The sequence below is a fragment of the Electrophorus electricus genome, chromosome 4 (genome assembly GCF_013358815.1).
Source record: "Electrophorus electricus isolate fEleEle1 chromosome 4, fEleEle1.pri, whole genome shotgun sequence".
Taxonomy (NCBI): domain Eukaryota; kingdom Metazoa; phylum Chordata; class Actinopteri; order Gymnotiformes; family Gymnotidae; genus Electrophorus; species Electrophorus electricus.
Window position 1 is genome coordinate 23612889 of NC_049538.1, and position 68588 is coordinate 23681476.

The 68588-nt window shown below is 39.9% G+C and overlaps 9 protein-coding genes across 13 annotated transcripts in view; 3 read left to right on the top strand and 6 right to left on the bottom strand.

Annotated features, from left to right (window-relative positions):
• Positions 1–2440: 2440 nt before the first annotated feature.
• LOC113580531 (telomere repeats-binding bouquet formation protein 1-like) lies at positions 2441–5918 on the bottom strand. The gene is made up of 3 exons (XM_027015137.2): positions 5514–5918; positions 5169–5233; positions 2441–5022 (listed from the first exon to the last, which is right to left on the bottom strand). Exons 1-3 carry the CDS (start codon positions 5657–5659, stop codon positions 4940–4942), a joined length of 294 nt encoding a protein of 97 aa, XP_026870938.2. The 5' UTR covers positions 5660–5918; the 3' UTR covers positions 2441–4939.
• A 5831-nt stretch (positions 5919–11749) lies between these two features.
• On the top strand, positions 11750–19861 carry si:dkey-30c15.10 (uncharacterized protein LOC559353 homolog). Of its 2 annotated transcripts, none has more exons than XM_027015101.2 (23): positions 11750–11828; positions 12391–12467; positions 12810–12992; positions 13295–13381; positions 13738–13910; positions 14010–14102; positions 14758–14878; positions 15033–15496; positions 15629–15714; positions 15870–15999; positions 16133–16268; positions 16368–16532; positions 16621–16747; positions 16940–16988; positions 17149–17214; positions 17301–17333; positions 17441–17462; positions 17553–17659; positions 17772–17825; positions 18024–18110; positions 18242–18349; positions 18513–18649; positions 18777–19861. In XM_027015101.2, the coding sequence occupies exons 2-23, from the start codon at positions 12392–12394 to the stop codon at positions 18940–18942; spliced, it is 2670 nt and encodes an 889-aa protein (XP_026870902.2). In that variant the 5' UTR covers positions 11750–11828; position 12391; the 3' UTR covers positions 18943–19861. The 2 variants fall into 2 exon arrangements, with proteins under 2 accessions (XP_026870902.2, XP_035380755.1); XM_035524862.1 differs by having other exon boundaries at positions 15036–15496.
• Positions 19862–22233: 2372 nt separating this feature from the next.
• On the top strand, positions 22234–25455 carry bbs10 (Bardet-Biedl syndrome 10). Of its 2 annotated transcripts, none has more exons than XM_027015102.2 (3): positions 22234–22439; positions 22803–22993; positions 23195–25455. In XM_027015102.2, the coding sequence occupies exons 1-3, from the start codon at positions 22431–22433 to the stop codon at positions 24864–24866; spliced, it is 1872 nt and encodes a 623-aa protein (XP_026870903.1). In that variant the 5' UTR covers positions 22234–22430; the 3' UTR covers positions 24867–25455. The 2 variants fall into 2 exon arrangements, with proteins under 2 accessions (XP_026870903.1, XP_026870904.1); XM_027015103.2 differs by having other exon boundaries at positions 22803–22942.
• Positions 25456–25529: 74 nt separating this feature from the next.
• On the bottom strand, positions 25530–31008 carry si:dkey-30c15.17 (cAMP-regulated D2 protein). The gene is made up of 8 exons (XM_027015107.2): positions 29178–31008; positions 27379–27580; positions 27114–27247; positions 26890–27017; positions 26683–26801; positions 26447–26587; positions 26104–26276; positions 25530–25982 (listed from the first exon to the last, which is right to left on the bottom strand). The coding sequence occupies exons 1-8, from the start codon at positions 29976–29978 to the stop codon at positions 25530–25532; spliced, it is 2151 nt and encodes a 716-aa protein (XP_026870908.2). The 5' UTR covers positions 29979–31008.
• An 80-nt stretch (positions 31009–31088) lies between these two features.
• On the bottom strand, positions 31089–34263 carry glipr1b (GLI pathogenesis-related 1b). Its single transcript, XM_027015109.2, has 5 exons — positions 33931–34263; positions 32595–32843; positions 32276–32391; positions 31965–32050; positions 31089–31517 (listed from the first exon to the last, which is right to left on the bottom strand). Exons 1-5 carry the CDS (start codon positions 34105–34107, stop codon positions 31390–31392), a joined length of 756 nt encoding a protein of 251 aa, XP_026870910.1. The 5' UTR covers positions 34108–34263; the 3' UTR covers positions 31089–31389.
• Positions 34264–34731: 468 nt separating this feature from the next.
• caps2 (calcyphosine 2) lies at positions 34732–39095 on the top strand. Its single transcript, XM_027015108.2, has 16 exons — positions 34732–34824; positions 34904–34938; positions 35022–35067; positions 35229–35318; positions 35708–35923; positions 36227–36294; positions 36406–36489; positions 36589–36663; positions 36775–36870; positions 36986–37064; positions 37243–37358; positions 37454–37530; positions 37686–37837; positions 38334–38453; positions 38551–38641; positions 38725–39095. Exons 1-16 carry the CDS (start codon positions 34762–34764, stop codon positions 38931–38933), a joined length of 1617 nt encoding a protein of 538 aa, XP_026870909.2. The 5' UTR covers positions 34732–34761; the 3' UTR covers positions 38934–39095.
• A 1200-nt stretch (positions 39096–40295) lies between these two features.
• Positions 40296–45083, bottom strand: cers3b (ceramide synthase 3b). Of its 3 annotated transcripts, none has more exons than XM_027015135.2 (11): positions 45014–45083; positions 43830–44030; positions 43507–43624; positions 43307–43425; positions 43099–43156; positions 42708–42758; positions 42098–42190; positions 41585–41713; positions 41316–41422; positions 41075–41228; positions 40296–40947 (listed from the first exon to the last, which is right to left on the bottom strand). In XM_027015135.2, the coding sequence occupies exons 2-11, from the start codon at positions 43991–43993 to the stop codon at positions 40843–40845; spliced, it is 1098 nt and encodes a 365-aa protein (XP_026870936.2). In that variant the 5' UTR covers positions 43994–44030; positions 45014–45083; the 3' UTR covers positions 40296–40842. The 3 variants fall into 3 exon arrangements, with proteins under 3 accessions (XP_026870936.2, XP_026870935.2, XP_035381243.1); XM_027015134.2 differs by lacking the exon at positions 45014–45083 and adding an exon at positions 44877–44924; XM_035525350.1 differs by lacking the exon at positions 45014–45083 and adding an exon at positions 44819–44878.
• Positions 45084–50900: 5817 nt separating this feature from the next.
• LOC113580522 (anoctamin-1) lies at positions 50901–63749 on the bottom strand. The gene is given in 36 exon segments (XM_035525446.1): positions 50901–52123; positions 52329–52427; positions 52578–52759; positions 53112–53163; positions 53247–53424; positions 53828–53976; positions 54253–54353; positions 54452–54509; positions 54720–54781; positions 54783–54832; positions 55081–55126; positions 55128–55276; positions 55493–55532; positions 55535–55579; positions 56488–56553; positions 56818–56846; positions 56849–56894; positions 58339–58427; positions 58524–58680; positions 59022–59057; positions 59059–59103; positions 59105–59137; positions 59139–59160; positions 59279–59343; positions 59573–59599; positions 59601–59621; positions 59964–60026; positions 60167–60211; positions 60566–60620; positions 60728–60738; positions 60740–60928; positions 61461–61507; positions 61510–61552; positions 61828–62118; positions 62629–62792; positions 63694–63749. Coding segments are annotated over 36 exon segments (3963 nt in total). The 5' UTR covers positions 63725–63749; the 3' UTR covers positions 50901–50946.
• A 1254-nt stretch (positions 63750–65003) lies between these two features.
• vwf (von Willebrand factor) overlaps positions 65004–68588 on the bottom strand; it is an 18386-nt gene continuing 14801 nt past the window's right edge. Inside the window, 13 exon segments of the mRNA XM_027015119.2 lie at positions 65004–65455; positions 65598–65695; positions 65779–65818; positions 66033–66161; positions 66542–66640; positions 66734–66841; positions 66933–66973; positions 67130–67313; positions 67424–67522; positions 67638–67787; positions 68021–68223; positions 68326–68430; positions 68532–68588. The exon segment at positions 68532–68588 is cut by the window's right edge and continues 15 nt beyond it. Of these exon segments, the coding sequence (XP_026870920.2) occupies positions 65264–65455; positions 65598–65695; positions 65779–65818; positions 66033–66161; positions 66542–66640; positions 66734–66841; positions 66933–66973; positions 67130–67313; positions 67424–67522; positions 67638–67787; positions 68021–68223; positions 68326–68430; positions 68532–68588 (1505 nt within the window). The 3' untranslated portion in view covers positions 65004–65263.

Below are 68588 nucleotides of genomic sequence, written 5' to 3' on the forward strand. Positions count from 1 at the left end.
ACACACCTACTCATCACTCCTCGTAATGTAGATCTTCCCAAGCATGTTTTTTAATTACATTTATAAATCTCCAAATGTGGCTTTTTTTTAACTCCCTGTACATTTTCCCCAGCAACTCTGGTAAGTGCCACTTCTGCAGTCTACAAAACACAGGGTAAGTGTATAACAGAAAGTGGAACTGAACTCTGACCTGATTAATTTCTTGTGACTTCAATGAGCTAATTTGGCGCACATACAAGTCTCTCTCACTCACACACAAACAAATACACGAGGATAGTTTTGTAAAACAAATCAGATTAAAGAGTAAAAGATCTGGATACAGTTGCTGATACTACTCACATGAACTACATTTCAACACATTATCCACATCTGCACAATCAGCAGACTTTGGCTGCACAAAATAAACGTGCAAAAAACTATGTAAAACAAAACCAAATACCCAACACAGAGAAAGCACTGCCCTACCAAATATATGGTTAGTGTTCCGAAAACCCTGTTTTGTGGGGTGATTGCTCAGAAGTACTAAAAGGCAGCCTTTTAAGATCATGACTCATCTCTGTTCAGACTGTTCACATTGCCTACAGAACGCTATATGTACAACCATCTTCATGGATACAGTAAAATATTCAGGGATGCATAGTCAAGGCAAATAAAACTAATTTGTGGATTTTATGCAAAGGGATTTCAGGAGTCAGAAAATGCCTTTGTCCATCAGCAAGTAAGAAGTCACCAAGACTCTTCAGCATATTTTTAAATATGTGATTATGAAGGGTGAAAAGTTTATTAATATGGATTTTATATATGATGTGTGATTGAACACATACTTAAACATGAGTTACACAAAAAAGGACATAGAATACATTTAAACTGTTTAGTGGGAGTGACAATGTGGGGCAGCATCAGTCCTACACAGCAGGGGGATGCCACACATATGACTCAACAAAATGCTAGGCCTTCATAACACGACCCTGTTAGAGTTATGAGTTGGTGAGGAGTTTTAAAAGCTTAAATGGCTTGGTATTACGTTTACTGGGTGACTTTAGTATATTGCATAAAAGAGAAGGATTTCAAATGGTAGCTGCAGCACTGAGTTATTCAGCCAGTGGGAGAGTCTGTGGGCTGAGGAGGGACCAATATCCCACCCAGTCGTCCAATTGTATCCTGTAGAAACATATATAATTAGTATCCAAATGTATAATTTTTTTTTTTTTTTAAGAAGCAATGAATTAATGTTAACAAGGCAGAAAGCATTTAACAGGCCAAAAAAAAAGAGCAAGGCTTATGGTAGTGTAGTGCATAGTAAGACAGTTGTGCTGCCGATTAAGTTTAGCAGTTGATTAGTACAATGTACTATATATGTTTGTTGTGGTCTGGAACATCTGTTGAAAACATGAGGGTATATATGTAATGCCTTTATAAAAATTATAAAACAAAAGTGGCAGGATTTGTGCTTCTCCTTAATTTTGAATAGAATGAACATTGCGATTATTTTTTTGATAAGGTGGTAAATATTGAGATAGGTGCTGCTGTGTTGGGAATGTAGTGAAAATGTTCTGATAAGTGTAGTTCAGAAACATGTAAAAATGTTTTGCAATTTTTATTACTGCAAAGCTTATTTTTGCATTTCTCTGCACCACAGCTGCTGCAAGCCAGTCCTACTATGTATGAGAAAACACCAATCATATTTGGGACAGAACATATTAACATATTATCATCATCATAAGACTATAACTCACAAATGTACAAAAGTCCCATATTTTCAAAATATTGATCAGTCAGTCAGTTATCAATAATTCAAGAACCATGTGAGTTTTCTACAAAAATTGAAATGAAGAATAATTTGTTGTCTCTTATATAAGAACCATATGAACAGAGATACTTATAGCAGGAAGAGTATTAATCCATCGGTATCAACATAAAGATCAACGACAAAATCGAAAGATGAGCGAGAAACAAGCCACAGAAGAAAACCAAATGTTTAAAGTCAACGGCGAAGTTGTTTTCATAAGTGAGGATTTCTAATTCTGAAGTAGCGACGCAAAGCTCTCTATCTCCACCTGGTGGACACCGTGCCCATCTCGAAGGAGTGCAGTATCGACTTCAGGACAATCATACATAGCAGATGTCATTTCAAGGTTAGCAATAATGTCATCCATGTAATCCAATATAGTTAAAGCGGGAAGTTGTTTTATTTTAACAATTTTAAATATGAAAGCTTGATAGTTGGTATTGGCCCCTTCAAGAAATTTAAAAAATAACCAATACAGTCTGTGCACAGACAGTATCAATGAATTTACAGTATTGGTTGGGCCTTAAGTGGACACGTGAGCAGATAAAGTTGTTAAATAAAGCAGCTCAAACAGAATGACATCATTAGAGGTTTGAGAATGAGAATAAATATAAACAAGTCCATCGTTGTCGTGGTTTGGTCGCAATCAAATAGTCACTTAACTGATAGGTTTTCAACACAAAAAAAGCAGATTTCTCTTTTAGGATGGGTGGTGTGTAACAGGCGCACATTCTTCGTCAATACCGTAGGGAATGGGAGGGAGTGGGCGCGCGCAGCTGTCAGTCCAGGAGTTTGCTTCTCGTGCTCAGTCGGTCAGTTTGCTCCACGCCGAGAGTCCCGACCCACCTCACAGTTCCAGTACTCTGCCATTCACTGTTAAACAAGGTGAGTAAACGCGAAGTCGTTTTGGCGAAGCATGTTTGACACGCTAGTTCCTTAACAAACTTTGAGGCGCTAATGTGAAAGACGCGAAAAAGACGCGGAGCAGCGCTTTGGAAGCGAAAGGGGCGGGGAACAGAGACGCTCCAGTTCTCTTTGTCTTCTTCTCGTTCCCTGTCCCTGATGCCAGTTTAAGTGAGACAACGACAGTTGGTAGAAAAAGATTTATCAGTTTTATGAGGACTACTCCCTGTTTGCGTTTTCAATGTATATTTATTTTAATTTAAATATTGAATACCGTAACAAACTCACATTAGCGTTGTGTCTAAATGGGACAAAGCGCTCTAGCGGATGGGAGAAGGCGTAGTTTTCTGAGATTTAACTATACTTAATATACTCTTAAGTTATTTTGAATTTTACATTATAGGTGCAAGCCAAAAAATACAGTATACATCATACAAGTCTGGGCGTCTTTTTGTAATGTAAAAATCTGTTTTATCTTAAAAACGAAACATTTTTAAATCATGATTTCACACGAACTAAGTTTGCGCGGCTCCTTAGACATTGACTTCTCTACGGTAGACTTCCTAGTATAGCAGTCTGAGTTGAATGGTTTAATTAATACCTATTAATCTGTTAACAATCTGTACATAATACCTCCCTGCTCCTGCAGACCGCACAGATGAACAAACCACGCCCTCCCAAAAGCCTCTTACATTGGGTTTGCTATCTCTGTGGACTGCTTTCTGGAGACTGACATTTTTCTTGTCTATGTTTGAGCCTAAGGAGGAGGGGACAAAGAAGGATGGTGCAGTGAAGATAAACAGAACTACCTCATTAACATTCAACATTTGAGTGAAGCATGAGAGATGTGCTACAGCTGTATTAATACAGTGCAGACATGGCTTGATCCTTAAAATAACAGACTTCAAACTGATAAAGCAGTCAGCACACAAAAACACTACACCTAGCAACACATGTGGCTAAATTGGTTTTGCTCTGTGCAATCCATGTGGATTTTGATTAATTTATATTCCATATGAAACAAAAGGATGTGTCCACAAAGTGAAGGTAAGTTGGTGACTGAGTATACATCATGTCAAATGTCTGACCACTTCCTGTTTCCTAATAACTGTGGTCTATGTTGTAATGCAGACTACCTCCACAAAAAATGCAAGAAGAGGTCAGATCCCATTGGGACACATTTAGCTTAATCAAACATACACAGACTTTGTCCAATTTCTCAAAAACCACACATACAAGCTCTCTCCATTACTATCCTGTAGATGAAGTTCTTCTTCATTACTGCTACTTCTATAACACAGACTGATAAAGGATGACAATCACATGTTTCTCATATTCACACTCCATCCTTCTCCTCGTCAATCATTCAGTTTACACACATGCTTGTCTCTCTCTCCCCATAAAGGGAAATTATATAATTGGTTGTAGTTTTGTTTGTAGTTAATAGACAAAATGTTCATCTCTCGCCATCCCAAAATTGCACAGAACTATACAGATATCAACTACAACAAACAACAAAACAAACAATAATGAGGAAAAATAAATATTTTATTACACTTTGATTCATGTGGCCTCTTCAGTGGAATGAGACTTATGACTGGACAGTAAGGAGGAGCATAAGAGAGAGAAGGAACATTAAGGCAGGAAAGAAAAGATGACTGATGAGTGATGAATAAAACCTTTAGCGCAAAAGCAGATGGATACATTCACCCATAGCTACACTACATGTGAAAAAATTACTTTCTGGCACAGAACCAAAACAACTCCCTTCCCTCAGATGACGTGTAGTAATGGTGCAAAGTAGAGAACTGGTATGCCTCTTACATCTCACAGTGTCTAACTGGTTCAGTCCCTCCCTGTTCCCCTCCGTCCCCTTCTCCTCCATACAATTTGAATGTTTGGATCAGGTTTGAAAAAACTGAAATATGCTGTCCATACTGTAGCCTGTGCTGGCCTCACTGCACACAGGCACAACCCCACTGCCCCTTGGCCTTCTGCAGCATGCGGTGGAACTGACACGGGCACCTGCAGAGGCGCAGCAAGGCACCTAACAAATGGGTGCCCACCTCGTCCACGCCACAGTACGGCACGTGGAGCAGAAAAGACCCAGGAAGCCCATGACCAAGAATGGTAGAATCAAAGTTTCTGAGAAGCTTTCTAAGGGCAGTTTAAAAATGGTTACTTTGTCTTAAGGCATTAATTAGCATTAGTGAGCGGTATATAGAACCACACACCTGCACAGCGTAACTACCTGTCTTTGGAGGCAGCTGGAATGGCGAGGATTCTCTCAATCTCACTATCCAACAGCTCCGAGCACAGAGACAACTCATCTGATCAGAAAGCACATGTACATATTCAGACAAACTACCCTCTAAATTTCATTACATAAAACATCTTTGAAGAGATTTGTGTAAGGATGGGCTACTGTTTGTTTTTTCTCTCTATTGTGTTCTTAGCCATGGTGTATGTTGTATACCCTCAGAGAGAGTCTGTTGCTGCTGGCTTCTCTTCATGGGAGCAGGATGTTTGAAAATATGCGGGCTGCAACCCAACAAAAACAAAACAGAAAAATGTCACAGCAGTGACGAGGCAAGCTCCAGTGACTATCTTTGAGTTACCTAAGAATGAACTGTAGAGCCCAATTAATTTTTCCATAATTAATGAGTTGTATGTGGACCTTTAGCCTGACAATTGGCCTTAAATTTCTGGACTGGAGTGGTTTTGTAATTTTGACTTTAAGCACCAGTTTTCTGCGCAGTAGCTCTGTTCATGAATAAAGGAAAGTGATTTAGGCTGCTTTAATGTTATTTAACACTCTTACCTATGCAAGTCTCTGTCACCTTTTGTTGGGCGCTTGCGGAGTTTGGCTCTGTTTGGGTTTCCATTAATCCAATCATTTGTGCCCATGCTTCTGTTGAAGTGGGCTTTCATCTTCACTATCCCTTCTCCTCTTTCATCCCTTTCCATTTTTTCCCCTCTTTCTTTTTTCTCTCTTCCTCTCTCAGCATTTGGAGGTCAAGTGTTGTTTTCTGATCCTACTCTCCCATTCTTGCTTTGCTGATGTTCCCTCTCTCTTTTTCCAGCATTCAATGACTTGCCAAAGTCTCTCAATCTGTCTCTGAACCTGTTGCAGCAAACACACACCCACACAAAAAGCAAATGAATGAAAGGACAGTTGTGATGATCTTGCGTGAAGAGTTACTTTGTAAATAAAGTCTTGGTGTTAAATGCAAATTTTTCATTTGTTATAATTTGCTTTGTCAGACTGTTGACCAAACCCTTAACTGCAGATCACTGCTTAAATGTGAACTGATATTCAAGCTTGAAATACTAATTTCAATGTTAAAATAGCTTTTCATCATTGGTTCTAGTTTGCTGGTTTTGCATTCTCTGGGTTGTGATTGGCTGAGCCAGAGATTGCAAAGGAGTTGTGGATGTATGCAGAATGTTCTCAGCACGATTCCTCATATAACTGGTTCTGACCTTTCACCTTTCGTACCAGTGAGCTTTCCCACAATTCCTCTCGGCATTCCACAAACCTCAACAGAACTGGCTGTGGGTGCCAATCGGGAATTTTCTGCACCGTTTACTCACTCCTCCCCCAGCTGAGAAAAACACACACACACACTCTCTAACAGTAGTGCAAAATATCAAACATTGTCAGTGTCACAAAATCCCACACAGCGGGATACAAACCAACTGTCGTTTTTCCAGGTGCTGACTCCCAATGTCTTTGCAGGGCACAGTCCTTATCCTGACACGATACATCTCTGCCCAGTGACTCCACTGGAGAGAGGGGCAGAGACAGAGAGAACCTAATTATTTACTACAAGCCCTGCTGCGTCAAATCAAGACAAACATATCAATAAAGCTCAGAGAGGTCAGGTAATTTACTGATGATTAACAAACAAAGTAATACTGTAATATACTTTAATAATTAGTGTGTATAACTCACTGGATTTTTGCAGGTTTGTAACACAAAAGTGACTTCATCATTCGTTTCAGTCAGTAGAGAGATCATTAAAGACAGTCCACCACCCAGCAATAACTGGGACTGATGCTCCACTACAGAGACAAAGATACAAAATTTAAAGCTTTGCTCAATTTCTTCACAAAATTCAACAGTAACCACAGAAATCTATGCCCACACAGATGTCCACAAAATCGCCACATGCACTGGTGCAATGATCCAGTGTCATTACCACCACTAGCTGGTCTTGTGGACTGAGATTAGGCACAGACAGCAGAAGCAGAAAGTGTTCGACCAACCATAGCTTGGACAGAACAGGTGCTAATGCCTCTGAGAAAATGAGTGAAACACATCTCCTGCTTTAGTGTGTTTACATGTCAATTTGTCACTGTGTGTGTGTACATTTTACTATTGTCTGCAATGCAGGCAGACAGCATTCTGGTGATTATAGTAGCAAGCTTGCAGGCCACAATGTCGTCTTTGCAGTGAGGGACCAAACTGGCTAAAGAGTCTGAGAGTGTGACCAGTCCTCCAAGCGATGCAAAATACTCTTGAGCACACACTGAAGCATAAACACATACACAGGTGCCTTAGAATAATGTTTTAATGTGTGGTCAATAAACCAACATTTGAAACAATCAGTAACAATGACACTTTGACTGCATTGCCTGATGCTCCAGTCAACATAGAGGATACTCACTGTTATTGGCCACAGCCATGCCAATGAAAGAGCAAATGGGTTGTGGCCAATAACAGTGAGTATCCTCCATGTTGACTGGAACATCAGGCAATGCAGTCAAAGTGTCATTGTTATAGATACTTGTACCAGCCACACTCTCATCAATGGGAACACACACATGCAGGCATGCTGGTTCTCCTCTAGCATAGACACACACAGAAGGAAAATAAAGTGCAAATTTGGGTGTTCTGCACTTTGTATGCGTGTAAGCCTATGTTCTGCGCTGATAAAAGTGATATCAGGGTTCCTGTCCAAGTTAATATCCCTGTCTCTAAACAGTCCTACTGAAAGTATTAGGTTCCGTTACATCAGTGGCCCTGACACAGGACAATGTATGTGTTTATACTGTTCATATGAGTATGTAAGGCCTGTTATGCTTTATGAGTTAAAATGGTCTTTGACAATATATTTTAAGTCATCATACAAAATTTATACATTTTCACTTTCACCTAATACATATGGTTAGACATTTGGAATTACTGGAATGGCAGATCTAGTGGCATGCAAAACAAAATCCATCTATGGAGAATTACCTTCCGTCCTGTCTGATTACAAGAGCAGTGGCCCATCATGTGACTGAGCATGATGCAACATGGAAGTGAATCTTACTGTTGTTGGAAACCAACACAGACAGCATGTACACTGCCACCCTTTTCCGGTTATGGGACACTTCATGTTTCAGGCATTCCATCAAGTCATGGAATATCTATCCCTGCAGAGGGTCTGTTTACAGATCTCTACAAAAGGGGAATCAATTACCCTTCAGCTCTAGAATTTCAGAGTTAAAATGTATCTGTTACCCTGAATCTATACAAAATTAAACATCTTCCATTAAAATGCAAAACGAATGCTGAAAGAACATTAATAAGCACACACCGTTAAATTCAGCCAAGGAGCCAAGTGCAAAAAGAGCTGTTTCTTTAACCTCAGAGTAATGACTGGAGCTGAAGAGGTTATAGATGAATGTCACACCTCCAATCTCTTTGAAGAACTCAACATACTGACCTGCTAAATTCATAAGAAATATATAACAGTACAAAACAGGTTTGCTGTATGACTGTGTGAATGATATAATTGGACATTGTGTGACTGCTTTCAAACTGACCATCCTGTTGACAGATTGATATGATGGTAAGTAGAGCTTGTTTCTGTGAGTCTGGACATTTCATCTGATACTTCAGACACTCAAGTAATAAGTGGAGATCAGTTTTGATTGCTGAAAACATTGATTAGATATTTAAATATATTACATTTACATATGAATTAATACACATATTCAAGTAATTGCATATGCTTGATCAGAAAAGGAATTCTATTTTCAAATATTGTAATAACAGTCATCTTGCCTTGTACTGCACTATGATTTTTACCAGGCACATTTAACCCCCACCATACCATTTGCAGGTATAAAATATTTTTCCACAAGAGGTTTAGAGTTTAAAATGCATCTATCTACATTTTAAAAAGAGAGAATTATCCATTAAAGGTTTTCTGACTTTGACTGTTTTGTTTTAGAAACATGTACAATAGACTGGTCCTTCAAAGACTATTTAATTGTGGCAGTCAACTGTCAAGAGCTATTGATTTATTTAAGGAAGGGAAACCTCAGTATATACTATCTAACATGACTGCCTTGTAGTCTCTGAGTAACTGACTTACCATTTAGTATTTTCAACAGGGATTATATGTAATTTCCTGTCCTGTGGCTACAGCTGCTGAGATCAGATTCAGGTTAAAACAAATCTCACTTTAAATTATAATATTACACGTCCATTCATTAGACTACTATGTTTGGTCACAATAAGCTGACATTAGATAACTAGTTAGCTTTTTTTTCTAGCTATCTAGTCCGAGGAGTTAGCCAATCATTCGCTATTTAAAGCAAATCTAGACCATCACAGCCCCCTAATTAAAAAAATTAATGAATTACAATTAACAATAAAATTAGCGTTCCAATAGCGTTATTGATATAATTCGACTATTCTAAAAGCTTTGGTCCGAAACGAATAGATTGCTAGACAGCTAGCGTTAGGTAGTAGACCCAGCAGTAAATTACTACACCTTAATTTAAACACTTGCTAAACACTCAGGACAATTAACGCTAATGTCATCAAATATTCTCGCCATCACACGCGTTTCCTCAGGTATTTTATTTTGACATCAGATTTAACACAGCTAGAATGTAATAATTGGGAAAGGGTATCATTTGAATACATAGCTAGAGACTTATCGTCACGTACCAACTAGGCAATTTAGCTTTTAATTTCTCAACGTAACCAATTCTCAATAGGCTACATTTCCCAATTGTAATTTTAAAATTAAAAACTACGCAGGGTCATCTGGACAATCAACGAACCGCGAGATATTCCCATATTTCATATACGAGCAACCAGTGAAATACGGTTGCATCTACTAACCCTAATACTCAGAATATTTACACAAACTTTATAAACCTACTTTGCTTAATTACACATCTTATCATAATCAAGTAAGGAATTATTATAAATTTATAAATTAATTATTATAATTATAAATTATTATTATATAAATTATTAGAAATGTAGAATTTACTAACCCCCAAGAAATTTTCGAAACCATCTATGTAGTGCTTTTCTGTGGTGTTCTATTTGTTGTCAGCAATTAATGTAGACTGATCTCTTATTTCAGTGCATATTGAAGTAAACTGACAAAGGTGTAAACTTTAGCTAGCTTCATTAATGGTTTGTGTTTTTCCTTGTGTAATTTGTGCTGGCTCAGACACCTGTACATATATGCAGTTAGCATGTGCATAAGACACCTGTGCCATGTTGGCAGTAAGCGTCTGTCTGGCTGTTTTTTCCACATTTCACCATTGTATCTTCTCACACTGCCAGGCCCAGGCCTACCCGTCTTGTGGTAGGATATCAGATTGTAACCCAAATCAAGGCAGAGAGCGTGCACTTTCTTCAGCTGGTCATACACTGGACTTTCAGATGACCAGAATTCGATGGGTGTGGTAGCTAATATTTCCTAATAACTAATATTCACTGTTGTGTATTCACTGTTTGTCACAAATCCATAATTTTCATTTGGAAGAGTATAAGGTTCTGTTTTATTCCAAGCATCATACATAACATGTTCGTGTGAGCCAACTACTGTTGATTTTTTTTAATCTTCTTGTAAACCTCTTGAAATGTTCAAATGAGATTTATTTGAAGAGATGTATTTATGTGAAGAGCAGTCATTTTACAACCATGTTCTTTCCCACCCTCTCTTATGTACTTTAAGCATTTTTATATACCTTTTGAAGGCTGAATTGCTGTAATGTTTGTATGTGTTTTATTTGTGAGATTAGGTTTGTGTTCTTTCTAACCTTGATGCACACCTTTCACTTTCTTCCCTATTTTCCTTTATCTTCATTAATTTGTTTACTTCCCTGGAACTTTCCTAAGAAGTTGTTTTCACTTGGAATCTTACTGTATGAGATATTTCGTCAGTCTCGTGACAACAAAGCATTAATCCGTTGGTGAGTTTAAGTTCATATTTATTGTAAAATTCAGTGGTCATGTTTATGTTGATGTACATATTACATAATTTAAGGTCTACTTCTTGTATAATATTCTGTTACTTATTACTGTTTATTTTTGATCAGTTGGGATGAGTGAAGATTTGTTTTGTTGTTTTTTAATAGGTTAATCAACCACAATATATAAACACATGAAAAATAAGTACTGTATTTTCAGTGAATTATTTATTAATTATAATAGTACATTTCATCTGTTTGTATTGACATTATTTTTCTGTCGTCTTTACATTCTAGCACCTTTTTTTGTCATGCAACCTTTGCCTTCTTGATTATTAAAGATTATTTACATTGTATTTGGAAAGGTGTCTGATTGATGTTTCAAAACAATTCACTGTCCAAGGCCACTTCTAGTTATCTGAGCAATTGGAGCAGAAACATCTTGCATTACTTTATTGAACTCGATACATTACTTTAATTTCCCACTTAATGACCTTTCCTTTGAAGTATACCATTTGAATATTTTTGGAAATTAAATTTTTATTTCATGAACAGAATTTAGGTTATCTGGATTTACACGTAATATAATGTTTTGAAACAATCAAGATTTTAGACTTGAATGTACAATATAAATAAAGATTATTATACGTAGTAGTAATGCTATTGTTAATAGGAAGCAATAATTTTGCTTTCTGACATTCTATATCCAGACACAAACGGTGCACTGAGACACAGACGGCGTGACTTTAAATAGCCACATTTCAGCAAAAGCCTCCAGTGTGCATTTGATATTTTTCGCCAAAGTGGCGTCACGCGCATGCGCCAAACACCCGCTGAAATTCAAATGTTTGAAGTAAACGGAAGAGCGTTAACAAAATAGACCTTGGTTAGTTAGTTCGTTACTGCCCCTGCTGTATTCGCGGAGGTAAGGAAAACGTAAAATAAAAGGTGGAATAATTTTATTCGCATAATAGGAAAGCACTTGTCTTGACCGAGAGCTTTTTATTATGTATGTTGTCATGTCGTTACAGTAGTTGGCTTATTTACCAGATAGCTAGTTAACCCAGCTAGCTAACCCTAGCTAGACTAACTGGTGTTTCGAGTTAAAACGTTCTTGTACTGTGTGAGGAAAAGCTGTTATAAATATCCCTAGCTAGCAGTTCGATTGAAAAACTCAAGGATAAGGCAGACTGCTTTTTAAACATCAGTCGAAATCCCGGGTGATCTTAGTGTAAACTCAAATTGTGGCTTTTTAAAGTCCAATTTAGAGCCTAGCACGCTAACCTAGTTATCTGATATTCTATCGAAATGTTCTATTGTACCAGACACTAGCTAACGTAGCTAGCTAGCTAAAAGAGCCGTAGATAATAAAATCTTTAAATAACTATACTAGGAAGGTAGCTAGCTAGTTAGTTAACTTGACTACCTAGCTAGCTACGTCTGAAGTTCTGCTAACTAACATGCTTCTACCTTTGTGTCAATAAAAGAATGGAAAAACATAATCAGACGGATACAAATCAAAAGAGGCCGAGAGATCCTCTGGAGGACATCTTGGTCTCTAATGGTATGAATATTTTACCAGTTAGCTTTGCTAGTTATGTGCTATATACCATTTGAGTTCACGTAACACTATACTTTTGTAACTGCTTTAGTCAACAATACGTTCCTTGGCATCAATTAAATCATGATTAAATTATCAAGTAATTATGTAAGTTATCAGTTGCATTTATGAGATAGTATAGATTAATATTTAACAGTGGTTTGTGACGTTTGACACACTTTTCCCGTGGTGTGTTTTAGTTACTGTTTTGTTCTCATTTTGACTGCACATTTAAACATTTCCGTATGGTTATTATGCTAATTATGAAGATTGTTATACCTGACATAATTGTCATTAATTTTACAGAGCTTGAGAATGTTATGAAGAAGAGATGCTTGGCTGCAGAAGGAGTCGAGAATCAGAACCCCCTGCAGCTTGTACAAAGGTCTCCAGCCAGACCACGGCAGGTGGAGCTGGAGGTGAAACCAGACACGCCAGCCATAGCTTCAGTTCGCCTCAGGGTGCAGCAGCTCGCCCAGAAACGAGATGGTGAGAGAAGTCTGATTTGCCCTTTTGTTGTTTGAATTTTAGTGGGTGTTTGACACATGAGCAGTGGTAGCTCAGTGGTTAAGTTACTGGACTTATAATCGTTAGGTTTCTGGTTCAAGCCCCATTGCTGCCAAGTTGCCGCTGTTGGGCCCCTGACCAATTCCCTTAACCCTCAAGTTGTACTCAGTCATAATTGTAAGTTGCTTTACATGAAGGTCTCAGGTAAATGGGTAGTTTGTTTGTATTTTGTTTAGAATTAATGACTCAGGAAGAAGCCTTGTGGTGTTTCTGTGAGTGTGTAGGAGGGGTGGTGCTTGTCCAGCGCTGTATGTCAGACCCAGGGAAAGAGAGTCCCTCCAGAAGCTTGCTTCATGATATCTGTCACATTGGTGAGTGATTATGTTGGCCTATATCACTGTATCAGTTGTCATGTTGCAAAATAACAATTCACCCAATTACTGCTGAAGATAAGTACCACTGCAATATTATTCCTTCCTATATGGCATAAACTGTCCTTTGAAGCTCTGTTCCTCCTTTTCAGTAAGTCTCATTTGAAACAACACAGTCCAGTAGTAAAACGCTGCAGAAAGAACTATCTCTAATGAAGCCGATGTGTCACTCACTACCATGTTGGCCGAGCCTGAGGCTGAGTTAGGAAGTCTGGTGTTTAAAACCATTTGGTCATTATAAATGATACACCCGTGCTTGAATGTCCTTTCTATATCTGGCACTGTGTGTGTTGAAGGTGAGGGTGAGTTTAGCTCTCGGTTGGAGTGCTTTAAGACTCCCACCCCAGAGAGCAGCCCTGTACCTTCAACATCCACCTCACGCCAGCTCTCCAGCTTTGTACACAACATGCAGCAGCAGCTCCATGCTGCAGTGACCCCCAGCACTAAGGAGGCGTCCCGCATCCGCCAGGTGGGCATTCTCAAAAGCACTCTTTTAAAAAAATAATAAAATAAATTATAAATTAAAGTGAAATCGACTGTTCCAACTGTGTGTGTCTGACCTGCTCAGGCCCGAAAGGATGAGTTGAAATTGCTCAGAGTTCAGCCTCTTTCAGAGAACATGTGGCTCAAGAGGAGCTTGTCTGATCCTTCACTTGCTGAGGTGAAAACTCTTTACAAGCACATCTAACAGTTTCCTTTGTGCTATAATCTGTTATAAATATGCAGATATAAAACCAGAAAAAAACTGTTATTTAGTTTACATGTGACTTCATGGTTGAGTCATGTAAACTGAACTATGCACATTTTGCCAGAGGTCTACTCTCCCAACCAGCTCTACTTGCGCTTTGCAGAGGACCAGAAAGATCCGTTGGCCTCCATTACAATTTGAGAATGTGAGCGTATGTGTGTTTGACACTGGTGATGTGCACGGGGTTCCTCATTTTTGTTTTTCTGAGGTTCACAAGTTCAAGTTCAAGAGATTTTATTGTCATTTCAGCTATATACAAGTACACAACAAAAACGAGACAATGTTCCTCCAGGACCATGGTGCAACATAAAAACAATGCAACAGGCAACATGCTACACAAGTGGCATGTTTAATCATACTCATTTTGAACTCTATTGAAATGCAACCGTATGGTTCTTTTTTTTGTTTTTAATTGCAGTCTACAGCACAGTCAGTGTCAACTGCAGTTTTTATTTATTTATGTATTTAATTAATAGATTGTGTTTGCGTTATTTTTCTTTTCATGCAGAATGCCTCACTGTTCATGTAGTTTGAGAAATCATGGTGTTAAACTGTATTTATTTGCCAGGATAACTCAAGCATTGACTCAAAGGGAACTGAATGCTGCCTAAGCTTCAGCAGTGTGAACGAGGCTGTGGAAGACTTCAGTGGAGAGATTCAGCCCTCTTGCTCAGAGTTTTGTCCTCCAGGTAAACCCAAGTGTACTCCAGATATTTTGTTACCTGAAACTAATAATAAAGAAGAAATATTGCCACTGATGGGGTGCAGGGATTTTAAATTCTGAGAACAACATACGGACATATTCTTTTAATCTATTGTTATTTTAATCTGTTGCCGTCATAGAAGCGGTGGTGCACTGTAAGGAAGAAATGAGCACCTCTGCCTTAATTGACAAGATGTTTGAAGACGTCTTACAGGCTGCTGACAAAGAAGAGGAAGCAGAGAAAAGGAAGGAGGAGACAAGAGGGAATGAAAGCAGCCTGTCTCAGACCATAAAGGGAGAGGAAACGGACATGGTCACAGCTGAAACACAGCCGAAGGAGGAATCTCTAGCTTCTAGCTGTGAAGGGGGTGAAGTGAACACAGAAGCAGCTCTGCACAGTGGGTCTGTGATATTGGAGCATGTGAAGCCCAGTGAAGGAGATGAAATGGATGAATTGCCTGCCTGTGCTGACCACAGTGAGAGAGGAAGGGAGATTATCGAAGAGGGCAGCTCCATGTGTAGTGAGGAAGACTTCTTAACCCTCCCACCTAGCTGTGTTCTCTCCCCTCTCAGCAAATCTATGGAGGCTGTTGTCACACCATTGGTAAAGGAATGCAGTCACTAATTATTCTTTTTCTCTAAGAACTAAAAGCAGTGTGGTTGAGTCATGTATCTTCTGAACTTTTGATTATTTTATCACGTCTTAATTTTTTTACTTTGCTGTGTTGCTGTTTAGAGGCTGGTTGCAACTGCTCATCCACCCAAGGTGCAGTGCGTGTCTCTAGAGGAGCTGACCATTCCCCCTGCTCCACCTCTGTACAGGTAAAGTCATGTTTTAGGTAATGGTTAGTTTCCCCTTTTGGCTACATTAATATTAATAGCTTTGGAGTGCTGGTTTGTTTTTGAGTATTTGGATATTTCAGTATTGCCTCTGAGAAATGGTTGGATTGTCATTAATTATAGTTGTTTGTCAGCAGCATTGATGCATACCGTTCTCAGAGTAAGAACAGTCACCTGGCCTCTCAGTGTGTAACTCCAGGGGTACAGAAACAGGCTCCAGAGAAGTCTTGCAGCAGGCCAGCTATTAACACCAAGGAGACTATCAAGGTTTGTCACAGCAATTATTAGACAATGTTTGGTTTAATTTTTGCAAATATGTTGAGCATGTGAATGTCATAGATCTATGCTCAGGTGTTGTTTCACAAAGTGGCTGCAGCTTGATTTGTGTTTTATTATGCAGGTTCTGAATGAAGATGCTGCCAAGCTGCAGACCATAATCAATCAGACTTTACAGGCGCTGAGCTGTTGCAGTGACCGAGAGCATGGCAAAGGTTCCCTGCAAGAGGCTGAAGCTGAGAAGCTCCTGCTCGTTTCCAGTGCGCCATTCCCTATTACTTTCCCAGCTGGAAGCATGCTTTGATACTGGTGCCTGCCACAGTTTGCTGTGCTGTTAACACATGTTGCTTGTGGTGCAGGTGAGAAGCACGCCGCCCTGTTGGCAGAGATCAGCAGGCTGCGGGAAGGAGCAGGAGCAGAAGCAGACCCCCACGCTGGTGTAATGCAGCCATGCAGAGGCACCGTCAGCATCAGCAGTGTCCAGCTGCCCCTCAAAGTGGAGTTTGTGTGCTCTGCCCGCACAGGTGAGCTCACTTGCCTAAGGTGAAAGTGATGTGGGTGAAGCAGGCTATGGTCCAAGTGTACAGTGGTGCTCATAGGATGTCCCTGCAGGACGCCCCGCTCACTACTTTTTCATCCTGCTTCGATATGGCACCTGTAACATCGTGGCCACCCCTCTGGCTACGGCTGCTGATGCTGAGAATGGAGACACTATCACCTTCCCCACCTCCATCACACTGTGAGTCTACACAGACATGTGAAAAGAAATCCCCAAGATGTCTTTTTTTTTTTTTTTGTCCACTTCCTTTGCTTTTTATGGCAGTGCTAACATAGCATCTATATCATGTGTGTGATCATGAAAAAGGAAGTTATCATAAGAGTTCTATTTTTTGAATATTTTGAAATCCTTGTGTCTCATGCTGCTCTGTAGACAAGACATTCGCTCTAACTTTGAAATAGATGTGGAAGTCTACAGCCTGGTAAGATTTTTGTTATTCAGTCACATGCATGCCTCTCACTGCCTGAAAACATCTAATTGAATCTAATGTTCCTTCCAATTCCTGTGACTTTCTCAAGCTGTGTGGCTCTTTATAGAAGAGCAAGTTTAATATTTCATGCCTGTCTGTGTATGTTTTGTAGTCTAGTGGTGCAGGTAATCCCTGCACAGCTAGTCTCCAGCAGCACCGCAGCTCCACTAGATCAAGAGTATGTATACATTCATACAGCACATGCAGAAACGGTGTGGTCTGTCTTCTGCACAACATGTACTCATTAGACATGCTTCTCTGTAGGTAACACCAAAGAAGCTACTCAGCACCCTTACGGTACAAGTCTTTTTTTTTTTTTTCTCTCTCAATTAAAAACAATTCTTTTTAAAACGATCAGATTTGGAAAATGTCTAATCAACATTTTTGCATTTCGTTCTTTACAGAAATCCAACCCAAGTTCTTCCTGTAAGTATTTCTTCCCCTGTTAATGCACGTTCACAGTTTAATTTATCTGTAGCAATGGGTTTCTGATCTGCGTCGTCCTCTTCACCACAGCTGGTCCCCCTCTTCTAAGCTCTCGCAGGTCCAGCAACTTCTGTTTAGTGGGTTCCCACAAGATCACCCTGGCCTCGCTGGGACAGAGCAGGTTCCCACTGGACAAGGTGAAGTGTGTGGGGAGCATGCTGCCGTGTGTGTGTGTGTGTTGCACAGTGGTGGGCGCTCTGTTGATGTAACTTCCCTGTCTTTCCTTCTGCGCTGTTTGTTTCCACTCAGATGAAGTTTGAGGGCAAAGTCAGGCGACTCCTTGGAGATGAATTTCAGGAAAAGGTTGCACCCTGCCTTTCACTCCCTCTCTTTCCTGCATGGTGTGCATGTGTGCGGACACTTTCATGTGGGGACATTAATATTTGTGATGTGTGGTGCCTTGTAGAAGAGTCAGTTCCAATAATATGTGAATGCTTTTAAATAAATGAACTGTAGTTTACATGAGTATTTCTGGTGGTTTACTGGATGGCTGTATTGTAGGTGCCCTTCTTGTCTCCACTGGAGGGTCACATCTACCTGCAGCTGCACAATGAGAGCCATTCTAATGTCCAGCACCAAGGCTTTCTGGTGTGTGTTTAAGATGGCATTCATTATAATATTTCACACAGTTGGAAATGTCTTGTACCATAAATGCCTGGCCTTGCTTGAAATATTGAATGGGTATTTATTGCTTCTAACAGTAATAACTTGTTGTTTAGACAATGTTTGAAGATGTAAGTGGTTTTGGAGCATGGCAGCGTCTGTTCTTTAGGCTAGAAGGAGCTCTCCTCTTCTATTGGAACTACCCCAATGAAATGGGCAGCAAGGTAAGAAACAGCACTACTTTGACAACACTGAGAACTAAAGCACTAAAAACCCACATGTAGGTCGAATTCACAGTAGTCCTCACTATCTTTTTTATTTTTGGGTGTGCGTGCGTGTGTATTTATTCAGTATATTTTTGATAATTACATTTTTTGTTGTTTTCAGCCAGCAGAGGGCAGCGTCTCTCTGTGTTGCTTTGACAGCGTGCGTCCTGTGGAGAGGGAGACCTGTGCACGCCCTCACACCTTTGAACTGGTGAACACAAGGATCATGAAACAAGTCAACAGCCACAGTCTGAACAAGTAAGACATTCTGTTATGAACCTGGATCACGGTGTTTTGAGCACCAGTCCCTTCTTATGGTAATCAAGGTTTTTAACTGGGCTTTTGCTGTATTTGGGCACAATCCTTACTCGTTTCTCCTTTGAAGGAGCTGGTTCTCGGCAGACACACGAGAGGAGCGGGCAGACTGGATGGAGAAGCTGAGCCAGGTGCTGCTGGACTTCCACACATGGAGTCAGCACCCTGCGTCCAGTGAGAGTGATCGAGCTAACAGCTCCTCCAACACTAGAGCTTCCCGTGAGAGTGTCCTATAATATTAAATATGCTGGGACCAAACATCTGTGAAAGGAAATTTGAAGGGATTTCCTGCACTAACATGAAGGGCAGAAGAACCTGGTCAGCTTTACATAAGAAGGGTAAACTCAGCATTGCAGTCCAGTATCAGCCAGATAGTTCTGTAGTTTCAGGTGTATATGTAAATGCATGCACTTTTTAAATCTCAAATGCAATAACAGTAACATCACCAATAAACACGAGTGTATATTAAGACAATATTCCTAATGAGCCAGTGTAATTATAAACCTATGGAAATACTCCAGCCTCATTGTAAGCTCCTCTGTTGTTTTTGCTAATTTCGAGTGGCATATATCAGTGGAGGTTTTTAAAAGTGCTTCTTCTAGATACAGCAAGGCAGTAATTGATTATTCAGAGTAAAAAAAAAAGTTGGTTGTTTTATGTCAACCAAGTTATTGATTAGACTATGGCTATTGTTGACCTTTCTTAGCACAGTAGAAAAACACTACAAGTGCGTGTTTGTTATTGTCGTACACCCCCCGAACCCCCTTCCGGCACTACTTATAGGATGGCTACAGAGACGCATACAATCAAGGGAGCATTAATTTGATTTTATTTAAAGACGTGAAGTCCTTAATCTAGTCTATATCCTATTATTTCTACAGAATAACATTTATCTTTTTATTTTATTGTTCTTTATAAGTGAGTCTCATATGATTGCATCTATAATTGATCCGTATTTAGATTGCGTAACATGGGTTTGCAACATCTTTTACATAACCTACATTCTATGTTTACACCAAGTTTTTTCTATGTGCTCTGCCTTCTTTGCTTTCTTCCAAGGTATTTCATATTCCCTCTGTTTTGTTTGTCCTCTGTCACCTCTATGCAATATTATGTATAGGTACTAGAGAATAAATATGGTTATGATGAACTTAAGGTATGGCCTCCTGTTTCAACACCAACCCTGGTGACTATTGATACTCACTTTGTATACTTGCTGCTGCCACCAATAAAAAAATAATAATGTGTGGCCAGAAATATGTAAATAACATGACTTGTCCTTCCATATTTTAAGATGAAACCTTGAGTGTAGGGAGAAAGGACAATTTGATTTGTGTCTCTATTTCTGGATAGTGATGATTTTGATCCTTGCTTTATTTTTTAAAGTATAGAATACTTTTTGATGCAGTTAAAATGGTAAAATAATTTTAAAAAGTCAATGATGTAGTAAGCTGTTCTGATGTGTAGCTAATTGCAGTGATCACTGATTTAATATGAATGTTTTTATTGTGATCACCTGCCATTTACAATAGAGATGGGTGTGCTGGAGTTGAACTGCTTTTTTTCATTTTTCGTTCTCACTCTCACATCCCCAGTAGCATCATGCTTGGAGAAACAGTTAGTCATATACCGTCATGAGTTGTTTGTCCACCCAGCTCTGTGTATTGAACCTATAGATGGTTATACAATCATTTAATTTATAATTCACCAATACTGATCCTACTGTGCATACATGATTATGGTTCTATATGGAAAATGTATAAACTTAACAGTCATGTCAAAAACAGTACACCCTCTCTGAATTCTGTGATTTTATGTATCAGGGCATAAAAAGTAATCTGGTCGTTAGCAGGTCATAAAATCAGGTAAATTAACTTCAGATGAGCACAACAGCTTCCACCATATAATTATTAACAAAAATCAAGCCAAAATGTAAATGTTATGTGTGGAAAAACTAAGTACACCCTATGAATCAATAGCTTGTAGAGCCACCATTAGCAGCAACCTAATTTCAGAGTGTTACATGTTTCTGGAGGAGTTTCTCCCACTCTTCTTTACAGGGTTGCTTCATTTATACACAGCGCTCTCAGGCTCCAGCCACAGCATTTCAGTTGAGTTGAGGTCTGGACTTTTGGCCATTGCAACACCTTCAGTCTTTTGTTTTTTAGCCTTTGTAGATTTACTGTTTGGGATCATTGTGTTGCATGACCCAATGTTGGTCAGGCATTAGCTGTCAGATCAATAGATAGCCTCACATTTGTCTCTAGAATACTTTGGTATACAGAGGAGTTCATGGTCAACTTAATGACGGCAAGACGCTCAGGTCCTGTGGCTGCAAAACAAGCCCAAATCAACCCTCCCTCATTGTGCTTGACAGTTGATAGGAGGTGTTTGTGCTGATATACTGTGGTGTTGGCTAAACATCTCCACTTTGGTCTTGTGGTTCATTCAGATGCGATTTGGCAAATATAAGCCATACTGCTGTGTTCTTTTTAGAAATGAAGAGGGTCTCTCCTGGCAAACCTGCCATACTTGAGTCTTTTTCTAATTGTATTGTCATGAACATTTAATATGCTAACTGAGGCCTTAGAGTCTGAGATGTAGCTCTTGGGTTTTTTTTTTTCTCTGCTCAATGCACCTGACCTTGGGTTGAATTTGCTGCCACATCCACTCCTGGGAAAATTGGCAACTATCTTGAATGTTTTCCACTTGTGATGAACCTACTTACTGTAGAATGATGGACTTCAAATTGTTTGAAAATGGCCCCATATCCCTTCCCAGAGAGATGGGCTGCAGCAATCGCATCTTTAAGAGCATTGCTGAGGGCTTTCCTCCTTAGGATTGCATTAACACAGACCTGAACGATCCAGACTAGAAAATTGCCAGAACATCTGCTGTTATAAAGGTGGTTACACTTGCTGGTGATCAATTTTCAATGACATTTGATAAGCAACACCCTTCTGGTACTTACCCTCTTTATTCTTATGGAATTAATTAATTCCTATTTTCACACATGGCTTCTTTGTTTTAGCCTAGTTTTTGTTAAGTAGATAATGACCCAGTGTAATTTGTAATGCGTTGTTTTTCATCTGAGGTTGTATTTACCTAATTTGCTAAGGACAAGATTTTTTTTATGTCCTGATAAATAAAACCATAGAATTCATAGAGGGTGTACTTTGTTAAGAGATCCGGATCTATAATAATTCCACTCGCTAAGTATGTACTTTTGTATGTAAGGACTATTTACCGTTTTATATAGATTTAATGGAAAATTATAGATTTTTGATGTTCAGATTAGCCACAGATTTATACACCTTTTATACACTTTTTTTTTTTACAAGGGAAAACTGAAATAAAAACCGACATCTGTGGTTCACACTTCTCTAACTGAATCCTACTTGAAGAACATCTCACCGAAGTTCAAGTCAGTTCATTCGTAGCCTACAACCACCGACGCTGCCAAAAATCCAGCCGGCAGATGGCAGTCACCCTGTGATTTACCAAAACAATCTGGGAATATGGGAAAGAGAAGTAGATCGCCCCCTAGATACTGAAAGAAGCTTACAGACTTCGAACAAAATGAAAGCGGCAAGCTTCTGGTTAGCAACGGAAAAGATGCTTTTGTATAAAAAATATGCTATTACTTTGAGTAAAGGAAGCAAACAGCTCCACGTTTTTTGACCATAGAAATCGAAAGGAATTTACATTTAAGTCATGCTAAGGAATGGCTAAGGTAGGTGGGTTGCTAGCTAGCTAGCAAGCAAGCTAAGGAGGTTCATTTCTATGTAACTTAATAGGCTGTATGCTACCGCTACCTTGATAGGCTTTTACGGTGTTTTGAAGTAGCTAACTTACTATCAATCCACAAGGAAGTGAGAAAATAATTGGAGAATCCCATCTTGCGTCATATTTATTGAGAATACTTTTTAAGTTCAAAATAATATGTTTGCTCGCCATGTTATAGTTACCTAGCTAGCAGTGTACACGTTTTTGTTTTTTGTTTTTTTTTTTATTAAAAATTTCTTCAGAAGACCCTAATCCAGCTCTCCAGAAATTCATTATGTGCTTGTGTGTTTGCTTGTGTGTGTTCGCATAGACGTGTGTATCGGAGAGCGCGTCCCTGCAGGCGTCTCTCAGTGTTGTCGGAGCACTGGAGTGTGTTGTACGTCGCTGTGTCGGGCCAGAGGGTGGGAGTGTGCTCTTCACAAAAGACACAGGAGAGACACTCATCACCAGGCATGGACAACGCATTCTCACTTCTCTGCACCTGGACCACCCTATAGCCAGGTGCACAACACATACATTTTTACTCTTGGTTTTTATATATGGCCATAATTCAGAAATGTGATGCTATATTTTTTAGCTCAAATAAGTGCTGCCATGAGCAAAACCACCTGTGCTCCATGTCTACTACACTTTTATATGTTAATTACGTGTTAAAGTTGGTTGTTTTCCAATTACCAATGTGTGTTTGGTTTTTCTTTTTAGAATGGTCTTGGAATGTGTGTGCGCACATGATCGTGTTACAGCAGATGGATCTAAGTCGTTTATCCTCCTGTTGGCCACACTGTTGCGAGGAATTCGTGACTCTGTGAACAGACAGCACAAAGCAACCTGGAACCTGGCCACCCCCCGAAATCTGGCCAATCGGCTTCTGGCCTTCTGCTGGAAGGAGCTGGATGATGTCATAGACCATTGTGTGGTCCCTTATGCCTCATCGCTTTTTCTTCTGAATGGGTATAGACTGGAAGGGAGAGTGTTGCCTGCTCTAGTGAGAGGGTATGTTGCAGGAAGAGTTGGCATTGGCCAGGCTGAAATACTGACACCTCTCCTTTGTGAGCTATACAACAAAGTCAGTGATGAACAAGATCATTTAACTGAAGAACCAATTGCATTCCTCAATTCCAATTTCTCTTTGCTGCACATAACAGTGTCGGGACTTCCCACTGGCCGTTCACAAGTGGTGGAAGGAATTGTATTTGCTCGTGATTGGTCAGTGTGGAGAGAGGCTCCACACTGTGGTCCAGTGAAAGCACTGATTGTTTCTCAGTGTCTAGATAAGCCTTTGGCTGCTGTTGGAGAAAATGTTAGCATTTGTTTTCAGCAGGACTGGCTCCTTCACTCAGAGAGAATAATGGAGGCGAGATTAGCGGCAATGCTCTCACTGCAGGCGCACGTGGTGCTGTCGTCGGTGAAGCAACCTGAGCGCATGCTGGAGTGGGCTCGGGAGAACAGTCTGGCTGTTCTGGAGTGCATGGACTCAGAGCAGCTGGAGCTTCTCTGCCAGCTCACTGCTGCAGACACACCCCCTCTGCAGCCGATGCTCCGTGTTGTCATGCTGAGCTTCTACCGCCGTCTGCACCCAGGAGGGGGCGGCGTTGCTCAGCTTGGGATCCCCTGCTGTGGCTTCCCACATGCGCACACACTCGTGCTGTGTGCACCCACTGCTGGAGCACTTGAACAGAGCATGTGTGCGAGCCGAGGCACTTTTGCAATGCTCCAGCATCTGTGTCATGCTGTTCTTAGGAGGACAGAACAAACAAGTGAGACACACACTCTCAATGACTCATGTACACGAGAGACAGAGAGAGACGGTGTCTGTGAAGCATGTGAAAATCATGACCATCATGACCAGTGTCACATACCACTTCCTGACCAGTCTTCTTCAGGCCAGTCACGAGGTCCGGCTTCCCCTCCGGACTTGTGGGACGTTATTTTAAAGGCTGGTGGAGTTCTTCCTGTGGGTGGAGCATTTGAGTTCCTATTACATCATTCCTTGTTGCACTGCTGTAACCATGGTGACACTCAGAGTCGGAGGCTTCTTGCTGAGGCCATCCTGAGCATGTTCAGATCCTTGCACTCCCACAAACCAAGATATTTTTTGCAGCACCACACACATTTCATGAGCAAGCTGCAGATAATGAAACTGGGCCATGCCGTTCGTGAGCTTGGGTCAGGGTCAGAGTTCAGACTTGCCTTAAGGCCAGAGGGGCCAGCTTCTTTGTGTGTAGAATCAGTCTGTAGTAAACACCAGCTGGTGGTATCTGTGCTGCAGTGTGTGAGCAGACTCTTGTGTGTAGGGGCTATACTATACATCCCTAGTCTTGCACAGAGGCCACTTACCACATGTTCTGAGGAGAGTGAAGAAGAGAACATATAACGCTGAGTCACCACTTCTTCTCTAGCACAGTTTCTCATAACACTTGATTTAAGTCTTTTGCTAATCATCAAAGCCTTTGTGAGATGAATCAGGTTTACAGCACAAAAATGTTGTCACATGGGTCTTTCTAGGTTCAGATTAGTACATTCCTTACAAATTAGGAAATTCCCAACAGCGTTAATTTCCCCAAAGTACCCTAGGGCAATGATTACTAATATGATATTACATGAACATTGCATGCACTGTATTTCAGTGATCACAAATCTAGGTTGATACAATTAGCATATTGTCTGCTGTAATGTTTTTGTTGTTGTTTTTTTTTGTTTCCTGGGACAAAAACTTGTGTGATTTTCACCATTTGTGTAATTGCCAGATAAATTGAAATAATTTATTCTTTAAAAAGTATTTTCTTAATTCTGTCTGCTGGTTGTTAAAGATGGCTGCCAGAATCTTTTGAAGTTGTTTACTCATATTTTCATCACATAAGGGGGCTACATAATAAAACATTCCTAACCTAATTTGTAATTATAATTTGAAGTCAAATAAAGTTTTGCATGCTCATAAGTGAGGTAGGGATAGATGGAACACAAGCCAATAAAAATTTTAACTATACTTTTTACTCTTGTAGCTCATAATTCATCAGGAGTGCCTTTTTCCTCTCCATCAGTAAATGTCCAGGTGATCCCAGAAGTCACAGAAATTGTCTCTGTTGCCATGCTGACAGTGAGACTGTAGAGTTAAATTTAGTATTGGCCAGCTTTCAGCTGCTGTGTACCTAGGCCAAGCAGGAAGCTTCTGCTGCTTGCAGAAAGGTGTTTCTTCACTGTGAGAGTTTGGATCTCCAGTGTGGGCAAATGCACCCCAGTAACACAGTATCTGATTGGCCAGGAGAGTCTCTTGGGCTGTGAGAGTGAGGTTTGTAACAGCTGCAGAGTCAAACAGGAAAGGAAGCTCTGCCCCATGACAAGCATGGTTGTAACAGAAAGTAAGTCCTGCCCATATGTTGTGATCAGAAAGGGAGTGGTCGAACACATACATCCAAACAGTCGCGCCCATGCTTATTGCAGATCGAGCAGACCACCGAGCCGGACATAGAAACACATAGTCTGTCACAATCTAAGAGATAAGAAGACATCTCATTCAGATCAAAATACCTTTTATAATAACCAAATTGCAAAGGTAGAATTAACTTTTAACTATTCCAGTTTCACTCAACAGTGCAGTGTTAGTGTCTCACCTGTGACAGCATAACGCGTCTGTCCTGGTTATGGTAGAGCGGAACATATTTGTACAGGATGCTAAGAGCATTGTGCTTGAAGATAGCTGTTGTGTAGGCTATGCATTCCAGCACAGACACTGACTCATTGAATACCCCATATACAAAGATCACACCTTCTTCGGATGTAGTACCTAGAAGAATACAAAATATTTATGCTTGTCAAAACTTGGTGGCGAGTGGCTGAAATGCCATGCAAAGGCTGATAAAGGGCCAATCTTGTAGGCTGCCATGACAACTAACACAGCCAGGCATAGTCCAAAATAAACAGAAGACCAGGTCCTCAGGCAAGTGTGTAACAGACCTAATATGACTGGCTTGTAGCTCTGCCAGTGACCCTTTGGGAAGGCTGCAGTTGGCTGCTCCCTGATCAGCTCTCCATCAATATAAGGACCCCAGGTCTCAAACAGTTGCAGAAAATGGAAAGGGTTGATTATTTTAGAACCTTCAAAAAGATTAGAAAGAATGTGTGGTTTATCTCTGCCACTCAGGTTTTCATGGAGTTTCATCCTCAGGTAACCACTGTGTGTATGCTTGTACCTGTTTTAACCTGAGCATCTAATATGGCGTGTGAGCTGAGAGAGCGAAGACAGGCCAGGTCAGAGACTGAGCACTTAGTCAGTTTCACAAAGTCCCTACCCAACTTCACAGCATCCGACCTACAAAATCAGTCATCATCATCAGTGTTATTGCCATCAGAAGATCTGTGTACTGTGGGAAAGCTGTGTGTGCATGTGTTTATAGAACCTGGTTTTGAGTGGGATGGAGAGGGGAGGGCTCTGTACAGCAGCATGTCTGAACATTGGCTCACTGATCTCCATCATCAGGTGCAAGCATACTGACTGGGCCCCAGCACTTTCACCAAACAGAGTCACCTACACGCATTTAAACACATAAATCCACACTCCCACAAACATGCATCAATATACAGAGTTATAAAAAATATCCCACCAGCACCTCCATGCACTCACCTTGGCTGGATCTCCACCAAAGGCAGCGATGTTTCCTTGGACCCAGTGCAGTGCCGCCTGCTGGTCCAAAATTCCATAGTTTCCCACTGCAGAGTTCTGAGGATCTTTCCCTGTCACCAGGAACCCAAATGCTCCTAAATAACAATCAAAATACATCACTGTAATCCTTACAAAGCCACCGTCCTGCAGACATATGCACATACATATGGCTTATACAGTAATAACACATATACTGTTACAAATGTGTTTGTGGTGTGTGTCTTACCTAGGCGATACTCCAAATTTACAACCACTGTGTTGCTATAGTTACTAATAAAGCGTCCATCATACAGTGGTTTAGAAGCAGAGCCAGCAATAAAGTCACCTCCATGAATCCACACCATGACAGGCAGGGCTGTGGTGCTCTGCAGTGATAGGTCCACACTCACAGGAACAAACACGTTCAGGTACAAACAGTCCTCACTCACCTGAACACAGATACAGTTAAATAGTACTAAAACTTAAAACTGCACTGGGATCAGGGCTGTAATCAGGATCAAAATTTTAGTATGCTCTGTATAAGTTTGGGGAATTGGCAACATCAGCACGAAACTCGTGGAAGAATATTTTGTAAAGTGAGTTACATGAGTGCAAATGAATGAATGGATGAATGCAAAGGTGTTCATGTTGAATGAGTATTCAAAAAGAACTCAGTCATTGCTCTGTGATGATCGTGTCCTATGAAGAGATATTTTTTGAAATATTTGTTGTAATCTTATCCTTATCCGTATAATGTTGGATTTGCATTTGAGCCCTTTCAAATGCAAATATATATGAGAATAAAAACTTCATATTCTCTACTAGGTTACAAAAACTGCCACACTCACTATTAGGCCAATCAGCACTCAGTAACAGAAATACTAGCATCCTATTGCCCAAACCTCCTTTGTTGTAGAAAAAAGGAAAATACACAGTTAAGTTTTCTTTCCTATTTTTAGTGTAATACGAAATTCTACTATTCCAAATTAGAGGAAGATCCTAGCCAAGTGGTGAGAAACCTTTTTAGCAGTTTAGTTCCATTCACAACCATTCATTTTAAATTCTTTTGCAGGTGACTTTAGCATCTGACAAACCCGGAGGACATTACAGAAATCTCTAGAAATTCTCTGGACTTGTTTTTGAGTCTTCTTTTTGAGCCTGTGCATGTGACATTATTATGTAAAGACGTCTGCTGTGTTCCAAAAAACTCTCACCAAATCTTACCCAACTGCTTTACAGGGCAACTAGCAGCAAAGGACACTATATTTTAACAGATATTTTTCTTCTTCTTTCAATTTTAACAAACAAATCTTACATAATGCCACTTTAAAATTATTTCATTTCCTTTCACATTATACACTTTCATAAACTATATTTTTCCATAAATTTCTTTGTCTTATATAATTTGACAAATAACGTTTAGCACCAAAGAAATTAAAGTTAAAAATTAGAGTAAAAAAAAAATCATGTGTATGGTATCATAGCACAAATTATGTACTTATGTACTATCACCCTAGAAAATCTGGCAATAATAACTGCACCACCTTGTATCCACCTGACATCTGTCAACATATCAAATAAGTATTAATTCAATTAATAGTAAATAATCTCATAATTTAAGGCTTGTTCAGTACTAAGAGTAACAACACAATTATATTCACAGGTTTTGACACCATTTATTTGAGGATTCTATATTTTATGTAATAGGCTATCTTGAAAGGAATAAATGTATGCTGTTAGTCTATTTCTATGATAACAGCGGAACAGACAAAAGCATTACAATTAGAAGTCTTAAGTTCTTAGCTACCAGCTGCTATGAAGTCACTTGAGAATGAATCTTATTTCAGAAGATTTGGTAGATTGGGATTAAAGCTTTTATGCAATGTAGGCTACACACCACCATAAAAAAAGGGCACTGTTTCCAAACTCACTTTCATGGGCCAATGTTGCAGAAAAAAATTATAATCAAATAGAAGTAATCAGTGCTGAATTCTGACTGGTGTAGGTGTTTAGCTGATGCCAGGCAATTGGTGGAAGGAAGATTACCTGAAAAGGGCATGATTGAGAGAAATGCCCAGTACAGGACTGCATGCAAGCAGGTCGAGGGAACGTGGCATCATATGGCAGAGTCCATGGTGACGCAGGGCTGGGAGCAGTCCACCGCTTTGGCCCTACAGGAGGGACTGCGTAGGGAATCCCATAAAACACATGAGCTTTATCCAGTGTGAGGCCACGAACTGGGCCTGAGTGCACAAGCACAACAGGGCCTTCACTGGATTTGGCTTCATCCTTCTCATCCAGCAAAGCATTGTCCAGTGCAGAGACAGAGTCTTCTTCATTCCCTGCAGCTCTATTTGCCTTAGCAGCACCTATGTAGTCATTTTTAGTAACAGCTGATTCAGTATTAGCATACATAATGTTATCATTACAGTCAACTTCATTGCATTCATCATCTGCTAACGTAAATGACTCTGGATCTTGAACATTTAATTCAATTGCATTGTTTCTAACATCCGAATAAGCATTAGCTGAAAGAGTCTCATATTCTCTGCTTTTAAGATGAGGTTTATCTTCAGGCCCAGTATGTGGGCCTCCTAATCCTGCATCATCAAAGTTGACATCATGTTCATTGTTTTCAAACATGTCATTATCTGCAGCTTTTTGGAAGTAGTTGAAAGTCATGCTCCGTGGGCCTCCAGCCTGAGGTGTGTAATGGTGCTGAGCATGTGTGAGATGAGTGTATGTGAGTCGTGAGTCCTCGCCTCTCTCTTGTCCCCCGCACACCAAATCTGGTGTCACCATGGAAACCAGCACGGCTAAGGTTACTCCAGTGACTGGCAAGACCATGATGATCTTTCAGCTCCGGCTGGTTACACTCTGAGCAGATTCCACAGGTTCTACTTACACATGCTCACACACACACCTACTCATCACTCCTTGTAACGTGGATCCTCTCAAGCATGCTTTTTAATTCCAGTTATGAATTTCCAAATGTGGCTTTTTTTACTCCATGTACATTTTCCCCAGCAACTCCGGTAAGTGCCACTTCTGCAGTCCACAAAAACACAGGACAAGTGTGCAAGAGAAAGTGGAACTGGACTCTGACCTATTGAATTTCTTGTGACTTCATTGAGCTAGTTTGGCTCACATACAAGTCTCTCTCTTTCTCTCTCTCTCTTTCTCTCTCTCACACACACACACATACACACAAAGATGCATTTGTAAAACAAATCAAATTACAAACAGTAGAAGATCTGGATACAGTTGCTGAAACTACTCACATGAACTACATTTCAACACATTATCCACAGCCGCAGAATCAGCAGACTCTGTCTGCCCAAAGTAAATGTACAAAAAATTATGTAAAACAAAACCAAATTCACAAGACACAGAAAGCACTGCCCAACCAAACATATGTTTTATCTTTGATTGTATGTGAGTGTGTATTTGTGTCCTTTTCAGAATAATCTTTGTCATATGTTTTAGGAAAACCTTGTTATCTTAAACCCATACCTTCCAGTCTGGGATATGGATGAACAGACCAATTGTATGAACGTATGTGTGCATATGTGTATATGACTGCTGTTTAAATATCCTGGCTTTTGCCTTTAAATATGATGCCAAAATAAGGTCAGGTTAAATGTCACTAACCCACAAAAATTGGAAGCCAGCCTGGTGGTATCGTTAGTATTCCGAAAACCCTGTTTTGTGGGGTGATTGCTCAGAAGTACTAAAAGGCAGCCTTTTAAGATCATGACTCATCTCTGTTCAGACTGTTCACACTGACTACAGAACGCTATATGTACAACCATCTCCATGGATACAGTAAAATCTTCAGGGATGCATAGTCAAGGCAAATAAAACAAATTTGTGGATTTTATAGAAAGGGATTTCAGGAGTCACAGACAATGCCTTTGCCCATCAGCGAGTAAGAAGTCAGCAAGACTCTTCAGCATATTTTTAAATATGTGATTATGAAGGGTGAAAAGTTTATTAATATGGATTTTATATATGATGTATGATTGAACACATACTGAAAAGTGAGTTACACAAAAAAGGACATAGAATACATTTAAACTGTTTAGTGGGAGTGACAATGTGGGGCAGCATCAGTCCTACACAGCAGGGGGATGCCACACATATGACTCAACAAAATGCTAGGCCTTCATAACACGACCCTGCTAGAGTTATGAGTTGGTGAGGAGTTCTAAAGGTTATAAAGGCTTAAACAACTTGGTATTAAGTTTACTGGGTGACTTTAGTGTGTTGCATAGAAGAGAAGCAAGCACATTCCAAATGATATCCGCAGCACTGGGTTATTCAGCCAATGGGAGAGTCTGTGGGCTGAGGAGGGAACAAAATCCCACCCAGGCGTCCAATCGTATCCTGCAGAAACATACGTAATTAGTAGCCATTTATAATATTTTTTAAAAAAGCAAGCAATGAATTAATGTTAACAAGGCAGAAAGCATTTAACAGGCCAAAAAAAAGAGAGCAAGGCTTATGGTAGTGTAGTGCATAGTAAGACAGTTGTGCTGCTGATTAAGTTTAGCAGTTGATTAGTACAATGTACTATACATACTCTTATCTTTGTCGCGGTCTGGATCAGCTGTTGAAAATATGAGCATATATATGTAATGCATTTATAAAGATTAAAAAATAAAAGTGACAGGATCTGTGCTTCTCCTTGTTTTTGAATGTAATGAACATTGAGATTATTTTTTGATAAGGTGGTAAATATTGAGCTATGTCTTGTTGCTATGGGAATGTGGTGAAAATATTCTGATAAGTGTAGTTCAGAAACATGTAAACATGTTTTGCAATTTTTCTTACTGCAAAGCTTATCTTTGCATTTCTCTGCACCACAACTGCTGCAAGCCAGTCCCACTATGTATGGAGGAAAGCCAAATACATTTCCCCTGGGAGAGAACATATTAACATAATATTATCATCATCATAACTACAGCACTGCAAATGCATATTTTCAAGACTACAGACTACTGACAACTCAGTCAATAATAATTCAAGAACCATCTTTAATTTCTACAAAAACTGAAATGAAGAATTAATTTTTTTGTCTCTTATAACAGACCCATGAGAAAAGAGAGTTTTATAGCAGGAAGAGTATTTAGAGTTTTACTTACGCATCACCATAGTCACATACAAAAATAGTGGACTCTGGATTAGTGGAGAAGTTGTCAATTCCTCTAGAACAAACATGGACAGCACAGCCTATCTTATAGCTTGTTGCCCACATGAGCTGAAATGCACAAAAACACATTTAAAAGAATCAGAAAAGGGTTGTTCTGCACCCTCTCCAATAGTGAATGTTTATTTATATTGTACTCTAATATCCAAATCATAAACAAATATGATTAAGTTGACAATATAAACTTTTTTACAGGTATAAAATATAGTCATGTTTGCTTAAGCCTGCTTACAGGAACATGTATGATAGCCAACCTGTGTATAGTGGCCACATATACGGGCACAGCTCTGGTTTTGGTGAGTGTAATCTGCACCCTCTTTATTCCAGGTATGAATAGCTGACTCCACAGTAAAGGCAGAGTATGGAGCCCCCAGCCAGATGTTCTCCCCAACCCGTCGGAACTCAGGGTGAGACCTGCCCACCTGCTGCAGCACGGGATTATGGGAAGCCTTACAGTGTCTTGCCCATGACCGCGCACCTCTGGCCAAAGAATCATCCCAAGACTGAGTGGACACGCACACATGCACACACATTGGAGAACATAAATTCAGTTAACTTGGTGTATTATATGTGAATTCATTTAACTGATTCTTTGTTTTTAAATAGTGATGCACCTTTGGTAAATTCTGATTCCTTTTTAGGAACTGGTTTGGGCTCATTCAACACCTACTTGTGTACCCTAAGAATTGCATATTTGATAACACCTTATCATGTTTTATGCTCTTAAAGCTATTTCCTGCTATTAACTAAAATGGTTTTATGGTATTTCAAGTGAAGTATTTAACAAATATTACAAAATAAAGCTAAACAAATCAAGAAAGATCATTGTAGAACTTTTTACAGGACTTTCTACAGAGTTGTCAGTCAGTTTTTTTTGTTTGTTTGTTTGTTGTTTTTTTTTTACCTTATTTAGACTACAAATGGAAATGCCTGTGCAAAAGCTTGTAAAGAACAATGTAACATCTCTTTGGTGACGGCAGAAACAGCCCCTCTGGGCTTTTTTATTTCCAGTGCAGGAAACCTTTCCCTCAGAATCCCAACAAGATAAGGACCTTTTGGAGTTTAAAAATAAGAAGACTTTCAAACACAAAAGGGAAAACTCTCCATGTCCTGGCAAAGGAAAGAAATACACCACTCCTTTCAAATATTTTCATTGCCATGACGACTACAGGGGTCATTGAATATATATATATATATATATATATATATATATATATATATATATATATATATATATATATATATATATATATAGATAGATAGATAGATAGATAGATAGATAGATAGATAGATAGATAGATAGATAGATAGATAGATAGATACCTAAGAACGACAAGGTAATAAACAGGTTAATATCTGATTTTAGAGAGTTTCATAATTTTAAATCTATAATATATGATATAAAATGAATATAATTGCAATCTGCTGATTCACATGTACATCTTTAATATGAAAACGAAATGCTCAGGACTAGTCCCTTTTGGAAAATTGCTAATGGTTAAACAATTCTATCGATTGTCTGCCAAACAAATAAACTGAGCTGAGCATAACGTGAACAGAACGTGACAGGCGAAGACGGTTTCCCCTTACCATCAAACGCATGTTGGCCGCAGGTGGATTCGCACGCGAGCGATATACGTTGTGTGCCTGCACGCACCTGCGGATAAATTCCGGATCGGCAATATCCGGCAGCACATGTGAGAGAGCACCTGAAGAGCTAGCTAAAAGAGTCGATATCCACAGAGCGAGACAGCTGGAAAGGTCCATTGTCAAAGCTTACGCGAGTATTATTCTTGCTTGTCCTTGAGTAATGATCATTGACTAATACTATCTGGGCTGATGATTCGTGAGTCGTGTTGCGGTAATGTGGTCTTTGAAACAAACCCACCCACCACATCACGAACAAGTGTGGAGCTTTGTAGCTTCTCTCTCTCTCTCTCTCTCTCTCTCTCTCTCTCTCTCTCTCTCTCTCTCTCTCTCTCTCTCTCTCTCTCTCTCCAAACAGGTAGGTATCTATCTATCTATCTATCTATCTATCTATCTATCTATCTATCTATCTATCTATCTATCTATCTATCTATCTATCTATCTATCTATCTATCTATCTATCTAATTTTATATATAATTTCATTATATAGGCCTACTCTAATTTTTATTACAAGAAGCCTGTTTTCTCTCTCGCTTCTTTTCTCCCTCGCGCGCGCGCGCGCACACACACACACACACACACACACACACACACACAGATTAAGACTTGTGCACAATTGTAAAATTACATGGGAATTGTGGACTTCATTACCCAAGAACCTTTTCGTTGACAACGCTTAAGCACGTGTGTTTTGTTTGGAGGAAAATCGTAGCAACGCAGCTCAAGGTTTATTACCTGTCAAAATAACCGAGTCCTATAACTGTGCACACAGTATGGACTGGGATGTAAATGTGAAAAGAACATTTCCCCGAGTAGGAAATCAAAGGCAGATAATGGTAACTTTATTCTCAGACATTAAAAAAAAATTTTTTAATCGTCATTGATTTTTAACATATATTCCGTTTCAACACCCAGATAACGGAACGAAGTCGCGGACCCCGTCCAAAAGAGTAAGTCTTCTCTCACCAATTCTTTTAAACTGTTTTGTTATGGTTGATGTCCGTTAGTAATCAGATCTCTGTGGTTTAAACAGAGTTCCAATGTTGGCATTGGAGGGACTGCGAGACAGAGAAGAGGAGGTGAGGATATTTGCTAGATAAGTAGAGAGGGAAAACGGGGAGAGTTGCGCAGACAGACAATGATAGACACAGATTGACTTCATGTGTTCAATAAGGGAGAGTGAAAAGGAATGAGAGTGGATGTGTTCCATGTTTATGGATGCAATTTCCCATTTCCCAAGGATTATGCTGTCATACCAGTTGCTGAAATGCAATCAAGCCCACTGTCGGCCATGAGCTGGGGTACTGCACCTTCAGCACACCCCCATGAGGTAGTCATCCAACAGTGCCTATGGGATTGTGTAAAAATAACTAACGAATCCTAGAAGAATCACATATGCCATATACAAGCCAAAAAGCAAAAAACAAACAAACAAACAAAACATTTATATAATAAAAAGTGTAAGAAGTTATGGATGTTTGAAAGGATATATACTGTATATAAAAATGTTGCTGTATTTGAAAGGGGCCATGATCATGTAAAAAATATGTTTTATAATAACCAACATATATAAACTGGTGATCATGAGATTTTATAGACCTTTTTTTCATGTAGATATTGCCTGCATCCTCACTTTCATTAAAGTCTTCTTCTATGCAACTGTATGATTGCTTTATTCTCACCTCTTTGTTGGAAAATTGCCTGTTGTGTTGTCCTCAGACATGGAATGGAGGAGTAAGAGACACACAAAGAAATACCCCAATGGTGGGATATCAGAACTCACCACATTCCAGCTGCAGAAGCCTGCTCCTTAACGACCCCCCCAACAATCCTGAACCAAACCCAGAGTCCTGTCACTCTGCCCCATGCAACACGTCTGAGTGCGCACAAACTCAGACCAGCACCATACACACTAGAACCAGGAAACTGGAGGCAGTGAGTAATTTCTGTTATTACAGCTGTTGTAATAACTGTCATAGCGTTTCTGTGACTAATAGTTTATTAGTGTTTACATAATATACTATGGCTACTATATTACTGTGAGGGCTGCAATGACATAAATTAGCAGTGGAATCACTGAAATGCTAAGTGCATGCTGACTAGAGATTGGATATTGAAAGAAAAAGCTGTAAATGACGTTATGTGTCAGCGTATTGACATTCACAGGAGTGGTTGTAAGGGTGGCTTTGATATGACGGTTCTTTTGCTGTGGTATACTCAAAAAGGTATGTTTTGTAGGAGGCGCTGACTGTTGAGAAGAAAAAACAGACTGTGATTGAACAGATGATGGTGGACCAGCTCTGCAGGTCAGCTGCTATCCCCCTATTTTTCCCCAGAAAACCTGTTTTATGAAAGACCTCCCTTATAGGCTAATGGTAGAAATGGCGGATGTGATAAAGTCTGTGCTGGTCCTTCAGGGCTGTCATCAGTGACCCAGAGCAAAACACTGCAAGTCCAGTGAACACTTCAGCACACCACAAAAGGACTCTCCATCACACCATGTAAAATACACACACACACACACACACACACACACACAATTGCAGTTACAAACTACAGTGTGTTACTCCTGTTCCACATAAACGTATATGTCTTTACAGGGTGAAAACTCAGAACTCTTTAACAGAGAACCTTTTATCCCACAAACTCAGTTTTCATGCCAGAATTTTATCAAGGTAGGCATGACCTTTACTGATTTATTTTATTCAAACTTCAAAGGCACTGAAACGCTGTGTGATAATCATTGTTTTCTTTGGATGTGTGCATCAATGTGTATTTTTCAATAGATGTGGACATGAGGCATGTCGAGAGCTGATTGGTTTCTTCTTCACATGTGATCACACACTGACTGTGTATGAGTACCGCAGTTTTGGGAAAAACAGGTTGGAACAGAGTGGTCCAGTAACTTGTGTTCAAAATTAATTTGATTTTTGAACCATGCTAGCATGTATGAGGGCAAAACTATAGTGTTAAGTACACTTTGCATGAACTTTGCAGGTGCAACGTTTTGCCCTTTATTGCCCGTGGTGTATACAAGACTCGAGGGAGGACATATTGTCTAGCTGACTTCTCAAAGGTACCATACTATCAACAGCATTACTGTCTCTCTCCTCCTTTCTTTCTTCTCCCTCTCCCCACTCTATCGCTCTTTCTCTGTCTTTCTCTCTTGCTCCTCTCTCTTCCTCTCTCACACATGTACATGCAAACAAAATAGTTCTTCAAGTGTGAATAATGCATCTGTACGCAATCTCTAGGGTGCAGATCTGTGGTTCAGTACAGATGTGCTCCATGTCCCTGACAGCTTGAGACAGCAGCTGCATCTGACCCTGAGAGTTACTCATGTGGATGAAGAAGCCAAGAGATCCCTGCTGTATGCACATGCACACCCCCACAAAAGCACCATAAGAGTGCACACACATATTCATAACATAAAATGTGCAACTGAAGAATGTTAATTTCTCACAGGGCTCAGTCTGGAGAAACAGCAAATTGCATTACTGAGGAGGAACTCAATAACCGGAAGACCCTAAGGGCAATTCAAAGTTAATATTCTCTAGAGTGTTCACAACATTTCTTTTAAACATAGTAACAGGAACACATACACACACAGAATTTAGCTGAGCCTTACTTGATTTCTTTCCACAAATGAATGAATAAGTGGACTGACTGGTTCAGATCTTTGCCGGATGTATTTCAGGGGCTGTATGTGATCGGATGCGAGGTCATGCTATCCAAACTCTGACTACACTGGGGAGGAAGCTGACATGTTTAGACCTGCAGGAGAATGGCTTCTTGGTCAAAGAGAAGCTCAGAAAATGTTTAATGGAGGATCTGAGCCTCAGTCCCCAGGTACAGTTACCCAACAAACACTAACAAATCCAACCCTAGCAGTAGGCCTTCAGATAGTGATCCTCCAAATAATACAGTGCCATCAATAATCAACATACTAAAAGTGAACTTTTGACAATAATGGGTCAGGACTTCATTGATTAATGTTGTAGTGCCTGTGGGTTTGAACGTCATTAATTAATGGGTTGGCTGTGGGTCAAGACTACATTAATTAACATTGTGTTGGCTGTGGGTCAGGATTACATTAATTAACATTCTGTTGGCTGTGGGTCAGGATTACATTAATTAACATTGTGTTGACTGTGGGTCAGGACTACATTAATTAACATTGTGTTGACTGTGGGTCAGGACTGCATTAATTAACATTGTATTGACTGTGGGTCAGGATTACATTAATTAACATTGTGTTGACTGTGGGTCAGGATTACATTAATTAACATTGTGTTGACTGTGGGTCAGGATTACATTAATTAACATTGTGTTGACTGTGGGTCAGGACTTTGACACTGTGTGGAGAATTGCAGGCCCTCAGGGAGAGGTGACTGCGGATGCTGCTGCTATTATGCGTGCTGTTACTGGGGAGATGAGTGAAGCCAGAAAAGCTGTTTTTATAAAGGTAGGTAGTCCAAGACTCCAGAGATGCATGCTCTGACTTCAGCACTGGCAATCTGAATATGGTTAAGTTTTGAAGTTTTCTCTTTCTTGGTTCTCAGGTTTATGTAAAACTTGATCCACATAAAACCGGCTCCATTACCCTGATTGACATTGAGAAATTCTACTGGGCCAAACAGGACTTGGGACATGGTGAGACACTCTCCTGTACACTATACAATCAATTTTCGTGGATGACTATTATTTATGAGACATTTTATATTTGTTGTTCACAGGGGCAAAAACAGATTTCCTAACTTGTATACGGAACAGAGGAAGGGTTGGGGGAAAGGTGTCATATGCTGAATTTGAGGATTACTATGAGGGACTGAGCATTGAAATCCCCAGTGATGAGGAGTACATCAGCATCCTGACCAGCACCCTGGACCATCTGACCCTCCTCACCAATGGTGTCTGCATCTGTGTAGTAATGTTTGTGCATTAATGTGTATAATGAGATTTAGCCATTTCAACTGCAATATAGACAAAGTCCTTCAACTAGTGATATAAGTGTTCATTAAATAGTTTTCCAGAGTAGTAATGTGGAAAATGTGGTATTATATGTGGATATGTGTACAGTTTGACTGATTTCTGTAATAAACACCAGCAGTTTATTATTTACAATGCTGAGTAATAATTTTCTTATGGTTGTGTAACAGGATAGCGGGGGGGAGATCAAACAGAAGGTGATTCAGGTAGTAATTATGCCAATAATGGAGGTTTATTTTCCTCAAAAAGTCCAGTGACAGGGGCATATTTGGAAAATTACCTGCTCCGATAACGTGAACCAAAACTACAACTCCCCCTCTATTCTGGGCACGACTCTTGATTCATCCCCTTACAACCGCTGAACAAAACAAGTACATGCTTTGAACCCAAACTCTACCTTATTATAATAAATATATCTATATGTACACATATACATTAACTCTAGTAGTTATCGACACAGTCAGTTGGCCACTCTGAACAATGTAAGACAATTACAATAACTTTAGAGAATTCCAGCAAACGTCAAGTTTGTTCCCTCTGATAGTAGTGTAATTAAAATAAAAGTCTTTCAGGCCCATGTATTGCCATGTAATATTTTCTAATATTTAGCTCTCCTGTTTGTCCACATGGAAGGGGCCGGAGTACCGTTACAGGTTGATTTTATGTTCTAATTGTTAGCTAATTCCTTCACATTTAAAAATTTCCTATGCTGTACAATCTGTACTTTTGTGACTGTCACGATTTCCGCTCCGCTAGCGTCGCGATCTCCTTGGCAACCTGTCTCGTGTCTTTGTTTTCTTTTACTTCCTTGTTTCGTTCTGTTAGTTCCACCTCTCTTTGAGTTCTCCACCCGTCCCTCATTTCTCTCTTGTACGTGTTTTTAAATCCTGTATTTTCTATGCCTCTATGCCGGTCATTAGCGTTCGCTGCCTGGTCTTGTTGTGATTGTATAGCGTATGGTTCCAGTCCTTCTTTGAGCTTACCTGTTTTTGCTTCGTTTTCAAGTGTCTTTGTATGAAGTTCTGTTCTGTTCTCTGTTTATAATGCATTTTTGGCTATGTTCATGACTCTGGACGTATTAACGAGATTGAATATGAATTTGCCATTAATAAATCTCGCTCTTCTCTGTTTGCATCCGTCTCACTGTTGCTCCGCGTTACAGACTCGTACTATATTTATCATATTATTGTGTTCGTAATTTTACGTAGTTGATACTGGTTATTTGGCCACATCACTCTTGACAGAAATGTTCATTTTCAAGATTTTCAACTTGAGAATTAAAAGGTAAAAATATATAAAAACATAAAACTGGATCATTTTGAGATTTTCTTTTAAATGTAGATATTTTTGTTCTTTCACACAAGCCCCAGTTTAAATACTCGTGTTTATTTATGAGCTTTCCTTTTGCACTCACCTTTGGCTGATTAACTAATCATGTTAATCTATAAGAGCTTTCCATTTGTGCTCAAATTTGTCAGATTATGTTAAGTTAGCACTGCAAGTCTGTAATTCCAAAGGATTTTTGGAATTTGTCTGACATACGGATATAAAATTTGTGATATATCCTAAATAAAGAACAGCCCAGTGCTTCAGTGGGGTACTATTTCCTACAGGTATAAGAAAGCCTAGGACAGAAGAAATAAAATGTCAGTGGATGAAGACAAAAAAAGTAAAAAGATTTGAAAAGGAGGTGTCTCAGAATAGCGTCCCTTTTCTGAAGTAGTGTAATGTATAAAAACACACCCTTAACTAAAGGTTATAAATGTACCAGATCAGTTAAGGATTGATTTGTGTGTCCAATATGGACAGTTGCTTCACATCAACAAAGGGTTCACATCCCTGATGTCAGAGTTCCTGGTTATGTATCAGTGGCCATTAGATAGTCCATTGGAAGAACCGTTGAAGTGTTTATGGTTGTCTTCTTCTTGACTCTCTTCTTCTTCCTCATCACTTCTTTCATCACCTTTCATCTGTAGAGAGAAAGAGAGAATGTTATTCAGTGCATGTCAGGCATAAAATATGTGCATTTGTGTGTGTGTGTGTGTGTGTGTGTGTATGCACAAGGTATTTTTGCATGGTTGAGTGGGACACACTCACTTCGCCAAAGAGAAGCTTTTTGACCATGCGGATGATGAGTGAAGCCCAGAATATGTGTAGCACCAGCAAGAGCATGAGCAGGGCATTGAAGAAATAATAGCCAAAGAATGGCTCGAACTGTTCCAGCGGGTACACCCATGTACAGTGAATCAACCTGAAACACATTGTCTTCAGCCTTTAATTGGACAATAAAGAAACACTTGCTTTTTGCTGAGTAAATCCCTTATTCATTCATACGTACCAGAAAGGGAAGATGACAAGCCTTGTTACCATGAAGACAATGGTGAAGAGAATAAATATACCATTGCAGGTGTTCTCCCATCTCGCATAATTAAATATCTTTCCAGACTGACAACAAAAGACAGCCAAGTTAAGCTTGGTAATCAACTCAGAATCACATATTTTCATTTGTATTAGAATATTTTCATTTTCTTTCTCTTTCTCTCTCTCTCTCTCCGCCTCCCTCTGTGTGTGTGCGCGTGTGTGTGTGTGTCTCTCTCTCTCTTTCACCTCCAGGAAAATGTCAGCAGCATCATGAACCAGCATAATGAGCGTCCCAATGCGGATGTAGTTTGCACACCAGGAGAATGACAGCAGTATTAGAGTAGCCCAGTGATGTACAAACTGCTCTTTAAAATCCTATGGACAGACAGACCGAGACTGTTTGATCTGTACTGGGCAAAGCAGCATGTCGGTGTTCAACCTCAGTTATTCAGAGAAATAAGACAGACAAAACAGCTCAGACATAAAAACACATTCACATGCAAGCAATGGGATTTCTATCATATTCATTTACAATTAACAGTCTACACTCTTGAATCACATTAGTTAGTATCATTTGCAGGAATAAGCATATGGCAAAAAAACAGAATTTTTATTTCTACTGCATAACAATCATGTTTTAAGTAACTTGTTTTTGCTGTGTGGATAATTGAAAAAAGTGTGTATGTGTATATTTGGATGCATAACTACATGTGCTGAGAACCTATTAAGTGTTATAAAGGGGGTAAGATTAACTTATACCTTGCGTTTGATGTCTACCGCCACACTAAACAAGAGGGAGCCATAAAAACTTATCTCAGTCATGTAATACCAGTACTGAGAGTCCAGTAGGCTCTGTGAACACACAGACACACCAAAAGGTATTTTAAATCATGCCTCAAGCATGCATACAAACCTATGCAAACAAAATGTCCTAACTATTTATACAAAAACCAGGTTTAAGTAAGTCTTCACGCTCAGTAAAGTATAACTGATGTTTCCATGAAGTCTCAATGATGAGTGAGCAATTCTCAGGTGATGTGACACTGTAGTTTTGTATTTTGAATTTGCATTTTTAATCTCATGTTTTATTTATTTAATCTGTAGAGAATGATACATTATTAATTATTTTATACATAAAACATACCTATCACAATGTTTTAATTAAAAATAAACTAATCGTGTTTAAATCAAATGTAACATATTTAAGCTTGTTATGACTTATTTAATTTGGCCAAGTTTCAAAGGCACTTTGAAAGAAGTGTATAAGACTCAGGTTTAGATTTTTTATATCATTTTAAAAACATTTTTAATCATGATTAAGCAGGTGTCATAAAATATCATAAAATGTGTGCATGGTAGTAACACTTACCTGTTTGGGAAATCCTGCCCACACTTCTCGTAAATTATAAAACCACGATTTCTGTAATCAATACCAATGTTCTTTAAGTTAATTTAAATTTGTGATTTTGTGCATGTATGTGGGTGTGTATGTGTGTGTGCTTGTGCACATGGAATCAACTGTGTGTTTGTATTCGTGTGTAAGTAGGGACTTGTCCATACATGTTAAGGAGCCTTCAATGAGTTACAGAGTCAGACTGGAGTATTGTGGGAATATATTACTTATTTTCCTAGAGGCATGTCAGACACCCATGTGCACAGGCACATGCAAGCACCTACAGACTGACGCATGAAGATTCAAGGTCATTTGGAGACTTTATGCCTGCAATAGGCTTTAGTCTTTTTAGTCTTTAAATACTCACGTCATAAAGAGCCAGGAGACCACCCAGGAAAGCACAAAAGTAAAACAGAAACCTCCAGCTGCAGAAAACAGGACACATTTGACATGCATTAAAAGACAGAGGTCGCATAAGACCACCAAAACAAATATGACAACCCTGTGCCAGTAGAGCTTTTGTGTAGTAAGTCATGGATTACATATTAAACCCAAGTGCATCTTTATTTATGTACCTGGCTTCTTTGAACTTCTTCACAACTCCAGGTCTGTCCTGGTTTCTTCTCCTTCGAAACCAGTACTCAACCTGCCGCTCTGACCAGCTCACCTTCTTACTGAGACCTCTAACGTTTTCCTGCAGACACACACACACACATTTATTTTTCAGTTCTGGTTCTTTTTTTTCCAACAAATGTGTATGTGTTCATTTGTTTACCTGTGAGGGCTGTTTAGAGCATGTCATATAGTAATTTTCAAGTATGGGATTATTTGATACTCTCAGACGGATTTTGTCTTTCACTCCAAGAGCTTCAGCAATATGTTGGGCAATGACTCTAAGAAGAGCATGAATTGGACAGTCATTGACACACAATATCAGTTTCCTTCTGTTTTCTTTCACACACATGCCAACGCATACCCAGTGACACAACAAACTGTTTAGTCAAGATATTTGTTCATAGACTGTAGTCTGCCGTCTTAGTGTGTGTGTGTGTGTGTGTGTGTGTGTGTGTGTGTGTGTGTGTCTGTGTATGTGCTTACCTCTCATAAAGTGCTCTGAAGCCCAGTAGCAGTACTGCTATAGGTACGGTGATGTAGAGTTGAGAGGCTTGGGCATATATCCGGCCCTCTTTATCCTCCAGGTCTGCCCATGTTACATTCACAGGAAGCCAAAGACGTTCCAACCAAAACCACTCACTGAGCATTGTCACGGATACCGCCCAGCTACGATAAGCAAAATAACTGAAAAAAAAAGTCAATTCAGCATGGTACAACCATCAGCCTGGATTATGACTGAGTTTCCTCGAGAACTAAAATAAATATAGTACATTTAAACAAATGCACTGCTTCATGATTGGCAAAACCAAACACAAAAGTTGTCCCACGTTAATGTGAGACAGGTTCTCTTCGTCAAAGTAAACAAATACACCTGTACATTTAGTCCAGACAGGTTTTAGACTATTACAAGACTTCAAAGGAACATCTTAAAGCATGAAGAAAAGAACTTATTTGCTACTGACAAATGCACACGCGTGCATACACACACACACACACACACACACACACAGAGGAAAACTATCAGGAAGGTGTATAACCCACAGCAAAATGTAAAGGTGTGTGTGTGTGTGTGTGTGTGTAGAGGGAAGGCATGTTAGAACAGCTCTTAGAGAAGCCTGTTAGTGCACTTTACAGTGAATATTTGATTGTAAAGGAAGAGTAAACTATCTCTCTGAATTTCATTTGACAAATATTAAAAGGTGTACATGCATTTCCCATTTCTCTCCTTTAAGTCCTATTTCAGTCAAAGGAGTCCCATTAGACCCTAATAGTATTCAAGTATGTCAGAAAGTTCACCTCAGGAATCTTAAACTCATGAGATAAGTATGAATATTTAATGTGTTTTTACAAAGAGTGGTTTTTAATTTATGGACAAACAATGAAAAGCAGGTTATTTTTGTTTATGGCAAAAAACGTCAATCACACACAAACGCACAGAAAAACCTGAAGAAGAAAATCAAGAAACAACTTACCTGCCTTTTTCACCTGCCCTCTACTTTTTCTCTCTGTCTTTAACACACACACACATACCTTATTGTCAGTGATCCTCAAAAGTCCAGCCCAGGATAATGACTCCACTATATACAGGCTGAACACACACAGATATACACGCACATTGTCTCGACATACTTTACACCCCACCCCCGTCAAGCCCATTGAATAACAACCTCGCTCACTCCTGTTCAGGATGTAGCTTTCTTTTACAAATCCTTTTCACTGCCACCTTTGGGGATACGCACAAACACACAGTGTGTGTGTGTGTGAGAGAGAGAGAGAGAGAGAGAGAGAGAGAGAGAGAGAGAGAGAGAGAGAGAGAGAGAGAGAGAGAGAGAGAGAGAGAGAGAGAGAGAGAGAGAGAGAGAGAGAGAGAGAGAGAGAGAGAATATGTATTTGGAAGCGAGCACACGCTGCTGGAGCTCGTGATCTCGCAGGGATTCCGGCCATTACTTCTAGAGAAAATGTTCTTGCGCTCCCCTACTGGTGTTCTGCAGTATTACAGCCGCAATCGAACCTACTGTCATAAGAATGAAGTCTAACCGGTCCCACTGGGAAGATTTAAATCAGGACCAAGCTTCGGTAGTCAAAAGCAGAGACCCTTACAAAACAAAGAATATCTCAAAGAATATAAAATGTCTAATTTATTCAGATGGTTATTATGAACATAAAAAGTTTCATTATAATTTTGAAATATTATGGGTATTTCTCACAATATGTTTCTTACAAAAGTAACATGGAAGAACATGGAAGTAATATGGGATGGGTCTACATACTTTGTGCTTTCTAATATTTATCTTTGGTTAGTCCGTTCACTCTGGCTAAAAGCACTATGCATATCGAAACCTGTATATCTTATGACTCAGAATGCAGCCAATCTCCTTTCTTCACATAGATGATGTATGTGTTTGAACAATTTTTTGTTGTCTGGCCTCTTTGAAGAAGTGGTACTTTTTATCAGTTCCCTTGGGGAAATTCCTCTCAGCATTTAACCAATCCCGAGTGAATACACACACATACACCAGTTAACACAGCACACACTGGGGCAGTGAGCACATACGCATATCTGGAGCAATGAGCAGCCACCTACTGTAGCACTGGGGGAGCAACTGGGGTTTAGGTGCCATGTTCAAGGGCACTGCAACCATGGTTATTGCTGTTGCAATCTTTAGACTATGGCTGCCCTCCAAAGTCTTACTGTGGGAATCTTCCTATGCAGTTTTTTGTAAGTTGACTTATTTAGTCTTTTATTGCTCAGCCAAACAGCAGTCCAAAGTCATATGAAGGAATATGAACAATGTAAATGTGATTTTTAGAGCCGGGGTTAATGTGGTCAGACTAACAGCAGTTTTTCTGTTTCTCATATAAAGCTTAAACATACATATAGAAGCCAATAATAGACAGTTTCCCATATGCTAAGCTTTGTTTTCTTTATTGTTTGATGTTAGTACTGTAGGCCACTTGTAAAGTCATCAGGAGGTTAAAGTAAGTTATACATTTATATACTTTGCATATGAATATAATATAGCAGGTATTTAAAAATAAAATAAAATAAAACAAACCACATAAGAGTGGTGAGTTGTATGACAATAAGTAGACTATGATGCCATGTGCTGTGCTGTGTTGTTTTTACTGTTCCTGACGTTTCATTTTATGATGCTGGTTAGGAAGTGTCTGCCATCTTATTTAAATGTGAAACCATGTGTCAGATCAAGCTATTGTAAAACAGAAAATAAATAAACACCTCTTATACAGCAGGACACAGGTCACATTTGGAACTAGAAGACTGAAACTGATATTGTAAGAGGTGAGATTTTTCACTGTTCTGTTCTTCAGTTCATATTTTGAACCCCAAACACGGTTGAAAGTTATGATTATTCACTACTCAAAACTTAGAACAAGCATTTAAAATAATGGGAAATATGCAGATTTGTTGTTGTTGTTTGAGAAAAAAAGTTGGAATTTTCCTAGCTGAAGAGGATTTATGACTGTTTGATTATTAAGATCTTGGGAGAGTGGTTCATAACAGAGAGCAGACCTGGCACACCTGTCTAGAGACCTGACACACCTATCATAGACATAGGATGGATAGAGATTAAATCCAAATTAGGTTCACCAGATTCTTTACAGCTGGTTTCTATTCAACAGAAGGTAGAACAGAAAATCAAAACAGCAGCACCCATTACAAAAAGTGTATATAAGTAAAAAAACAAAAACAAAAAAAAACCCATGTCAATCTGAATCCTTGCTGTGATTTTAGAAAGTGGAACCAGAAATATTTTCTTCTCAAAAAATACATTCACTTGACAATTTTATTTCCATACAAGTTGAGCAATTGAGGGTAAAGGGTCTTACTCAGGAGCCCAACAGTGGCCACTTGGCAGAGCAAGGCATGCAATCAGGCTTTTGAATATGAAAGTATACTCAAAACCTTCTAAATTCCAGAAAAGCATTAAAAAAGTTCAGGGTTTTGGAAGAAGTTGTGTTAGCTCAGTAGTACCCTGATGACAATGTGGTCCCAGATGACCATTTCAGAGCCACCCTAGAAATGTCCATAAACTCTTGCAGTTTCAGAGAAAGTGACTGAACAAACAAAAAAGGCGTTCAGTTCATTGATATGGAGTACAAGACAGAGGCAGTGTTGATTCCATGTTTGAGTAGGAGATTGATGTCTCAAGTGAAGTGAAAGGGAATCATGAGTTGGTGACTTTTTTAGGAAGACTTACTAAGGTGTTAGGCCCGGTAGCGTCATTTACAGAACTGGAAAGTTATACCCACATTAATTTGGGAAAATAAGTTGATAATCACAGTGCCTAAAGATGTCTACTATAGTGACATGCAACATTAAAAAGTGGCTGAGTATTATGTGATATGACTGCTTTGATATGACTTTGGTGGTTTGGTCAAAACATTTAACATCACCTGTGGCCAATGTTTACATAGTTATATAAAGCTTAAGTCTGCATTCAAGTCTGGGAACAAAGATGCTCTAAGATATGCTAGAGCCAACTTGAACTGAGGCGTGAGAGCAGCAAAGCATGCGTATGGACAGAAAATCCAGAGTCACTTCACTGACTCAAAAAACCCCAGTCACCAGCATCAACGCTCAACGACTACTGCCCTATAGCACTCAGTCTCATCATGATGAAGTGCTTCAAAAGACTGGTGAAAGACCATATAATGTCAAGACTTCCTGCAACACTTGATCCACCCAGTTTGCATACCGCCCCTAACCGCTCCACTGATGATGCCATTTCAGCAGCGCTTCACCGAAGCCTGACCCATCTGGAGAATAAGAACAGTTATGTGCGAATGCTTTTCATTGACTTCAGCTCAGCCTTCAACACAGTCATACCCCAACACTTGGTAAAGAAACTCAGCCCATTAGGTATTGACACGCCATTGTGCAACTGGTTATTGGACTTCCTCTCAGACAGACCACAGACAGTACGAGTTGGAGTAAACACCTCTGAGACCATCATCATGAACACAGGAGTTCCCCAGGGTGGTGTGCTCATGACTGTTGTGCCAAGTACAACTCAAATCACATCATCAAGTTTGCAGATGATACCACGGTAGTGGGCCTCATCAGCAACGACGATGACTCGGCATACAAAGAGGAAGTGAACCAACTCATCATCTGGTGCGACAATAACAACCTGTCACTGAATGTCAACGAGACAAAGGAAATCATTGTTGACTTCAGGAGGAAGCACACGGTACATGCTCCACTCGCAATCCATGGTACTGCCATAGAGTTAGTGAGAAGCATCAAGTTTCTAGGGGTGCACATTACAGATGATCCAACATGGACTATACACACCACTTCCCACATCAAAAAGGCACAACCGTGCTTTCACTTCCTGTGAAGGATGAGGGGAGCAAACCTTCCATCTCCTATGTTCATGATGTTCTATAGAGGCACCATACAGAGTGTTCTGACCAGCAGCCTCCCGGTCTGATATAGCAGCTACTTCAAAGATGGTCAGGGATCCCACCCATCCTGACCATAGACTGTTCAGCCTTCTGCCCTCTGGTAAACATTACTGCTGCATGCGGTGCAAGATTGCCAGACTTAACAAGAGCTTCTTCCCACAGGCCATTCAACTCCCTTTAACAATACACACGACGTTTTTTTTTATTTTACTTTATACCTAGAAACATAGAATTATTATGATCACTATTTATAACCCACACCCCCATCTTCATATGTAGCTACTTTTTGCAGTAATTTTAATGTTCTGTCTGTGAGCACCTTATCAACATTTTCCAGTGCTAAGTTTACAATATCGGTTTACACTGTGCAATAATCACTGGAACAATGTCAATAGTTTCTATATGCAATGTGCAGTATTTTAAATATATATATATATACACACACACACATACACTTGTGCTATATATATATTTTATATATTTCTTGTGTGTTTATATTGTGTCTTGTCTATGCTGACTAATGTCTTGTCTCGTGCATTTACTTTTATGTATATTACATATTTGCATATTGGAGTTCGGAGAAACGCAATCTCGTTCAGCTCTACTTGTTGTATAGTCTGAATGACATCAAAGCTGACTTGACTTTGACTTAATATCATTAAATAGCAATAGATATTTACCATCTGCTGAGTGGTGATTTTTTTTATTAATTCATTCTTCAAATAAAGATATACACAATTTCTTCATATTGTGCACTTATGATGTATCAGATTACTCAAGCATACAACATTTAAAACATATCAGTTTATTTATCATAATGGCTGACATACTGTAGTTATTTTTGATATATCATGTAATAAAACCAGACACTAAATGCTTCTAAACATCAATTATTTATGCTATGATTTATAACAACATAGCAAACAAGTATACTAATTTTTGTACAAATTTTTGTATAAAGAGATATTAAGATGTGGATATTTACATACAGTTGCAAATGCCTTCAACAAATGATTTGCTTTATTATGTCATACTGGAGTGAGACGCCTAGGTGATATTTCACACAGCTATAAGATAAGTTCAACTTTATAGCATATTTAGAGAGCTGTCTGTGTTGTTGTAATATACCACTGTGAAATATAATCACATGCTGAGCTCATCAGATTTATGTAATGTAAAATGTTATACCACAAATATATATCTACACCTAACTTCATCCTCAGGATTTCTCTCCTGAGTATGTATACTGAATTTCTTCATGTTACCTGAATGTTACCTGAACTATTAAGCAAAAATGTAAAATAGACCTATAAAAGGATATGACTTAGTTCAATTTACACAACAACATTAGGATTACTCGAATGAGTCAAGGCAGTTAGTGGCCTTTAAGATTAAATGTGGAAGATGCACGATTCATGTTTGCCTCATTTTTTCCTAGAAACATTTATCGTTGATGTTTTTTATATTAGATGTATATTAGATGTTTTACAGAGTAATTAAATCAGCTGAGCATCTTACTGTTAGGTTGCACATTATGAATTATATCCCTTATACATAGGCAACTTATTGAAACATTTAAAATGAAACATGTGCCAGCATCGATTCATGAACAAGATCATGACAAAACTCAGGCTCCCTGTTGATTTAGCCATGTGCAATGGCCACACAGCACTCTGACCCACAAATGCTGCATAGAAGAATTTTTTACACAAATATTTCTTACACAAATCTGCTCATGGTTTAAAAAGGAATTGAAAGAGACTTTGATAAGTTAATGGTGTGTGTGTGTTCACAGTATCAATGTGTGCCTCACTGTTGTCAAATTGCATTATTTAGTTATAGTGAAACACTAAACACACTGAACATGAGCACTTCTGGGGCTCAAGGATGTACAGAGTGCACATTTCAACACCACCTCTCAGCCAACACTACAATGTCAGAAGTGGATTAGCTGCCAAAATATATGACCATCAACTGTTTTCTCATATGAGATAATAATGTAGAAGACACCTCAATAAAGCAACAAATAGTTACTGATTATCCTGACCTCAGTGAACCTCATCTGAGTCAGTCATAAGTTAGTAACTACCTGGGGTGCCTGGCACTGAAAAAGGTTACTGGTTGAGAGCTGTTGGAGGGGAGGGGAAGAGTTTGTTTTATCCAATTACATTTACACTGGGGTGTTGCGTGTCAACTCACTAGGTGAGAGAGGAATCTTTTGGCTGAGATGTGGGAAGCTGGTGGAGTGGCTTGCGCTAGGTGAACGTCCCCCAGCATCAGGTCCTGTTTGTCTAGGGGGAAGAGTCTGACAGCGGGCCTTGGCTCTGATGGTTGTATTTTGGATTGAAAGTCCTTTTGCTACACTTCCCATCAGCTCAGGCTTGGATGGGGGTCTTGGTAGAGTAGTTGATTGACTACCTGTGAGCTCCAGTCTGGACTGAGGGCGTGGCAGTGCTGTTGATTGGCTGACAGTAAACTCTGGTTTGAAAGGTGAACGTGCCACTGATGTTTGACTGCTTGTGATTTCCTCTTTGGACAGAAGGTGTTGTAAAGCTGCTTGTTGGCAGACTGAGAGCTCTGTGTTAGATGAGGAGCATGAATGACTGGCTGAGAGCTCTGTTTTAGATGAGGGTTCTGATGGTAGTCTTGACATGTTATGTAAGAACTTACTGGGTAATAGGGTATCCTTGTAGCTGAGGTATACATAGCTAGTGGAGTGGCTGGCTCTGCCTGCTCTGTCCTCAGGTTCCGTCGCTCTTTGTCTGGATGGAAGGGTCCGACAGCGGCTCTTAAATTTGGACCTTGGTTCCCAAGGTGGAGGCCCATCCAGGTCAAACTCTCGGTAGCAGGACCCATACGGCTCTGGATTTACTGGAAGATGAGGAATAGATTGATTAAGTTGAGCTGATGGTATGTTTGGTTTGATGGGCCACTGTGGACTGCTGGGCATCTCAATGGGTGAGTCTGCATCAGGGCTCGGGAGCTCAGTGGTGATGGCTACAGGTTTCTCCACAGGCAGCTGGAGTTTACTCTCTCCAGGCTCATTCAGCCTCTCAGTCATCTGGCTTTGTGCACCAGTGACTTCCTCCTTCTCCTCCTCCTCCTCCTCCTCCTCCTCCTTCTCCTCCTCCTCCTCTTCCTCCTCCTCCTCCTCCCAAGGACTCTTAATGCTGATGCTGAAGTCAGCAGGGCACTGGGACACACGGCGCTGCTTGGCTGCCTCCTCACTAAGGAGGAGCTCCAGCAGCAGGACCTTCTCCAACTTCAGCCGTTCCTTCAGTGACTGGGGCACATCTGGGATCAGCCAAGCCACCAGCATACTGAGGAGCATGGCAAGGTTCTGGAAACACACACAAGTGTAATGCATACATCTGTAATTATGAATTATTTGCATATTATATACATCTGAACAATTATAAATTAGCCTTGACTATGAATATGAATTGCATGCATCTTAGGATGTTTACTAAATTTTAAAATTTGTTAAACATCTGAGCTATCATACAAAACAGAATGAAAACCATATAAGAGCTATTCCACTGACCTGAAAAAAAGATGACAAAAGCCAGTCTAGCAGCTAGGACAGACCAGTACTGCTTAGAAAGTTGATAAGACTCAGGGGACCAGGGAGGGTCTCGATAATCTTTATACCTAAAAGAGAGACAAAGAGAAGTTACCGATATTGTGAAGAAAGGAAATACTCGGTGATTTATATGATCATATATGTGTATTTATGTGTGTGTGTGTTTGTGTATGTGTGTGCTTGTGTGTATGTGTGTGTGTTTGTGTCTATATGTACACCTGCAGACACGCAGTTCTCGGTCAAAGCGTGTGCTGTTGGGTGCTGTTCCTTGTTTGAAGTTAGTGGTGTTGAAGTATGCTAATGTGTGGTCTATATATCCATGCATGGTGCCTGTTTCACTGTACATATATTGATACACCATTCGAGGAATGAACTCTGATGTGAAGGATATAACAAATGCCTGAGAGAGCAAGATTGACAGAGAGAGAGAGAGAGAGAGAGAGAAAGAGAGAGAGAGAGAGAGGAGAAAAGAAATAATGAGATTTGTTATTCTAATGTCCACATGTCCACATTCAACATAGATATTACTTGCTATTTTACATTTCTGTACTATTTAATCCAAGCTATGAGTGTTTTATTTGAGTATTTTTATTTGAGCGTGATTAACATTAGCAGAGTTAATAAAGTTAACACCTACACAACCAATTACTCACGTTTCAGCAGTTAAATAATTTTTCACAGTGATCTATCATATAAGTACTAATCAATTTTATACATGCAAATAGCATAGAAGAAAAGCTGTTTTTGCATACATTTGTGATCACAGCAAACTTGCTTATCCCACTCAGGATATTGTACATATACCTAAGAAAAAAAAGAAAAAAGAGAAAGGAAAATCTCTGAGGACACAGAGGACAAACAATGTGCTGCTTGAGGTGGCACACAACACAATCTGTTTGACCAGAGTCCTACCGATCTCCTTTGCTCTGATAGCATCCGGCCTCCGTATTTCAGTGACAAATTTTGCAGCATCGAGGCGAATCTCAATGACATTATTGAGCAGAGCAAAGAGGGGAGCCAATGGGAAAGATGCCACAAATAGAGTCACAAATCCATACTGGATAACTGCAGATGACAAAGACAAATCAATCATGCATTCATGCATGCATAGAACAACTTTTCTTAAAATTCCAATGTAGCCCATTTGCTTTCCTGTTTTACCATATGGAATGAGGCATGGCTTCTCCCAGAAAGACTAAACAATAGCCCCTTCAATTACAGCTTCCTTACAGGAAATCTCTGCTTCCTTTCAGAGTATACTTCATTCTGATCCTTTCATTTCCTGCTACTGAAACACCTTGAAGTTCTCTTATGAACATTTTCTTATGTCCAAAGTGGACAGCTTGCCAATGGCAGCATGCAGCCAAATGCAGTCACTAAGCTCTGCTTCACTTACTGATGCGAGTGACCCAGGAAATGAAAGACACCAATCTGACTGAACACAAATGAGGTTTAGTGACACACGTACTCATCTCCATGTACTCTGGGCTCAGGCCCTCAAATGGCTCCAGCTCGTAATCTAAAACCCAGCGGTGACGTGGACGATTCAGATCCTTGTTCTTCTTCTCCCCACCTTCCTTCTCCTCTTTATATGAGCGATACATCTTCTTCAGCTTCCTGCAGAGGGAGATAGAAGCATTGAAATGCACAGTAGACTGAGGGCCCTTTTAATGTTTCAAAGATTGGAATGTTTCAAGAACTTTTGCAATCCTTGGAAAATATCTTAGATGCCTACAAAACTGCAATCAATGTGTGTGGAATATGTGTGTGTGTGTGTGTGTGGGTGTGTGTTGTGTGTGTGTGTGTGTGTGTGTGTGTGTGTGTGTGTGTGTGTGTGTGTGTGTGTGTGTGTGTGATTGTGAGAGCGCATCTGTATATGTGCATAAAACTCACGGGACGGCGATTTCAAACACATTGTTCTGAATGAGTTGCTTTCCCAGCATGATTATGCCAAGCTGAATACACACTTCAATAAGACAGCCTCCTGGAGCACACTGTAATACACACACACACAGGCGCACGCACACACACACACAAAACATATAAATGGAAAACTATACAAATGGTATGTTGGACAAGACTTTGTTCTTACCTCCTCCATGCGGAAATCTCCAAAGACATACACATAGTCACCAGGACGCCCTGCAAACCTTAATCACCCAACAAGGTTTTGTGTTAGATAAACAACAGTGCTTTACTTGGCCTACTATCTATACATTATACACAACACAACACATCATATCTTATGCAGTTCTTGTTGCTCAACAGTGCCAATCATCAATTCATTAATGCATGCCATGTTCCAAAACTGTGAAAATGTTAAAAGAATACAACACTATTCTTTATCATAAAGTGCTAACCTGCCCTTGAAGAAAGCAACATAGAAGACTGGAGCAAAGGCATTCATGCTCTTGAGCAGAAAAAGCCTTCAGGATCAGGTGCTCCTCGAATGCTGCTCGGTCCTTTGGGATCTCTGCAGCCCCACAAACAGCAGCATATCATCACCACTGGGCATGAGGGGGTCATGAGTAGCAGCAGTGTGGCCTCACCGTTACATTATTATTGACCAATAACTTTATCATCTCAGTGCTGTAACAGCACAGTGGCAATTATACACTTTCAAATGTGCTCTCCTGTACAGATTTGTATACAGATTCTCCCATACAGATACAGATTTCCTCTATCCCCCTGACCCCCCCCCAAACACACACACACACAGACCCAGTTCTGTGATCCAGGCTGCCACAGCACCGTAAATCTCATCCAAGCACCAAAACCACCAGCAGGTTGATGATGACAGCAGTGGTTGTCACAGTAACTCGTACATTGGCCTTGGCCTCAGGGTCGGGATTCGTTGACATCACAACAAAAACAATGATACGGTAAAGAATAACACCAGACGCTGCTGAAAATGTCACTCCCCACCTGAAACACAGACAGAGAGGTGGGAATGGGGCAAGAGACGGAGAGAAAAAGAGAGAGCAAGCACGGGGTGAGCTAGAGTTAAAATCATAAAAAACTCATGCATAAATTAGGACAAGATGAGCTAATGAATAAATCCATCATAAATTAGCATAGATGTGAGCCATTAATGAAATCACAAATACATATATTTGCATAAACAAACAGACACAAATACCAACCATGAGAAGTATTGAGGACATATTGATGCAGGTATCCTGGCAATCGGGTCCTTCCATGTAAGAGATTCTGAGGCAAGCTACAAAAAATGATGGCAAGGATGTTAGATTTTAAAACATTAAAATCATTACTACAATACATCTCAAAAGTTGGTAATAGGCATAATAGGTAAGAAGCTATATTGAAATGCATTTTAAAATATGGTCAAATGTAGAATGCAGTCCCAACACTTCAACAACACAAAGGGCAAATAATCGATAATGTAGTCTGCTCGTAAGAAGCTGACCAAAAACCACAATTACAAAGTGGATACACACCTATGAACACACATATGCTCAGAAATGCACCATAATTAAAACTGATAAATGTTCTCACTCACACATCCAAATCCTCCCAACCCCAAAATTACAACCACACACTAAGTATGTTTTTATTAGAGGAATGGCACCACTTTAATTTATGTTTTAATCCATCACTGGCTCTAATCCTACATAATCTATGTGGAATTCCTTGGAAGGGTAATCTGCTTCCAGTGTGTGTCTGTGTATGTTAAGGGGGGGGTGGGGGGGGCCACAACATCAATAATAATAATAATAATAAAAACACCTATAATGTCACATAACAGAAATTGCTACCATATTAAATGACTTTCGATTCTTCTAATTGTACATGTGCAACAAAGTTAAAAACTCTGAACCCAGACGGTAACCTCACCCACTTATCATTTAACCAGACATGAAGAAGAGAGTAGGAGGAGACAAGCCAGAGGATGAGCAGGTGTAGTCTGACCCCTCTACTTCCGACTGACAGCTGACAGACAACTATAACCTTATTCCCAAAGCCCCACCGCCCTCGCTGATAAGTTCATTAGCTACTGTCTCTCCTCTCGCTCTTTCTTGTGCCCCACTATTCTCTCTCTCTTTCAGTCTGTTCCTCGGGATGCACACAAACGCTGTCCTCCGCCCCCTTGCCCCTCAGTTCTCTCACCATTGGCTGGCCTCCTTTAGCAGACAGTAGCTTCTCCCTGCCTATGTCATCTGTTCTCCCATCCATCTGCAAAACAGAAAAAAAAAAGAGATTATTGACACATACTCATGCATACACACACCAGTGCTTCGGGTCTTAAGGTCAGAAACATCCAAATGCTACTTTATAGGCACACAAACAAAAGTTTACTTTAGTTCCGAAACATGAATGCCTATTACCTCCATCGAAAGGCTCAGTATGCATGAAGGCAGTAGGCTGCATTTCGTATATTTCAGACAAGAGGTTCGCTTTTGTAATTAAAGATCCTCACTCAGCATTATAATCAATTACCTCCTCTTTCTTTTTGTTCTTGCATTTTTCTGATGTTTTTTAAGAAGAAAATCCTCATACGCAGGACGGAGTTCATCCTGAGTAAAACAGAAAGTAGAAAAAAAAAAAATCAATATCAATATTACACAAAATGCAACCAAAATGCAAAATGCAACCCAATATATACATATTATAGAACATAATTTCAGGACGAAAGAACATCAGCAAGACCCACAATGCACTCCAATCTATAATCTCAAAAATGTAAACAGGACTCTATGTTTATGGTTGAAGTGTTGAAATCTTGTAATGTTATAGAGCAATAATATTTCCAACCTAAATTTGTCTTTAAAAAGTGTTCTAACCTATTGCAAAACCTATTTCTTCTTTCTTAACCTCCAACTTATTTAAAATGTTTGTTATATTGTGTGTACTTAATAATTCACGCTGTCTCAAAATACTGAGCTTCATAAATCTCGAATGATTCTTTGACATTCTTACCATTATGTTTTTTTGGCAGTATAAGGCTTGAAGATGCTCTGTTCATCCTCCTAACCTTACCTCAGCAGAGCAATATACCCTGCAGTCTCCTGCCTGAAGTCCTAACAGCTGACATCTATTAATTTACCTTTAGGTCCTTTATTACTTCTTTTGAAGCATGATCTATTTAAAGAAACTCAATAAATCGAATTATTCTGCCTAAAGTTGCAATGTAGAGTTTAGGGCTAAGGCTATATAGGACCAGAATGGCACAGGTTCCAATCAAATTAACATATGATCCATCCAATCAGGTATCGTATGGGAAACGTACTACTTCCAAATATAACATGGAAACAATGAGGACAAACAAAAAACAACTAATACCACAATTTAGTACATGCAAGCTAATCATACATCAATTCAAATCATTATATTACAACTGCACATTTTACAATATGTTACATTTCATTTGAGTCATTTTTAACTGGAGGAGGGCATGTGATGGGTAACACCACTGTGTCATACACTGAAGATCTGGTCCCCTGTCTAAGCAAAGACACAACCTCAATAACAGTTAGAGTTCATGGCCAAGACTCCTAACACCTGTGAAACACATGAGCAACAGAACAAAAAGAATCATGAAGGCCCCTGGATTTAGACGTGCTGCACTGGATGTTGGGGGAAAGAGGAGAAGTTGTGTGCCAGCAAATGAAGATGAAGGTGAGCTGCAAAAGTGATCATACTGATTTATGAAGGTGGTAATGTTGGGTTTACGAATGTATGAAACCATCAATCTCGCTATCTTGCTTGTCTCTTAACATTACATGAAAGTTGCATTTGTATAACATTATTTTATAACAGTCTGTAATTCTGTGTAAACTAGATTTAGGCTATAGATGTTCTGATGATATAACATTTTAGGATACCCTCAATCAAACATGAAACACACTTATATGCACACACACACAAATACACACTGCACTTGACTTTGTGGAATCAGTCTAAACACACTGGCTGGCACTGCCCTGGTTGCAGGAGCTGCTGGGTTGTGTCTAACAAGACACTCACCTCCTCTTCCTCCAAGCCTGTCAGATCCCAACTGTGCTGCAGACACCTCTGTCTTCTCTTCCAGTGCTCGAGAAACACAGCAGCTGTACACACACACACACACACGCACGTGCACACACACACATATATTCAGGTTCACTTAGAGATATCTTTTTGCCTACTAACACAACAGCACTTACCCCATAGGGACATAAAGATGGCAAAGGCCACAGTGGCGTGGTTGTCAAAGAAATAGCTGGCACGCGCTGTGCCACACGTGCTATTCAGCTGCCAGTAATCGCACACTCGATCACACAGGGGACACATGGTGAAGTTCAGGTGCCCATCACACATCTCCTGACTGATTAGTAGATAGATAGATAGATAGATAGATAGATAGATAGATAGATAGATAGATAGATAGATAGATAGATAGATAGATAGATAGATAGATAGATAGATAATAGATAGATAGATAGATAGAAATCTTTATATTTGTTTTGATTGCAAGACACAAACTCATACTGACACACAAACAAACATACACAGATACAAGTAAAGAGAAAGCAAAAAAGCAAGCAAGAGAAAGTGGAAGAGAATGTGTGTGGTGTGTGTGTGTGTGTGGGTGTGTGTGTGTGTGTGTGTGTGTGTGTGTGTGTGTGTGTGTTGTGTGTGTGTGTGTGTGTGTGTGTGTGTACCTGGGGCACATTGCTGTCTACAGTTAGCCAGCCATAACAGGAACACCATAATTCCCATTGCTGAGGGTGGAATTAATAGTTGAAGTATACACACCCAACCAGGCAAAATACAGACCAAATCTTCTCCCCAAAGTATTTCCTTCAGAACACAAATTAAGCAGTTGTCAAACAATGAATGTATAAATTTACACACAGGGCTGGCCAGTATGTTACAAGTTGTACAATTGTACTGAATTTTTTCACGATGCTTGCAGTACCTGATGAGCTCAAGTGGTTGGTATTTGAGGAACACTCTATAATTGGCCCATTCTTCATGCAACCTCTACAAACATACAATTGCTCTTAACAAATAAACCAGACCACTTTTTCATACTGAATAAAAATCAACTTCTGTTTAATGTGACACAAGCATGCACCATGACACAAGTGCACATTTGCACATTAATAATGACAAGAAAGAGCTTACTGCAGTTTCATCAATCAAGTAAAAGCTTATCCTGAACTCCAACCACCTGACATCTGTTCAATAAGAGCAGAGGGAAAGAGATTACCTGTCTGTCATTGCGATGCACTTTCTCTATCTGAGCTACTGAAATCCCCCTAGAGCAATGAAAGCAAACACTCACACACTGAGTACAAACCCAGTACTGTCCCTTGGCTAAATTCACAGCCATAGCATAGCCATACACATCACTATCCAACTACAGATGAACTAAATACCCTGTGTGCACCTATACAACCTCTACAGTACTACATGACTAGGAATTATGACAATGGCGTGCTCTAGACATGCTTAAACATAACTGCCATATTACTTATCAAATGTTAATTTAATCATATCTAATTGAAAAAAAAATTATGTGAATATTTCTGTAATATGTTATTTGTAAATTCTAAATGTCATTATGTTGCTACGCTAGTGAAAAGTCCACTCCAACTCACATCATGCAAGGGAAAGGCTGAGTCATAGACTCCTTTAGCCAGTAAAGACATGATGCCTAAGACATAAACACAGTGATCTTCACCAATACACATAACCAGTTCTACACTCATGTTTAAAATAACAAACAGTCAATTAAAATGTGAATATGCTTGCAATGTTAAAGATAGTTGTAACTCGTGTTTGAAAGTGCTGACCCATAGTCTTGACATGTCTGTGTACAGGCTGTCCGTCTCAGGATAGCAGCCACCTACAAAAGCCATATTCATGCACATGCACACACACACACACACACACACACACACACAACACACCCACACACACACACACACACACACACACACACACACACACACACACACACTCACAAACACGCACACAGAACACACAGCACATGAATCACCACAGTCCCCATCCTTAAGGAGCCCAAAACATATGGAGCCTGAATGTTGCATTCCACTAAACTGTTTGGAGGAGATTTAGGGTCATCAAACTCATCAAAGTTATCAGAAGTCATACAAAATCCCAACAACTCTACAGATTTTAAAATGAATGTTTAACGATAAAACGTAACCTATTCCTTAACCGAAACAAAGAAACTCACAATACGGCCACGTGTTGCATTGTCAAACAGGGAGTTTTTCGACTTGATGTCAAACCTAAAAACAAACAAACAAAAAGAAATCAGAGCTTGTTCACATCTGTGTGTGTGAGTTTATGGAGATGTGTGTGTGGAAATCTCATGCATATGTCCGAGTCCTCTCACAGATGGAGCTTCCTCTCTGCTGAAAGGGAGGGAGAGGACCCAGGCCTGTGGCTGCTTTGGGTCCTGGCACCCCCGCTGAAACGGCTGACTGATCTTCGCCCAGATGGAGCTGACTGCTCCTGCAAGCCCTGTCCTCTCCTTCAAGCTCATACGCCTGTAAAGCCAGACAAAGGGAGTCGCTAATAAGAAACACAGAGAGCCCTGATGTGAAATTCAGAATGGAGTTAGACCCATTTTTGAGAGCTCTTGAGCTGAGTTTGGGAAAGGCAGGGGGGCACAGGATTGACTGGTGATGTGTACAAGGTTCAGACAGCTGAATCAGCACAGTCCCCATCAGCACTGGTTATCAACTCACAACCCTCTGAATACATACGAACGTTGCAGTGTACACCATAGCACATCTTATTCCTCATAGTAAATATGCTTACCTCCACATGATCATATGGATTATTTTCTCACTGCAATGTTTACACTTTTTTATCACTTCAGAATGTATATTCAAGTTCATATTTATTTTTGGATTTTATTTGCATATTTAGATTTGTATACATTGCATATTTAGATTTGTCACTGCAATTAGCATTGTGGTTTGGGTGGTTAATTTTCTGTCCAAGTTTTTTTTTTTTTCATGTATTTATTTGGCATTCAAATGAATTAATTCTGAAAATAAAAATGTGGATTTTAAGAACAACTGGAAACCGAGTTCAATTGAACTGAAATGTGTGCAGCTCACTTTCTTAGTGGGAACTTTGATCTTAAGGAGCTCCGCCTCACGACTAGTACAGACCAGGGGGCATGCAGGCGTGTAAACCGCATTGTCCGCACCTGAGAGAAAGACAGAAAGAAAAAAGCTGGGACTGAATTGTTAAAGCTAAAAATGAACCCGTTGAGCCATAATGAGAAAGGCTTACTCAAGTCATAAGGACAGAGTGAGAATTACACTACAAACAATGAGTGCTGGTAAAGCTGTTAAAGTAATGTATCAATTAAATCAACTATGATTCTGTCCCAAGCAAAGGTCACTGACACAAGAGGGGCTCATGCACACAGCACACACACACACACACACACACACACACACACACACACCATCAACACACCTCATCGTCACGTTCAATCTCCAGGCCCTCCTCCAGCAAGCCTCTTTCAAACTCCTCCCTGATCAGGGCCTTTTCTTCTTCCCAAGGCCCTGAATCCAGGCCTGCCTGTAGCTCCACCTCGGTTACCTCTGCCTGTGTGTTCTTGTGCAAAGTGGTGGAGCTCGGTGAGGGCAAGTTGCCATTGGACACAATGAAATGGCGCCTCTTGTAGTGATAAACAAGTACATAGTCCACTCTTCTGTGACCATCTGCAAAACACAATCCTCCTGTGGTGCGAGGAACTGGCTTCCCCTAATAAACACACACACACATGCACATTTATGTATTAACAAAAGTTGTTTATTCAGGTCCATGTTCAATGTCTCAAGGAACATTTCTCACTTCGTTAAAGATAATTTTATTAATGTATTCCTTGGTTTATTATTTAATTCATTTGTTTTAATTTGTATCAATAAAAATGTGTAAAGATGGATAACAACTATTACAACAGTCGATTGATTTAACATGTTCAAGCCTTTCGACATGCCATAGGACATTGAGCTGATCTGGGACAGGGGTAAAAAAGTACAAGTGCAATAGAAAAACTACAGTTGTTGATGCAAACAGCAAAATGTTCTTGTCATATATGTCAAACCTACGACTGACAGATTCAGGTTTTGGTTCGTTCATTTTGCATTAAGTTTTGACCTTTTTGTAATTATCCTACTCCATATGACCCTTTTCGTGAGTCGCGCGGGCCGAGGTCAGGTCTACACACGCAGTTGACCTTGAGGAATATAATACTCAGAAACCAGCACGCACAGACTCCTCTGCAGAATCAAGAGCGTCATGTCGAGTGTTGGCTGCGTCCTGGCCGAGTTCAGAGATGTCGCGCGCAAGACTGCGGAGTTTTTCGCTGCGGACGGATGAAGACTCGCTCATGGCTGTGGTTACGCGCATGCGCTCAGGAGTTCCGTTCCATGCCGCTTCAAAAAAGGGATGTGACAAAAGATAGACAGAGCAAGAGAGATAAGGACAGACCGGGAAGAGAGAGACAGATTCAGCACCATGGACAGGTACAAATGGAAACGTGTTAAACAGATCACAAGCTCTTTTCGTATTCACATAGCTAATTCAACATTCCATTGCATACAATAACACCAAGTAGCGCACACACACACACACACACACACACACACACACACACACTACGTAAATGTCTTTAACGCCACTTAAATAGGCTGATCATAGTGATAAAGAGACGCTTACAGGGCTGAGAGTAGTGATTACAGATCTAGTAGTGCTCCGGCGTGGTTACACACCACATCGAGACAGAATGGTTTACAAACCCACACGACAAAGAAAAGATGGAATTATTTATAATATCCGATTAGTAATAGGATATACCGTGTCCCTAGCTTCCAACCTTGTTCAGCATCAGATATAACCACATTTAATGTTCACTAATTATAATATAACCCAAATCCATATATAGCTAATTCACTCTTATTAAGTCCTGTAAAACTACCTCTACAAAAATCGATTATGAAACAAGTTTAAAATACCAAATACGAACGCCTAAGAGTCCACAATAAAGACTGTTTCATCAAGTTATCTATCGACAAAAAAACAGACCATCAATTATGGGCCAATACAAACAGTTCGGAGAACAGTGCGCTATAAATACATGATCTCATTAACACGAATCAAGTGCAACAGTTGTCTGCGCGCCATGAACAAAAGAGCCAGTCTGACAGATTTACGCATGTGACAAACTGACCACATGTCGCTTGGGTTATTTCCTTCGTGAAAAAAAAACAAAAAACAAAAAACAAAAAACGCATGTAACACAGAGAGAGGTTACAGATGCAGAAAAGTTACACTCACCAGAGCAAGGAGGCAGCCTATTAAGAGCCATGTTTCCCGGCGAAAGCGTGATTAGAGGACGCAGACCTGAGATGGAGGAAAATCCTCTGGCTGCAAGCTTAACTCGCTGCTACAGTTAGTTACGTGAACGCTCGGCGGAGGCTTACCCTGAGGCCTTGTAGCAGGAGACCACAGTGTACGCTATAATGACTACTTGTGTAAAGAATATAAACAGTATAATCAGAGCCAATTAAATGCACCCATTCGAAAAAAAAAGAGTAGAAGAAACGCACAAGGCAACAGTGTGGAATCGCTTAAAAGTCGCTCTTGACAAAGGCTTTGTAACACGTGTAACAAAACACGTGTTATAAATTTATGCATGCACTTTTATTTCTTGGCCATGTTATTATGTTCCGGCCTAATGCATATTCGTTTAAAAATATAAATATTTAACACTGTATTACTAGTCACAGTAGTAATAGGAAGCACATGCGAAATTAGTACATTTTGGAGTTCGTATAAATTACATTTAAAAAGACAGGCTAGAACAATGAGACTGACCATAGGTGGAATTATAGGGTGATGTCATTCTGAAGTATAAAGGATAAATGATAAGGGGTATAGCTCTGGTCGCTCAAAGTTAATGTTACCTTTCACTGATGCATATGTGTTTATGTGCTACTGTCAGTGTATTTTACTGCATTCGGCAGATACTCTTATCAGACTTGCAGATTTACAGGGAGAAGTGCTCCCTGGGAATCAAATACTTCACCTTGGTTTTATCATGCATTGGACCCGTCATGCATTCCAAACGGTCCTAGCCTACTTGGACTACATTACCCACATACTCCTGTTTGTTCCCAGTCCACTGATTATTAGTTTCACCTGAGTCTTGTTTTCCCCTTTGTGTTTCCTTATATAAGATGTTCTGTTAGTCTGTATGAAGTCTAGTCTGTGCAAGGTCATCTGTTTACTGAGCAGTTATCTTTGTCTATTGTTGTTTGGTCTTTCTGTTTGTTTTTTTGTTGTTTGTTTTTACTTTTCCTTGTCCTTCTGGTTTTTGCTCTCTTCCTGCTCCCATTTTGGCTCAAATATATTTGTCATCTGCTACCTGGATTTGACCTCTGCCTGTTTTGTGACACCTCTTTGGATTACCCCTGTGATGTTAAACTATGTTTGTTTTCCTGGCAATCGACTCTGTCTCTGTTCTCTGAACCCTGAAAGAACCACTTGCTCTAAGCCAGATTAGCTATAGAAGCTACATAGTTCCTATTCCCAAGAAAAGAATAAATTAAAAAGAAAAATAAAAAATAATTACAATCAACCAGAAATGCAAATGCAGATAGTGTATTGCTTAGATGTTGATTTATGACAATATGATTTATTGTTTCTTTAAGTACATTTTTAAGAAGGAGTGACATGACATATACACAGATACGGTATAAGCATAAGAGCACGCATAAGGACGACCGTGTCCTGTGTGTGAGTAAAACTGTTTTACAGACATTAAGTGTGTATTTGTTGTATGTATGTGTGCCCATAGTGAGTTTTATTTGTTTTTGTGTGCGTGTTTGTGATATTAAACATATTTTCATTCAGTAGAGCAAGCGTGGGCTTGGCAGTCACAGCCAGTGACGGTAAGGACTTGGTGAGGTATGTGTGTGCCATTAGGACACTGCAGAGAAACAGTCAGGGGCAGAGTCCCTGTGGCAACACAACACACACATTCACTTTCCACACGGTTCTTTTCCAGAGAATAAACAGCCTTACTGGTACACCGCCCCTGTGTATACGTATTTCAAGAAGAGAAAGAGAAGCACAAATAGTAATTAGAAAATTGTGCCTTACTGTGAACCTGAGGTCAGATTTCTGCATGCTGCACCAAAGTTGTCCAACCATGGGGTAACAAGCCCAGTGCATCTTACCTCACAGTTGCTGATCTGTAGTTTTTCATCTGATTGGCAGCCATCCACCATGATGTATTGCAGCAAACCCACTGTCCTTCTGCACGGTGGCTCAGTACCTACATGGATATATATGCACATCTCACAAACTTCACATGTCAGCTCAGAATTTTTAAGCGAATAAGTTTGTCCTCATACTCACACATCTCACAGCAGCTCTGGCCTATCTGACTTATTTTGCCCTGTGCACAAAGAGAGTAACAGTTCATTTAGTTTTCAAAACCCATTCCTTAATATCTTGTCATAGAATCCAACGAACACTTCTTGAAGTGTTCCTGTGTCATCAGGGTGCAAGAATCAAGAGCAAAAAAATGTGAATGAATAAATGTGTGTGTGTGTGTGTGTGTGTGCGTGCGCGCGCGCGCGCATGTCTGTGAGTGTGTGAAGGATATGCACCCCATGTTGCAGGCAGTGCTCTCTGTCCAGCGGAGGACAGATGGTCACAGCAGTCTCCAGCACAAGCTCTCCATGCTCATTTACACTGCAGGTGTGTTTGCTGCAGCCATCTTCATGTGTACTATTAACCTAAAGTACACACACACACACACACACACACACACACACACACAAACATACAACAATACATGCATATGCCAATATACACATGCATGCAGATGCAATTTGTCAGAATCTTGTCCAGTAAAGTGCACAGGCATATAAATGCATTTTATTAACGATGCAACAGTATTTTATTATTTTATGGAATTCCTGTTTATTATCCTATCACTATACTCTCTGTGAGAGACAGAGTTTGTTTCTGGCCTAGCTTTATGATTTGACTTTTGTTGCTATTCTAATCTGTCACTGTGTGTGTGCGTATACATGTTTGTATATGTATGTATGTGTATGAGCACATTAGTGTGTGTGTGTTGGTGTGAGTGGGTGTGTGATTGTGTGTGAATTACCGGCACATTGATTAATTGCCCATCAGATTGTTGGGTGAAACAGGCAGATGCTACACAACGGCCACAGCAAGACCCTGGCACTGGCTCTAGAATGTAACCCTGAAATACACAAGCACACACAGTATTTCCTTATTGCTGTCCAATATACACCTATATATTTGTCATGATAATATTGTTTAGAAGAGTGGTTACCTCTGAGCAGGGACTGCAGCCCAACTTTCTACAGGTCAAGTGATATTTCCCCTGCTGTTCCGTACACTTGCAGTGTGTACATGCATCCACCATCACTCTTTCTCCTGCCTACACACAGATACACACATACAGACTAAATGTGGTATTATCCATACACTACAAAGTATTTTATGTTTACAAGTGTGCTCACAGTCCTTACCCCAATGAGTGTATGATTCAATACACATGCATCCACAGGTGCTAAAAAAAAAACAACATTTTCTGTCATCCACCATAATGTAAAAGTATATGTGCATCAGTGTGTTTGTGCATGCATATATGTGCATGTTTTTTGTGCATGCATGTGTGTGAGTGTTTGTTTGATTGTGTGTGTGTGTGTGTGGTGTTTAAGTGTACCACAGTGGCAGGCAGGGCAGCAGCTTTCAATTGTATTGCATTGCAACTCCGTTCCCAATGGGCAGCTGGGTGTGTCCTTTAGGTGGCATGACACATTAGTGTGCTGGATGAAGACTTCCTCATTAACCTGCACACACTCCATCAACAAACACTGATTCTCTGGAGACACCCATTGCTCTCCTACCTGCAGGGAAACATGTATATTTAAAGTGTAAATACATTTTGACCTGTACCCAGCTACCAGTCACACACACACACACAAACACACACACACACAAAATCGAGCACACTCACCGCTCGCAGATGTCCTCCATGCACTGTGTCCTCCTCTACGCAGCTGGACCTACGGCAGTGACCACAACATGTCCCCTCCGAGTGAGAGTAGATGGTGCCCTGCTCCCAAACACACATGCATGTTTACCCAATAGGATTCCTGGGCAAATAATGCACAATCTACTAGGCATGCACTGATGTCTTGGCAGAAGTGAAAGAGCAGTCCAGAACATACCAGTGGACAGATCTGGTTGCAGACAGGATCCACACACTGCACTAGGTGTAGGCCCGTTGCTTGGTCTGTCTTCTCTGTGCACGTACATACCTTACACTTCTCCTCCCATCTCCTGCCCATCTGATACACCACTCCCTGAACCACACATACCTGCATACACACAGAAATACACATAATAAATACAATATTTTGTAAAAATAAATAAATAAATAAATGCATTTTGCTGGACCTAACAATATAGGGTTCTCCTGTTTTTCCTTAAATGTACCACAGTCATGAAAATGTTCTACAAATTGTACGTACAGTTTGTATGTACATAAAGACATCACCCGATAAAGACATGCATACATGAACAACATAAACTCACATAACACACAGCCCACCTTATCAGGGAGGCATGTGATGTCAACACAGCCACAGTCATCGGTGAGTTCCTTGGTGATGTAACCAGTGGGACAAACTCGACTGGAGTTCTGACAGTCGCACATGCATTCGTATAAATCACAGCACTGTGTCTGTTTGATGGACAGTTTTTTGTGGACAGGGCAAGAGGGTTTGGTTGCCGAGCATTCCTCTTTTTTACAGACTGAAAGAGAGAGATGGCTGTGAATGAGAATGTCAAAGCTTGTGTGTGTGTGTGTTTGCTGGTGAGAGACTGTGTGCACAGTTGATGCTCATTTGGACTCACCACATTGATAAACTGGTGCACACACCCCAGGGTTTGTGAGTACTGAACTGAGACCATTTTCACATTGTGGCGGACTAGCCATAATACAGTTCACAGTGTCACACACTGCAACAACACACAAACATCCAAACATTATCAAAACACATTCCACTGGCCTTGGAGGACTGTCATTTGCAGAGACGCGATGTTGTGTAGTGTGCACTTACCACATTCATACTCAGGGCAGCACGTAGACTGCTTCTTCTCCAGAAGAATCTCACACT

What these genes read in the sequence shown, in the direction of transcription:
- cers3b (XM_027015135.2), bottom strand. Translation starts at nt 43,993, where the DNA reads ATGCTCAGTGAGTGGTTTTGGTTGGAACGTCTTTGGCTTCCTGTGAAT. An exon ending in GGGCAGGATTTCCCAAACAG is followed by an intron (nt 42,191 to 42,707) that starts GTAAGTGTTACT and finishes GTGTGTTCACAG; the next exon opens with AGCCTACTGGACTCTCAGTA. An exon ending in CGGTAGACATCAAACGCAAG is followed by an intron (nt 41,714 to 42,097) that starts GTATAAGTTAAT and finishes GTCTGTCCATAG; the next exon opens with GATTTTAAAGAGCAGTTTGT.
- si:dkey-30c15.17 (XM_027015107.2), bottom strand. Translation starts at nt 29,978, where the DNA reads ATGGTCTTGCCAGTCACTGGAGTAACCTTAGCCGTGCTGGTTTCCATG. An exon ending in CTCAATCATGCCCTTTTCAG is followed by an intron (nt 27,581 to 29,177) that starts GTAATCTTCCTT and finishes ATCTGTGTTCAG; the next exon opens with GTGAGTGAGGACTGTTTGTA. An exon ending in TTGGTGGAGATCCAGCCAAG is followed by an intron (nt 27,018 to 27,113) that starts GTGAGTGCATGG and finishes AAATGCGTGTAG; the next exon opens with GTGACTCTGTTTGGTGAAAG.
- si:dkey-30c15.10 (XM_027015101.2), top strand. Translation starts at nt 12,392, where the DNA reads ATGGAAAAACATAATCAGACGGATACAAATCAAAAGAGGCCGAGAGAT. An exon ending in GGACATCTTGGTCTCTAATG is followed by an intron (nt 12,468 to 12,809) that starts GTATGAATATTT and finishes TTAATTTTACAG; the next exon opens with AGCTTGAGAATGTTATGAAG. An exon ending in GCAGGTTCCCACTGGACAAG is followed by an intron (nt 17,660 to 17,771) that starts GTGAAGTGTGTG and finishes GTTTCCACTCAG; the next exon opens with ATGAAGTTTGAGGGCAAAGT.
- caps2 (XM_027015108.2), top strand. Translation starts at nt 34,762, where the DNA reads ATGGACTGGGATGTAAATGTGAAAAGAACATTTCCCCGAGTAGGAAAT. An exon ending in ATGGTGGACCAGCTCTGCAG is followed by an intron (nt 36,295 to 36,405) that starts GTCAGCTGCTAT and finishes CTGGTCCTTCAG; the next exon opens with GGCTGTCATCAGTGACCCAG. An exon ending in GAAGCCAAGAGATCCCTGCT is followed by an intron (nt 37,359 to 37,453) that starts GTATGCACATGC and finishes AATTTCTCACAG; the next exon opens with GGCTCAGTCTGGAGAAACAG.
- LOC113580531 (XM_027015137.2), bottom strand. Translation starts at nt 5,659, where the DNA reads ATGGAAAGGGATGAAAGAGGAGAAGGGATAGTGAAGATGAAAGCCCAC. An exon ending in GGTGACAGAGACTTGCATAG is followed by an intron (nt 5,234 to 5,513) that starts GTAAGAGTGTTA and finishes GTTGGGTTGCAG; the next exon opens with CCCGCATATTTTCAAACATC. An exon ending in GCAACAGACTCTCTCTGAGG is followed by an intron (nt 5,023 to 5,168) that starts GTATACAACATA and finishes CTTTCTGATCAG; the next exon opens with ATGAGTTGTCTCTGTGCTCG.
- bbs10 (XM_027015102.2), top strand. An exon ending in CTGGACCACCCTATAGCCAG is followed by an intron (nt 22,994 to 23,194) that starts GTGCACAACACA and finishes TTTTCTTTTTAG; the next exon opens with AATGGTCTTGGAATGTGTGT.
- glipr1b (XM_027015109.2), bottom strand. Translation starts at nt 34,107, where the DNA reads ATGGACCTTTCCAGCTGTCTCGCTCTGTGGATATCGACTCTTTTAGCT. An exon ending in CGGCCAACATGCGTTTGATG is followed by an intron (nt 32,844 to 33,930) that starts GTAAGGGGAAAC and finishes GTGTCCACTCAG; the next exon opens with TCTTGGGATGATTCTTTGGC. An exon ending in TATGTGGCCACTATACACAG is followed by an intron (nt 32,392 to 32,594) that starts GTTGGCTATCAT and finishes TGTGCATTTCAG; the next exon opens with CTCATGTGGGCAACAAGCTA.